The following is a 71,756-nucleotide window of genomic DNA, read 5'->3' as shown; positions in this document are numbered from 1 at the left end:
AAATGATTTATTGTGTTTTCAATGTATGAATCTGAGGATTTCTCTTCTGCATGATTATTCCACGTGAGCTTAGAAATCAAGGCAGTCTAGGATCGGTTGCTTCTTAACTTTTTCCCGGTGTTATAACATTTTTTAGCTGGCAACGACCAGAGCCAAAGCCATGATTTGTATTTCAGATTTACCAGAGCCAAAGCCACGATTTGTATTTCAGATTTAATCAGTGGTTAATCATTTGTAAGACCCCCAAATACACAAAACTGCAGCAGTGACAATATCCTCCTCGAGCATTTCCGAGGGGTCACAAGCATCCTGCCAAGATTCATTAAACGCTCTACAAAAGTCACTCAGGAAGGTATGATCCCCAAAGGCCCGGCAATGCCCAAACAGTGTCAGCTAATGTTATCTGTCAATTAATTCTGAAGCCACGGCTGCTTATAGAATTATATAACAACAACCTTCCAGGACTCTTTTTATATTTTTTGCCCAAATAATGAATGTTTTTCTTCATCTTCTTACATTCTGAGTGCAACATTGAATTGACTTTCCATTCTGTGTGTCACTTCCTGTATGAATATTGCCAAATACTCCTGATAGCTAGAGAAAAAAAAAATCACTACTCCGGTGTTGTGGAATATTATTTTAAGATGTGTTACTTTTGTTTATGTTGCATTTGTTTAACTCTGTGGAGCTGTGTTACTGTGCCTGTCTAAAACACCTGATGGTCTAATAAAGAACTGAATGACCAATAGTGAGGCAGGAGAAGAGAGGTGTGGCTGGCAGGCAGAGAGAATAAATAGAAGGGGAAATCTGGGAGAAGGGAAAGAAGGAGCAAGAGAACAAGGAGAGGAGGAAATCAGGGGCCAGCCATACAGCCACACAACCAGCAACAGAGTAAGAAAGAAAGGTGTACAGGAATAGAAAAAGAAAAGCCCGGAGGCAAAAGGTAGACAGGATAATTTAAAATTAAGAAAAAGCTAACTAGCAACAAGCTAAGTTAAGGCCGGGCATTTATAATTAAGAATAAGCCTCCATGTGTGATTTATTTGGAAGCTGAGTGACGGGCCCCTGCCCCCAAAAGATTAAAAAACAACACTCCAGGAGTCTGTAGACTCTCTCTGGATCTTTCCCCGTCCATAATATTGAGACAGTGGTCCTGGGAAAGAGTCTATGCTGCACACTTTCTATAAAAATGTTTCTTTTTTTTTTTTTTAATTTGGGATTAAGCTGGTGAAACAGCTTAGCAGGTCAAGGTGCTTGCTGCCAAGCCTGGTGCCCTGAGTTCGATCCCCAGAACTACTACAGTGTAAGGAGAGAGCCTATGCCTAAAGTTCTCTGACTTCTACACACACATCCATATACGTGCATACACACTGAATAAATTAAATATTACAAAACAAAATTTAAGCAATGTCCTTAGCAAGTTCTGTAGCATGAATCTTAAAGAGTCTTATTAACAACAACAAAAAAACAAAAAACAAAAAAAAAAAACCTCAGAGCCAGGTATTGGGGTGAACGCTGAATGATCAGAGAGACAGAACCAGCCACAGCCACCTCACCTTGCCAGTTCCTCAGCTGATCCTGTTTCCTCAGACTGGAAGCCTCTGTGTCCTCATCCGAATGGATCTCAGCTGAACTGTTTCTCAAAAGCCTAAAAGCTTAACCAGGCTCTAGTTCCTCGTCCTCATGCCTTAAATACCTTTCTGCTTCCTGCCATCACTTCCTGGGATTAAAGGTTCTTATTACCACGCCTGGCTGTTTCCAGTGTGGCCTTGAACTCACAGAGATCCAGATGAATCTCTGCCTCTGGAATGCTAGGATTAAAGGCGTGTGCTACCACTGTCTAACCTCTATGTTTAATATTGTGGCTGTTCTGTTCTCTGACCCCAGATAAGTTTATTAGAGTGCACAATATTTTGAGGAACAGAATACCACCACAAAGTTCTTTGTTGGTTTTTTGACACAAGGTCTCACTATGTAGCTCTGGCCATCTTGGAACTCACTATGCAGATCAAGCTGGCTTTGAACTCCCAGAAATTTGCCTGCCTCCACCTCCCAAGTAGTGGGATTAAAGGTGCATGTCACCACACACACCACATGCACATATACACACACACAATTTAAAAAAGGACTTTTATAATCATTACTACAAAGTGACACATAATCTAACTTACTGCTTCAAATTGGAAACACCTTGACTAACCAACAATGTGACAGCTGTGATTTTTATTGTCTAAAAGACAATAAAAACCAATACGCTAGCAGATAGGCGTTTGACAGAAAATGACAAGTGATGAGCTTGGAGAAAACTTGGAGCCTTGTGCGACATAAAATGGTGTGGCTCCTATGAAAATAGAATTACCGTGTGACCCAGAAGTCCCAGTTATGGGTATACCCTCTAAAGAACTGAAAGCAAGGATTCAAGGAATCATTTACATGTCCATGTTCATAGCAGTAATATTCACATTAGTCACAAGGTTTAAGAGACATATGTCCATTGATGAATGAATGGATGAAGAAAGTGTGCTATAATCATACAATGGAATATTCTTTAGCTTTAAAAAAGAAGAAAATTCTGACACATGGTACAATCATGGATCTTGAGAGTAGTGTTATATGAAATACTGTATGATTCTGCTTCTGTGAAGTGCTTTAAGCCACTGAACTCACAAAAACCTTGCGGAGTTGGAGGGAGGGGGAAGTGGGCTGGGGAGGAGCTGTTTAGGGTGTTCAGAGTTTCTGTTTGGCAAGATGAAAAGGTTTTGAGATGGACAGAAGTGGTAATTGCATAACCACGTGAATGCAACCAGTGCTGCTGAATTGCACACTTAAAACTTTTTCACACCAGGCAGTGATGGTGCACACATTTAATCCCAGCACTTGGGAGGCAGAGGCAGGTGGACCTCAGTGAGTTCAAGACCAGCCTGGTCAACAAACTGAGTTCCAGGACAGCCAGGGCTGGTACATAGAGAAACCCTATCTCAAAAAAAAAAAAAAAAAAAAAATCAAATAAAATAATAATAATACATTTACAAAAACTCAGGCACTTAATTCACACGAGGCCTCCCCAGGCTATTTGCTAGTCTTGTTTATGAGAAGTCTTATTTGTAGTCTTATTCTGGGAAGGCTGCCATTTCTGTTCCTAGCCCTTCACAAACTGGAACTAGCACAAGGTTAAGAGAATGAGCCAGGGACAGCTGTGGGTGCACCAGTCTGGCCAGTAAGCAGGGGTGAGGGTGGCAGGGGCAATGGAACATCAGAGGAGCCCCAGACACCCCGGAGATCCCCAGCTAGAACAGCGTGGGACCTCCAGAGCCTGGCCAAGACAAAGGAGTGCATTTGGAAAGGTTCATAAATGGCAAATGCATACGATGAGGACCTTGAGTTCTTAGACTCTAAGACTTAGAGGGAGAACTGGCATTATCTGAACAAGTCTCTAGAATGCACCAGGTTGTGTACAGGAGGGAGTGGAGACAGAGGCAGAGAAGGGGAGGGTGGGAGAGAAAAGAAGAGAACAGAGAGGAGAGAGGGGAGAGGGAGAAGACAGAGGGAAGATGGGAGGAAAAGAAAAAAAGAGAAACAAATGGAGAAGAACACACGCATTCGAATGGTAGCAGGATGGGGGAATAGAGGGTGACAGGGTGACCAGCTTAGCTATAGTAGTCTTTGGTTATGTCAGACTAAAAGTGGTTACTCTCTCTGGGCAGCCTGTGCCCAGCTTCCTCCTGAGGGGACCTTGTGGAACCCTGGTCACCTTTGCCTTTATCAGTTTTAAATTCTGAATATACTTTTCTTTGGGAACCCAGAAACAGTCAAATGAAAGCATACCTCTGTTTCAAGAATGGAGCTCAGGGTGGTAGACTCTCCATGGGGGGCAGTCTGGCTTAAATCCTAATCTCCCAGGCCAGGGCAAGTCACTGCTTAAGTCACGTTGCAGGATTGGAAAATATGTTAATATTATTTATCTCACACGAGACAGTCTGCTAGCAAAGCCAGTTGTCAAGGCGTTCAAGTTACTGGTGTCACACACAATCCGCAGTGCAATGATGTCTGCCTCTGCCTCTGTTCCCATGAAGAAAAACACTTGACCTAAAGAACAGCTATAGGGCTGGGGAGATGGCTCAGCAGTGAAGGCGCCTGCCGCCAAGCCTGGTGATCTGAGTTTGAGTCCAAGGACCCACATCATAGAAAAACCAACTCCTATAAGTTGTCCTCTGACCTCCACATGGGTGTCTCCCCCCATAAAAAAATAATAATAATAATTTTTACAAAGCATAAACAGTAAATTCCAAAGACTTGGCTCTCCATTCCAATGTGGCCGCTTCTCAGGTGTGTGGCCTTAGAGGTGCCACATACGCCTCTGACATGTCACCTCTGCACTTGTGAAAGTTTTGCTAATATCTGCGTTTGCTAACCTCCCCACAGGCTAAGATGAAAATCCAGTGAAGTCATACAGCTTTTGAACCTGAACTAAATTCACGAAAAGATGTTTATGTTGAGTTGGTTATACACTGAGATGATCAATATTTTTACTCCTGGAATGTTTTACGCCTAATTTGTCCAGGGGAAGAATGTTTTGATTTCTAAATACATGAAGAACATGTAACAAAAACTCGTTTCGGTTAAATTGAGAGCTCAGGCTTCGAACATAGGCATACCATGTACATAGGCACACCATGTACATAGGCATACCATGTACATACATAGGCATACCATGTACATGCAGGTGCTTGTGCATGTCAGAGGCATCAGATCTCCTGGAGCTGGATTCACAGGCAGTTGTCGGCCTACTCAGTTGTGGGTGTTTGGAGCCAAACTCAGGTCCTCTTCAAGAGCAGTATGGGCTCCTAATTACTGAACCATCTCTCCAGCTCCTGCTTCATAATTTATGGTGGCCAGTGTACGCCTAGAAGCCACTGCTTGTGTTAAGCTTAGAGAAGACGTCCATTTCAATTGAATTTTGAGAGTGAGAGCAGTAAATGAGTTGTTTCTGCTAAAGAACTTGGTTCGTCTGCAGCCTGTTACTCTCCTACTGGCAAAAGCAGGTTTGTGCAGCAGTGGAGTTTGGAAAAGGCCTTGGATTTTAGTCAGAACCACACAGGCACACGATCTGTTGTGAGCTGGAGTGAACTGATTCTGGAAACCTTTCTGGTGTAGCAGTCAAAGGCTGGTGGTCCCTGGAGAAAACTTTCTGCCCTCTAACATGGGTCCTGACTGACTCACTGGTCCTCACGGTCACTGCTATAAAGCAATGCGGATAGCCTAAGGGCCCCTTCTGCTTCTTCCTCATCACTCCGCATTGTTGTCGGTGGTGGTTTTGACACAAATCTCTCTTTTTTTTTTTTTTTTTTTGAGACAGGGTTTCTCTGTGTAGTTTTGGCGCCTTTCCTGGAACTCACTCTGTAGACCAGGCTGGCCTTGAACTCACAGAGATCTGCCTGCCCCTGCCTCCTGAGCGCTGGGATTAAAGACGTGTACCACCACCGCCCGGCCTAAATCTCTATTTTGTAGTGGAGAAATATTTGCTTACTATAAACAGCTGTGAGGGTTTGTTTTGTTGTTGTTTGCTTTTTAGTGTTTTTTGTAAGTTCTGCTTTCCTTCCTTCCTTCCTTTCTTTCTTTTTTTCTTCCTTCCTTTTTTCCTTCTTTCTTTCCTTCCTTCCTTCCTTCCTTCCTTCCTCTCTCTCTCCCTCTGTCTCTTTCTTTCTTCCTTCCTTCCTTCCTTTCTTTTTCTTTCTTCCTATAATCTTATGCAGCTCAGGCTGTTCTCAAACCTCAAACTCACAACAATCCTCTTGCCTCAGCCTCTAAAGTGGTGGATTTGCAGGTGTAAACCATCACACTCGGATTCTTTAGTTATTTTATTTTATTTTATTTGACAGTCTCACTATGTAGCCCTTGCTGGCCCTAAAGTCTCAGTCTATATAGACCAGGCTGGCCTCGAACTCACAGAGATCCAGCTGCCTCTGCCTCCTGAGTGCTGGGATTAAAGGCATGAGCCACCACACCTAAATTAGTTTGTAGCCTAGGTTGGCCTTGAATTTGCCATGTAGCCCTGGGTATCATGAAGCTCTCAATCTTCCTTCCTCTGCCTCCTGAGTGCTGGGATTACAGGCTTGTAGCATGCTCACCACAACATGTTTTTTAGCTAGTATATCAGGGATTTTTATAGCTACGTTGATTTTAGTTTTATATACTGTTATGTACATTAAAGTATTACATATATGTACACATATGGACCATATCTATAAATTATAAACTACAGCAGTCAAACTCCTTCAATGTAAAAAGCAGCATATGGCCAGTACCTTTCCTTCCCCTTCACTACTTAAGTTTATGATTTGGGGCTTTAAAAGTAAAGTTTTGTCATGCTCACAGGTGTGTGTATGTGTCTGTGTTAGCACATGCACGCACATACATGTGTATTTTACTGTTTGAGGACTTTATAAAAACAACAGATTGCCAAGGCCACGGTGGCACACACCTTTAATCCCAGCACTCCAGATGCAGAGGCAGTTTTCTGTGAGTTCAAGGCCAGCCTGGCCTACAAAGTGAGTTCCAAGACAGTCAGAGCTACACAGAGAAACCCTGTCTCAAAAAAAAAACAAAAAACAAACAAACAAAACAAAAGCTAGTTATTGATTGATTTCACAACCTACTTCTCAGACACGTTCGGGAAAAAGACCATTTAAAATCTATATGCACAGCCCCTGAGATGGCTCAGGAAAGGGGCTTGAGGGCAAACCCAATGAGCCGAGTTCAAGCCCTGGAGCCTACATGGTCGGGGGAGAGAACCAACTTCTGCAAGTTGTCCTCGGACCTGCTCACACTCACACCATGATATGCACATGCCCACACGCAAAATAAACAAATGTAACGTTTACCTATCCATCCATCTCAAGGAGTGGAATTTCTAAGTCTTAGTTACCTGTTTTATGACAAAACACATTGTTCTCTGACATGGTTATACCAGTTTACACTCTCCCTAACAACGTGAAAAAAAAAAATCCTAGAGTTTTTAGATCTATGCGTGGCATTGTTGGAGCTCTTAGTTTTTCAAGTGTGAAATAGTTGATCTATATATTCTCAGAGGAATAATTGGGTTAAGTATTATTTCAATTATTTGCCCCCCCCCCCCACACACCTTTTTTTTTTTTAATAAATTCTTGGTCTTCCTGCCTTAACCTCTCAAGAGCTGGGATTACCAGCGTGGACCACTGTGTCCATGTGTTCGCCCACCTGCGTTGAACAGGGCAGCTGTTGAAGAATTAGCATCACATTTAACCTGAGGTCCAGTGGGAAGATCCTTTCTCTGGGGCGTGTGTTGGGACTCAGGAGGACTCTGGTCTTAAAGGTGTAGGAGGAAACCGATGGCCTCGGTTTTTGCTTGCCTTGTATGGTTTTGCTGCAGAAGCCTTCTACTTATCTTTGTTAGGAGAAAATGAGCTCACCTCCTCACTCCCGCCTCCTTCTCTGTTCATCTGCCCTCCCTGCAGCACCGGGCTCCTGCAGCACCGGGCTCCTGGGCCCCCAGGCTCTGCACACTGCACAGGCTTCTCTGAGGCTGTCCAGAGTTAATCGTGAGCTGCTGTTCGCGGTCCTTTCACACACCTCGTTCTTCCTCCACATTTTACACCAAGAGGAGGAAAAAACACTGTCCACCCGGTCCTGGTAGTAACAGTGCCTTGGCCAGGAGACATGCCTTTTGCCCAGCTCCGTGCAGTGTGGTCCCATAGCTGTCTCTGGGCCAGGAGGGACCTTGTCCTCCCATGGCTTTGCTCGGCAGGTACGTCTATGAAACCACCTCTCAGAGCAGACGGCATTTGTTCCATATCCAACTGTATCCATGATACGATTGCGATGTATTGTTTGTTTGTCTGGAGGCAGCCTATAGCCCAGGCTTGCCTAGAGCACACTGTGTACCCCTGGATGGCCTCGAACAGAGGTAATTCTGCCTCCTGAGTGCTGGGAGAACAGGAGTAAGCCACCATGCTCTACTGGTGGTGTTATTAAATTTTTTTTATCTTTTTTTTTTTTTTTTTCTGGAGCTGAGGACCAAGCCCAGGGCCTTGTGCTTGCTAGGCAAGCACTCTACCACTAAGCTAAATCCCCAACCTGGTTGTGTTATTAATTCAACCCGCCATAATATACAGACACCCCAATGTCAGAAAAACAGACATCAGATGGCCCATGAGCCTCTGTCATAAGTTCTGGCCCACCCACATTGGGAGCGTGGATCCCGTACGTTGGCTGTACAATCTGGAGCAGGGTTCACTGCGGCTCCAGTTAGGCTTCGGTGGCATTCATTGTTCATAGACACTCAGGGCCCGGCTCCCTGTAGATCAGTAGTTTTAAACTGGGGTTCCTTGGAGCCCTGTTGCTCGAGGGGGAAGAGAGGAGTTTCGCTTCCCATCAAGCCTCTGTGTCAGCCTCTGAGAATCCATGGCAACCAGAGACAGGAGGATGAGTAGGTGGCCAGGGCTCTGGGCCCTCTCTGTCTCAGCCAGAGCATTCCTTTTGTTTTCTTTTGTTATAAACAGAATCCCATGTAAAAATTCATGTAAATAGATTTTTTTTCCCCCTAAGTGTGACCGTCCCTGGGGTAGCTCACTGTGTGACAGAGGTCCTTAAAATAGTCCAGGCCGTAGCTAGGGAGGAAAGGCGGACTGCTGTTTGCTGCAGGTTAATTTCCCTTCTGACAGACATAAAGTTCCCGACAATTTTAGTCATTTTTTCCCTTTCCTTTTCCCATCGTTGCCTGCTCAAGGACCCATGATCCCACCACCCTGGCACGCTGGTATAGTCGTCTAGGTCCTTAGGGTGGCAGACTGGGGGCTGTCTCCCCAGATCAGTGCCCAGCCCTTCCATAGTAATGGGCTCTAGCCAGCATATCACTGCCCCAGCAAGAGACTTCATCTCCAGCCCTTGTCATAGCTCCGTGAGGCTGTATAACCACCTTGTCCCCTGTGCACTATGAGCACAAGTGATGCGTGCCATTTCCACACCATTTGCTTAAAAAGAAATTGCTCTTGCAGGAGTCTTCTCTCATGTGTCCGTCTGCCTACAAGCTGAGCATTTACACAGTGACTCTGGACCTCTTCATACAGAAGAGGATAACTAGAGGATGGTGGCGAAACACACCAGAAAAGGCCTGGGCCCCTGCAGGGCTGTGTGAAGCACAGATGTCTCTCCAGTGGGACCAATTTGACTTCTACATTGTTACATGGGTCTCTAGTCAGTCGCCATCTCGATGGCCCGAAACCCTGCACTCTAACAATATCAGCAAATCCAAGAACTTCAGACCTGTGAAGTCTCGCTGGGCCTAGTTCTGAGATTTGCATTCTTTCGGGACGGAGATGATACTCTTGCATGTAGAAGGCCTCGATATCCTCGAGTAGTGGGCCGTGGGGGCAAGTTTTCCACAGAAATGAGGAACTGACGAGGGCTGTGGGAGTTCACCCCCTGCTGCAGACACTTGCAGCTGGCTGTGTGCGGTGCAGGGAGAGCAGCAGAAAGGCCCGTGGCGGCCTGGCGAGTCTCTTCTTTGAAGACTGTAGTAAGTGGCACAGTCGGTCCTTGGTTTACAGACGAGGAAACAGCCTCTGTGAGCTATGGAAGGTAAAGAGGGATAAAGTAGCAAAGCTGGGTCTGGAATCCAGGGCTCTAGCTTATTCTGAGCTGTGACTCTACGCTGTTTTTACAATTGTCCTGATTTCCCCCCAGACACTCCCCATTGCTCTGAGGTACAAGCTTTAACAATGAGCCATGATAAATGTTGGATCACATTTGACAATATAGTATAAGTCAACTGTGGGTAAGTGGAAATGGGTGTTTCTGTCTGTTGACCTTGGCCCCTCATCCACTCTGGAGCCAGATAACCTGCTTTCCTCTCCAGGTTTCTTCTCAGAGCATCCCATTCCTGATTAAGAGCTCTCTCTGTCAGCTCCCTCTCCTCTCGTAGCAGACACAGCTTTCTGGCAGATCCCCATCTGTGGCTTCTCTTCTCTTTTTGCCCTATCTTGGCATAGCATGGAAACAGTTGGCGGGAACTCCTTGGATGTCAGCCCACACAATGGCAAGACAGACAGGACAGACAGCTTGGAGTGATGATCTTGTGAAGTCCAGAGACACATGACCAGCAAGCCCACAGCTTGGTGTCTTAGTCAGGGTTTCTGTTGCTGGGCAAAACACCATCACCAAAAAGCATGTTGAGGAGGAAAATGTTTATTTGGCTTATGCTTCCACAGCACACTGTTCATCACTGAAGGAAGACAGGACAGGAACTCAAACAGGGCTGGAACCTGGAGGCAGGAGCTGATGCAGAAACCATGAAGGGGCGCTGCTTACTGGCTTGCTTCTCCTACCTTGCTCAGTCTGTTTTTTTTATAGACCCCAGGGATCACCAGCCCAAGAGTGGGCCCTCCCCTGCTTATCACTAATTAAGCTGGATATTATGGAGATGTTTTCTTAATTGAGGCTCCCTCCTTTCATAACTCTAGCTTGTGTCAAGTTGACATAAAACTAGCCAGCACCCTCGGTATTTGAAAAGGCTCACTCCTTCACTGTAGACCCTGGGAGCCATGCTCTTCAAAACATATAACTGCGAAGAAGGAACAGAGGCCTGTCCTGTGCCATTCATATACATCTTCTGTCAACACCATTCTGGTTCAAGAGAAACAAGTAGGTTGCAGTTGGTTTTCTTTCTGGTGCTTTTATGATCAAGCAAGGACTCAACATTCCTTCATTGCCAACCATTTTTTCCTTTCCTTCTCCCCTCTTTATAATTTAACAAAGATCAGTGCTAAAAATAAATCCTCATTTTCCTGAGTTTCCTATTATGCCACTTACTATATTCTTAAGTCACCAGAGTCAACACTCTGGGTACGTAGACACACACTTGAAAATAAAACTTTGTTTTCTAAAAAAGCTTCTGGGAGGTCTGGACTTTGCTGAGAAAAATGCATTTAGATTGCTGCTATTCTTCCATACTTCTTTTTTTTTTTTTTTTTTTTTTTTTTGAAACAAGGTCTCATGTAGCCCAGGCTGACCTTTAAACTTGCTATGTAGCTGATGATAATCTTGACCTTTTGATCCTCCAGCCTCCACCTCTCAAGTGCTGGGATTACAGGTTTATGCTGTACTAGGGACCAAACTCAGGGTTTCACGACTGCTAGGCATATACCCTACCAACTAAGTTACAGTCCATATATTTTCAATTGGTTTTGCTTTTTTTTTCTCTTGAAACAGATCTTATTTTGAAGCCCAGGCTGGCCTTGAACTTACGATCATTTAACTCCACCCGTTATCTTTCAACAGAGGTTTTCCTTCTGCAGACAAGGGTTGATGCTAATACCAAAGAGATGTGAGTTATGCCTTGAGTGGGGGTGGGGGAGGTTGAGCCCAAGGCCTCATGCATTTTACAAAAATACCTTATTAGTCAACTATACCTGCAGCCTTTAATGCAGTTCTGTTTTTTTTTTGTAACCGTGTTGGTCAGCATTCCATCACTGCAATGAAATACCTGACACAAGGCTGTTTAAATAGAGGAAAGGTCTGTTTCAGCTCACAGTTTCAGACGTTTCAGTTCACGGTTCACTGGCTCATTGCTTTTGGCTCCATAGCAAGACAGCACACGATGGTATGGGCAAAGGGCAGAGGAAACCTTCAGTTTTTGGTGTTAGCGAATTGAAGGAGACAGAAGGAGGGGCCAGAGACTCCATATCCCCTTCAAGGCCACACCTTCAGTGATCTGACTTCTCACAGCTCCTCTTCCTAAAGAGCAGCAGCATACGTTGTCAAAACGCTTGACCCACGGGTCTTGGGAGCTTTACAAACGGTAGCAGCAGCGCGTTTTGTTTTTTTGGATGCGTATGAGTGTTTTGCCTGGCTGTGTGTCTGTGCTTCATGTGAATGCCTGCTCAATGTAGAGGTCAGAAGATGACAGCCGATCCCTTGGAACTGGAGTTGCAAATGATTGGAGTCACCTTGTGGGTACTGGGAGCCAAACCTGGGTCTTCTGCAAGAACAAGTACTCCTAACACTTGAGCCGTCTCCCCAGCCCCCAAAACTGGCACTGTTTTTAACAGAATATCTAGGTCCAACAAAATGCAGCAACTACACCAAACAACTAGGGGATTTTCCAGTCCAGTCAGAAACTAAAATTGCACTGTGAAAAACAAAAACAGGACTTTACCCCCTTTTTTCTTTTGTCTGTCTGTCTGTCTATCTGATTGGCTCAATCGCTTATTTTTGGGTATCTGTCAAAAAGTGATCACCATGTAGAGGGTTAAACTTGTGAGAGACATAAACTCCGTGGGTCGGCTCAGGACAGAACATAATTGAAAAACAGAGCTCTCCCCCAGCTTCGCAACTCCAGCAGATCTGTGGATTTGGGTTAACCACGGCTAGAATTCCAGGACTCAAGTTACCCATGTATGGCAGGCCAGGGGAATTTCTGTTGGCTAGATGGGAAATCTTCAGGGTCAGCATTTGTTTACATGTGTGCTCAAAATTTTAGTTCCATCTGTGAATGGCTGTCTGTCTGTCCTTATGTAGATGAAGAGCGGAAGGCCAAAGCAAAGGAGAAGTCTATTTGTCCATTTAGGTCTATCTGTGGCCACATGCCACACAGAATATGGTGTCTATTCCCAGGCTGCTCTGCTACCTGTCTCTAAAAGTCATTGGACACCTCAGGCTGCACACACCTTATTCATCTATCCCTTTACCACAGTGATCCCAGCTGGCTCTGTTGAGTGTTCCATCTCCTCGGTGAGCTGGAGGCCTTGTGAGGCTGAGCAGTCATGTCCTCGGCATGGCATACCAGTTAGAGCTAAACAGAGGGACAAGATGATGAGTGAGCATTAAACTATTGAGTTAGTCACTGTAGGGGCAAGGGGTAGGCGAGGTTCTGTCTCTAAGCAGCCCTCCCAAGCACTAATGTGAATGGACAGAGTGTGTCCTTCAAGGCTCATGGGCAGCCAAGGCAGTCAGTTGCTGGTTTGGGACTGTGAAAGTCTAGCTGGTAGAGAAGGGTGTGGGAATATTTCAAATTCTTTGTACCCGGTGGTGGACTTGTGGTCTCTCTTGCTTATAGGAAGGATTATTGGATCAGGAATAAAGAGGAACAAGGGTAGGCCGGAGCCTACCATCGGGTCTACTACATCTGAGCATCTCCACTTAGAATCGAGTCTCCTGGACTTGAAAATCAGAAAAGGGGGCCAGAAAAATGAACCAGCAAATAAAGGTACCTGCCGCCAAGCTGGACAGCCTGAATTCAATTCCTAGGACCCACATGATAGAAGAAGAGAACCAACTCCCACGATTTGTCCTCTGACCCATATGTGGGTGCTGTGACACATGTTCCCACTACTCCCCCATAAATAAATAATTGTAATAAAAAAGAGTATCAGAAATTTCAGCTATTTCCTCAATGAACATGTTATAAAATTTGGAGCAAGTCATTAAGCCATTTCCTGTTCAATGTTTACTTGGCGTACAGATATGGGAAAAGAAAACAAAAGCAACAGGTAATACTCTATTACCGTTTCTCAACACATGGGCCTGCTTTACCACACCTACTGGCTGTGGTAGCGGGGATATGAGGAAATATGGAAGAACTAGATCCAAGCCAGGATCCAGGGAGCAGGATCTCCAGGTAGCTACTTTTTTCTTGGACCAACCACTATCAATAGCTGAGTGGAACATGATGCCAGGAATGTTCTCTCAACATCTAGGTTATGTGTGTAACCTTTGTAAGTAGAAAACGATGACTCTGGTAGCCCTGTAGAACACAAACTTCATGTGTGCACACCCAGACTTCACCCTATAGATGGGGAGGATGAATTTTGTGGCCACTGGAGGGGTTAAGAAAAGAATGAATGGCCAAGAGTGCAGTTCAATGGTAGAACCTTCACTTAGCAAACCCAAGAGCCTACATTCTATCCCCAGTACTGGCAAAACAAACAAAAACCATACACAGTATTAATTTCCCACCACTTTTTTTCATTAACATGTGCTCCATTCTGAGTACATGAGTGTTTATCTTTAATGATAACTGGGGGTTGGGGATGTAGTTCAGTTGTACATTGGCTGCCTAGCATTCCAGAAACCCTGGACTCGATCTCCAGCACCACATAAACTAGGCATAGAGATGTGGCTACAATCCAAATACTCTAGAGCAGTGGTTCTCAGCCTTCCTAATGCTGCAGTCCTTTAACACAGTTCCTCATGTTGTCTTGATTCCCAGCCATAAAAATATTTCCCTTGCTTCTTCATAACTGTAGTTTTGCTATTATTATGCATATTATGTAAATATCTCTGTTTTCCAATGGTCTTAGGTGACCCCTGTGAAAGGGTGGTTCCATCATCAAAGCAGTCATGACCCACAAGTTGAAAAACCACTGCTCTAGGGGTAGATGTATGGGGACCAGAAACTCAAGATCACCCTTGGCTACTTAGTGAATTCAAGACCAGAATGGACTACAAGAAACTCCATCTCAAATACTAATAAGGATATAGATAACAACAACAACAACAATAATTTCTGGGGCACTCAACATTTCGGTTCTTGAATATCCAGCCTCTATGTCAACTAGAGCCTGATAACAAATGTAAAGCTATGGCATTTGGAAACCAAGTAATATCTGACGCCTTCAGAGGTGACAAAGCTCAGAGTGGCCGTGTTTTATCCCAGGCTTCCAGCTGTTAGCCCGAGTGTATTTATAAAGGTGCAGCCTTGTGTTACACCAGCCACATTCCCTCACAGCCTTGCAATCCAGGGACATGCTTAAACAAGTTGGCAGATGAACAGTAAGTGAGGTCTGAACAGCTATACACAGTCAAGGACAAATATATTTTGGTATTTTAAAAGCCTAGTATAAAAATAGCCATGAAAATATTTCATGATAAAAATAATCGGTTCCAAAGGCCTCTATTGGTTTCTCCCTTTCTGAATTGGAAGGACATTTATGTGACTTATAGTACTGGGGCTCAGCGTCATATTTGTTATGTTTATGTAGTAACCAAAACCTCCCGATAAATATTTATGTGGTTACAAAACTTTTAACAGGCCCCAAACTTGGAATAATCCAAAAGAAAACAAAATGCTCCATTTTGGGCTGTTGTAAATCCTCTGTCGTCAACGTGCCTCGGACACTGGAAGGGAAGAAGTAAGCCCCCGAATGGCTCCCATATGTTTGCTGAGGACAGGCTTTGGGGGTGGGGTGGAGGGGGACAGAGGAAAGGGCTGCACTGGTCTGCATGGAGTGTCCTCACAGCCTGCCAACAGGCAGGGCATCATTTTGCACTCGTCAGCTGTTGCCCGGGGCTGCCTGCATGATAAATGACGAATGTGCTCCACCTAGGCTTCCTGTTACACTAAAAAATTCAGTGCATATGGATCTGGCCTGTTCTCTATCCCATACTATCTTTTTGTCACTCTGAAAGTACCTTTGTTCCCTAGGCTACTTAAAAAAAAAAATTATTGCAGCCTTTCAGGGAGGATGGAGGCCAACAGCTCATCAGTCTTTAGGGATGTGGCTTAAAAAAATCCTGTTTGAAGCATGGGCTCAGAATCACAAGCATGTAGGGTCAGTGGGTCGGGAGAATGGAAACAAGGGAAGAGAAGCCAGTAAAGCTGCTTGCTCCTGTGGCTGGTGCGGAAAGACCCACAGGTCTGCCTTTCCACGAGCAATCACTGAGGGATTTACTCGGTTAAGAGAAAAGGAGGTTACTTCTGGGGCTGTGTGCATGACAAGGCAGGTATGTGATAGCAGTACTTTGGGGACAGTGCACTGCATGGTGGTAATAGTAGCTGTCTACACATGAGGCTGTAGGACAGAAACAAGAGTCTAGATGTTGTTAGTACAATGTTAGACCCAGGGCAGGTGCCAGTCACTGTCATCTGCCAGTGTCCAACATCCCTGATCTGAAATCTGAGATTCACAGTGCTCCAAAATGAAGTCTCATCTCTTTCTCTTCTTTTGTTTTTCTCCTCTCTATTTCTCTCTCTCCTTCCCTCTCTCCCTCCCTCCCTCCCTCCTTTCTTTCTCCTTCTTTGTTTGTTTGTTTGTTTGTTTGAAGACAGGGTCTCACTATGTAGCTCTGGCTGTCCTGGAACTCACTCTGTAGACCAGGCTGTCTTTAAACTCACAGAGGTCTGCCTGTTTCTGTCTCCCTAGTGCTAGAATCAAAGGCCTGTGCCACCACACTTGGCTGCTCTCTCTCTTGTTTCTCTCTCTCTCTCTCTCTCTCTCTCTCTCTCTCTCTCTCTCTCTCTCTCTCTCCCTTCCTTCCTTCCTTCCTTTCTTCCTTCCTTCCTTAAAAACAAATTTATCCCAGCACTTGGGAGGCAGAGAGGCAGGTGGTTCTCTAAGTTGGAGGTCAACCTGGTCTACAGAATAAGTTCCAGGACAGCCCGGAATACACAGAGAAACCCTGTCTCAAAAAAAACAAAACCAAACAAACAAATAAAAAGCATTTTATTTATTGTGTGGGTGTGCTCGTGTGCATCACAGCATTTGTGTGGAGATTAAAGGACACCTTGTGAGAATTGGTTCTCTTCTATCATGTGTCCTGGGGATCCACCCGAGTCATCAGAGCTGGTGATGGGCACTTTTACCTAATGAGCTGTCTGACCTGTCTGTCTTTTTTTTTGGTGGTGGTGGTGGTATTTAGACAAAGTGTCATGTAGCCAAGGATAGCCCTGAACTCTTAAAGTAGCCAAGGCTGGCCTTGAAGTAAAGGTCTTCTTTTTTTTTAAACCTTCCCAGTGATGGGATTACAGGCATGGACTACCACATCTCCTCTTTTTAATTGTATTTTTAAATGGGACTTTATTATGTTACCAAAGCTGGTCTCAACCTGGAAGGCCCAAGGGATCCAACAGTTAGAGGACACATTGGGCTACACAGAAAGACCCTGTCTAAACAAACGAACAGACCAAAATAACCCAAACACTTTCAGTTCTGAGAACTTCAGATAAGGGAAACTCAACCTGTGTAGCCATTCCTCAACACATGAGATGCTGGCTGCTTCCATCTCAGGGGAAGGGCTAATATTAGACATTTAGCTGTGGTTACCAGAAAAAGAAAAGGGCCGAAATCTCTTCAAAGGTTTTGGACTTGAAGGAATGATGATTATGCATCAATTTGCCAAAAACTACAGCCTACAGACACCGGAAGCCTTCCCCACCAGGAACAAGCGTACCCTGGCCAAGCTAGCAGAAGGCTGGATGCCTAGGAACCGAGGCTGTTAAGGGCCTTTTTGTCCTTGAATAGTTCAAAGCATTTCTTGAAGCTTTGCAGGCGAGGCAAGGAACATTCAGTAGACTTGAAATAGCTCTGCCAGGGCTCCTAGCCAGCAGCTGTGGTAATGGCAGCTGCTGTGACCCATGTCACTGCACCTGACCTCAGGCTGGAGAATCCCTAGCAAATGGTCACGAGAGCTTCACATTCTTTATCTGTCTGGAAGCCAATTTGGGGTGGTGACGGAGAGCCAAACTAGATCCAAAGCACGGGTACTCAGTGAATTCGGGTAAATTTCTCACTCTGCAGCCCCTCGCTTTACCATGGAACTAACTCACAGAGTCTGAGGATAGCCAGAGTTACTGCACTTCAAAACTATGAGGGTACTATCTTGTTACCCTGTTTTCAGGATAGCTTATTCTCATTTTAAAATCCAAGTAAATCATGCCAGACTTGGTGGCACATGCTTTTAATCCCAGTACTTAGGAGGCAGAGGCAGGTGGATCTCAATGAGGCCAGCCTGTTCTACAAAGTGAGTTCCAGGACAGCCAGGGCTACACAGAGAAACCCTGTCTTAAAAACACACACACACACACACACACACACACACACACACACACACACACACACATACACAAATTCAAGTAAATCTCTCATCAGGATAGGTTCCTGCACCTGGGGCTCTCTGGATACTGTTTTAAGTGTGGAGAACCGTGCAAACTAGAACAAGGCCACCAACTCATACTAGCACTACTGTGTGCTGCTTTACACAATTCCAGTCAATCTTATAAGAGCGTAGCTCCAAATGCCAAGGTCACCAAGCCAGTGCATAGCAAAGCAGAGTCCAATTTATCCTTTTCCTCTGCAGAAGGCTACTTACTTTTCTTGTGTGTGTGTGTGGGGGGGGGGGGTGGCTGGCACAACTAGCAGTTTAGAGCAGGATACTGAGGCCTCATATCTTGAACCCACCAGTAGGAAACAGTGAAGGAACTGGGAATGATGCAAGGCTTTGAGACCTCAGAGCCAGCCCTTAGTGACATATTTCCTCCAGCAAGGAAACACCTCCTAAACCTACCCAAACATTGACAACAGTTGGGGACCAAGTATTCAAAACCTGAGACTGTGGGGACATTTATCCTTGGAACCACCACAGAGTCTTCCTTTGCTGAGCCATCTCCCTGACCCCAAAGTCAGTATTCTTATCAAGTTTCCAAGTATATAGAAATACTGTATACTCAGAAATTCAGAAAGTATGGAATGAATAAAGACATAGTAATTATAATACGCTCTATATAATTGAGGTCAACTTTAAAAATTTTCCCTAATAGGTTTTACTGAGCATGTATTTACAATATTCCTCTTTTATCCAAGTTGGGTTTTAAAACTTTTTAAAATTTTCCAAAGACGTTTGAATTTGCTTGAAATACCGAGAAAACTGTTTTAGCCAGTGAAGTTAAGTATTGACTCCCAAAGTTTAACTATAGTTTGGAAAACTGACCACAGTTTCCAAAAGGGGACTAAATTTGGCCTCAAGCTCATTCCAACCGTATGGAGGCTCTAAGTGGCTGGCCATTTGTTCCTTTGGCAGCGGGGCCAATTTTCAGTGGCACCCGATAGCTATCAGTGTCATTAGAAATTCTTTAACCTCTTTGGGAATTAATCACGCTTCAGATGTTCCAAAAATTTAGTGACTGAAAATGTACATACATTAAACTCTTCAGCTGCTGCCTCAAGGTCACGGGATTTCAATTCATTCTCTTCTTCCAGAGCTCTCAGCTAGCCCCCGTCAGTGAAGGCCCAGCCTCATTACAAACCACGAAGGCTTCATTATGCATTATTTTTATATTTTTCATTGGCTGATCCAAGAGTGTACATGTTCCTTGAAAACATGTCTCCTTTGATAGTCCTTTGAGTAGGCATGAGAGATTATTCTGTTTTGATTCTTTGTCCCCGAAATACCATCCAGGGCTATTCGCTCTGATTTGTCTGATCAAATGAAATTATTTTTATTAGAGACTCTTTGTTTGCAAGACAGCTTGTAATCTTGGAAAGCCCTTTGCCTTGTAGCCATGTGGCCTTGATGGCAGTATTCATCAGCAATGGTGATATTGGCTTACGAAGAAATAACCTTCGAACCCACCCTTTCTGTTTGCGTTGCTGAATATGGAATCTGCAGCTCACATAATTCCCCATATCTCCCACCTGAACTCCATCCCCGAAGGCTGTTCTTTTTGGTCCTCAATACAGCTCCCCGGTGCTGAGGCCGACACCAGGCAGGAGTAGAGGGTCTGCCGTAAGTACCCTCCCAGGGGGCACCTACCCACCTTTTACACAGCTCTGCCAGGTGCTTTCACACACGCGCTCAGCACACGGGAGGGAGGCACAGCCCCTCTCACTGGAGCCCCACAGGGTAACTGTGGAAAAATGGGAGAGCTGCGTCATGAACCACAGTGGGTTTTGCGTTCTGTGTAATTTGGAGACAAGATTCCTTAGCCGTGTGTCATCTCCCATATAACCGCTGTTGTCCAATATTTCGTAACCATCAATCCTTTGCCAGTGCCCACATGCAAAAATGGGTTTGTATTAAAAAATAAATGAGAACAGCACATTCTGCTGTGGTGTAGGGTATCAGCAGTTTCCACCAGAAGCCTCACGGCTTGCCCTTCCCCTTCCAGGAGACAAAGGACAGAGGCAGAGCTTACTTATCCCAACATAGCGCCTGGCGAGAAGGGCGAAGGGATGTCAGAATCAAAGAAAAGCCCTTTTTTCCTTTGAAATCTCTAAATGCTCAAAGATAGGAACAGCCACAGCGGGAGAATGCTGCGCTGTGCACATTGAGCTGGGTTTTGTGGGCCGTCCCTTTCCAATTGGACAGCTCGATCACTTTCAAGTTGAGAATCCAGACAATCAGACTTGCAGTGGCTTATTATTATCACGTCCTAAGATCAGAAGTGGGTGTTCTAATCCCGATCCTCCAGACCTGGGTTCTCCTGCCCTACCACACTTGCCAGGTGGGTATTGTCCTTGTGTGTGCTGCCTTCTGTACCCCCAGGGCTTACAAATGACTAAGACGGGAAGAAGGGATGTGTGGTGTGCCGGTTACACGGTCTCCTTTCATATGGACAATGAATGGTTTCCCTGGAGCTGGGCACGGCCGCGGATGACAGAATCCAGCCACTTGGGCAAGTTGGGCAGGAAGGTCACAGGTGGGTGCCTAGGAGTTTGGGCCAGTCTGGGGAAAAGGAAACAGAAAAAGGACAGGGGTTTTGCGGGGAGATGAAAGCAAAGGAAAAGGTTTCTATTAAAACCTCCAAAGATTCTTACTGTCTTCTCATTGGCCAGAAGAACTGTGTCATATGGTCACTCTCAAAAGGCTTGAAAGGTCAGTTTTGGGGATGGGAGCCCAGTGGAGGAACGTCCCTGGGTTTCATCTCTAGCACCAGAAAAACAAGCAGGATAATGGCAATGAAGAAAATCGAGTTTTGGTCGGGAATATCGCTGGCTTGACCCAATTAAAGCCTTGTTAAGTGGTTCTGCTAGGGACGTTCCACAGCAGCTGGTCCTCAGTATACAGGTGACAGTGGGGACAAGGAAAAGAGACAGAGGGAGAAACATACTGGCCTCCCAGGGGAGGTGATTGCTGCCATGATGGATTTCTAGATGCACCGGAATCATGACCCCAGCTACAAGAGAATGGTCCCCGTTTTGTTCAGCTGTGAGCATTTTGTAATGAATCGTTAATTCTCCACTGAAGTCATTATAAAATTTGTTTGTTTAGATTAGTGGAACAGTAAAAGGAAATGGCCATTTCATTCATTTGCTTAAACCCTTCAGGAACTTTCCATAGCTTTCATCTCAGGCTGTTGTCTGATGGCATAGTAGATGGCCATAGATGAATAAATGCTAAATTATCCTCTGACTCACAGTTCTGAGGCAGGGATGTCCAAGAACAGGGTGTTGGCATTTAGTGAGGCCTTTGCATTAACTCAACAAGGCAGAGGGCAGTTGAGCAGTCATGAGAGATGGAGAAAAAGAGAAAGAAGAAAAGGTATGAGCCAAAGTTATAAATAAAGTCTACTCCGAGAGAATGACATTAACCACCCTTTAAAACTTACTTTTAAGCATTTATTAGTGTCCTGGGCAGTCACACATTTATCAGGCCCGTGGCAGTTGGAGAACAAGTTGTGGAAGTGTTTCTGTCCTTCCGTCCTGTCAGTCTCAGAGACCAGTCTCAGGTTCAGACATGGAGGCAAGTGCCTGTTGAGTCTTCTCACCAGCACATTAATCACTGCTTGAGGATCCATGATCCTACAAAAGTTATGTGTATGGATGTGCATCTATATGTGGGTATGTCCACATGAGTATGATGCCTGGGGAGACAAAAAGAGGGTATCAGAGGTATCAGATGTCTTGGAACTGATTTTTTGTTTTTTGTTTTGGTTTTTGGTTTTTGTTTTGTTTTTCGACACAGCGTTTCTTTGTGTAGCTTTGTGCCTTTCCTGGAACTCACTCTGTAGCCCAGGCTGGCCTCGAACTCACAGAGATCCACCTGCCTCTGCCTCCTGAGTGCTGGGATTAAAGGCTTGCATCACCACTGCCCGGCTGGAACTGAGTTTTGGGTGGTTGTGAGCCATTCGACATGAGTGCTGGGAAACAAACCCAGGTCCTCTGCAGGAACAGCAAGTGCTCTTAACCACTGAGCCATCTCTCCAGCCCCAAGCTACATCTTAATGCTGTCACAGTGGCAATGGCATTTCCTCTTGAGTTGCGGAAGGGATGTTCAAACCACAGCAGTTTGTAGAATAACATGCAAAGTCCTTGGTATGTCCCTTAGCCACAGTGCACTGTCCGTTTTATCTTAGGAGTCTGCTGTCTGTCTGTCTGCCTCTGGGCCCTTGACCTAGTTCCTCAGAAACCTCATTCCCTATTCTGGCTCTTGTATTCCCTGTTCATTCTTCAGCCCTAAGATAAAAACTTTCTTAAAGCTTTTTCTGACATTTCCAACTAGTGCAAACTCTCAGTATTTTTACCTTTTTCTTAGCATTTACCTAAAAACTGCAATGTATTGCTCAAGTCTGTTTCGCCTGCTAGAGTGTTTGTGAAGGTCCAAATGTTCTTGTTTACTTCCTGAACTGTAGCCCCAAGCTGGGCATCTGCTGTATAGTAACCACTTAACACGTACTTATTAAATAAATGAGAATTTACAGGTGTGAAGGCTTTTGCTGATTTGTGTTGGTGCTTCTCAAAACACAGCCCTCAAGCTGTGCTGGTCTGCAACAATTCATTTTTAATCTGCAGCAAGATGAGGTCAGGAGTTGGGAGTATTGGAAGGTTTTATAGCAATCACTGAAATGTTGGTATGTAATGATTTGGAAGTCTTTAACACCGAAAATAAAGTTAGTCCTCCGTTGCAGCGAGAGAAGTGTTGCTGTGGATTATATCTTGCAAATCATCATGCTGTGGATAACACACCACAAACCATCATTTTACTAATGCACACTTCCTGTCCTCCTCCTTCTCTTCCTGGCCCTCATCTTCTGCCTTGTTAAGCACAGTCTGGCTCCAGTAAGCATTCGGTAAGTATCTATTATTGTTGCTACTCACAGCATGCTTGGGAGAACAAGTTTACACAAAATAATGTAAGAAAAGAAGAAGGGAGATGGGAAGGAGAAAGAGGGGAGGAGAGAAGAGGAAGAAGAAGGAGAAGAAGGAGGAGGAGGAAGAGGAGAAGGAGAAGGAGGAGGAGGAAGAGGAGAAGGAGAAGGAGGAAGAGGAGAAGGAGAAGGAGGAGGAGAACGAGAACATGAACAAGAACAAGAAGAAGAAGAACAAGAAGAAGAAGAAGAACAAGAAGAAGGAGGCCTGTGAGATGGCTTAGTAGGTCAAGGGGCTTGCCACCAGGCCTGATAACCATGGTAGAAGGAGAGAACTGACTCTTACAAGTTGTCCTCTGACCTCCAGAGTCATGCTGTGGCACACTGGTGCCCCCACCTCCCACATACACATGTACACGATAAGAATAAAATGTAATGTTTATAAATGGGGCCAGTGGTGCATCTCAGTGGCAGATTTCATGCTTCTCGGTACTTAATCCCCAACATCTAAATTAATCAATAATAAAAACAAAAATTAAAAACTAGTATAATAACAGGAGACGGACATCAAGTCTGCTCTGGGAGCACACAGCCCATGGAGGACAGAAGGCTGTGTGCCTGAGGCAGGCTGAGGCCTGGCTCTGACCTCTTGGTAAGGAAAATATTTGCATAACAGAGCTGGTTTGCTCATGGCCAGTTCTTCAGTGGGAAAAACTCACAAGTTGGACAGTCACAGAGGATGCACCTTTTTATTTTTTTTTAAATATATTCTTTTCTGGCTCTGGTAAAATGCTTAAGCTTCTCCCACGAGTTGAAGCTTTTTGTGTACCGGGCAAATCCAACTTCAAATTAGAACTGCATCCCCGCCCCCAACTCATTTACACCTTGAAGAAAGCATCAAGATGCAGTTTGTAGGGTAGAACCATTTTCTTGGTCTGGGTCTGGTCTGACAAGTGCTTCCTAATCCCATCCCTAACCCTGCAAGCCCCACTCATCATAGAGCAATTAATTTAGGAATATCTTCAATCCAAGGATTCCATAGAGACTGGAAGCACAGTGGAAAATTCACCATGCCCTGGGCTTGATCTCCAGCATTTCAAAAGTAAGATAAATGAGAAAAGAATAAAAGATTTCTCTGACTGCTCAGCCTTGCTGTCCTCCTGATCTCTGATAGGAAGTCCTGTCTATGGCACATAACTTAGTATTTATATTTTACCTTCATCAGTCAGCATTATTTGGTGTATGTTTATCTTAGCCATGCCTCTGCCTTGCGGGGCAAATTCTTGGTGACTGCTTCCCCCAGCACAGGTGGCACACCGGACAGGTCTGTAATAAACCCTGTCAGTGATGGGGATGATGACTCTGGAGCATCGGTAAAGTTCAGGGGCGCAGGAGGAGCCAAGCTTGGACCGACAACTGGGCTAGGTCACTCGTGACCTTAAAGGGAGCATTTCCAAGAGCATGGGATGGAGTAGGGACAAGGAGAGAAAGGGGAGAGAGTAAAACAATGAACAGTGTAGTCCGAAGTATACTGGAGAATCCGTGTTAAGGGTTTGTCAGTAAAAGAAGGGCAGGTACAGGGGCCATAAAGACGGGGTGGGAAGGGCTAGAAAGATGGCTCAGAGATTAAGAACACTTGTTGCTCTTCCAGAGGACCAGAGTTCAGTTCCCAGCATCCACATGATGGTTCACAACCACCTGTAACTCCAGTTCTAAAGGAGCTGATGTCCTCTTCTGGCCTCTGAGGGCACCAGGTACATGTGTGATTTACACGCAGCCAAAACCTTCATACATGTAAAATAAAAATAAAGTGGTGGTGTGAAGATGAGTGTGAGATAGAAGAGGGCGGGGGGGTGTGTCTCAGTGGTGGGGCACATGTGGGTGAGGTCCTGGTTTCAATTCCTAGCACCGAAAACACACTAAAAAGTGAAGAAGGGCTAAAGGTGTAACTCATGGTAGAGTGCTTGCCTAGTATACCCACGACTTGCGCCAACCCACTGTAAACAAAGAAGAAGGAAAAAAACAAAAAAAAACAGAGGAGAAAACGTAGTAGAGGCGTCTGAGCTTGTGTGCCCACAACAAGGAATGAGGCTACAGAGAGGAAGCATTGTAGATGAGGAGGAGGGACTGTTAGGAAGATCAAGGGACTCATGGTAGACCAACCTTGGCTAGAAGGTGACAGCCCTCCAGTCTTGCTCCATGTGGTATTGCTGCAACAGAATATACCCAGACTGGGCCTTTGTAAAGGGACGACATTTATTCCTCATGGCTTTGGAGGCTGCGAAATACACTAGCAAGGTAATGGCATCTGTCAGGGGCCTTCTTGGCGCAAAAGAAGTGGGAGAGAAAAGGATAAAGAGACAGAAGAAGGAAGAGATGGATAGAGGGAGGGAGGAAGGGAAGGAGGGAGGAAGAAGTAGATGAGAAGAGGGAGAGGACAAGAGGAGGAGGGAGAGGAGGGAGGAGAGAGAAGGAAGAGGGGGAGGAAGAAGAGGAGGAGAGAGGAGGAGGAGAGAGGAAGAAGAGGAGGAAGAGGAGGAGGAAGAGAAGGAAGAGGGGGAGGAAGAGGGGGGAGGAGAGAGGAAGAAGAGGGGGAGGAAGAGGGAGAGAGCACAGAGGGAAAACTCTGTCATCAGGACCCCCCCCCCATCCACTCACAAGGTCTTACAGAGGGAGAGGTTTAGGAGCTCCCCTCCCCACAGCATGGCTTCGTTACTTCACTGTAAAACTTAAACCAGTGCCCAAAGCATGAACTTAAGGGGAAGCGTTCCAAAACGTCCTTTTCTAACCGGTAAAGGAAGGAAGTGATGGTAAGAAGTGATTCAAAGATACCGAAAGCAGGTGGGGAGGGAGCGGGTAGACTTGCTACCAGGCTCTTCTCCAAACTCCTGCCTCTCCTCTCAGTCCCCTCACCGTCAAGGCTTTGTTAACAGTGGAAGAGCTTTGGGGAAGATGCCGAGATGCCACGGTGATGCTCAGCAGAGCCAGTGTGCCAGAATCTGTCCAGCAGTTACAGACCCAGTAAGTTCCACATACTAAAGCCTTCAGGCTACAGCGGTGACCAGGAGCCTGCTGACCAAGAGCCTGCGGCCCCTCCTGAGCGTGTAGACTGGAGGAGAAGGCCAGCACAGGCAATGAGAACTTAGCTCCAGCAATGTTAGGAAAATGGTGATTACGGAGTGTGCGTTGTGGGAAATGATTGGAGCACAGGTTATCCCAGGCAGAGAAAGCAGTGTGGCTAAGTGAGGGCAAGTAGTGGAGGTGAGAAAAGGCTGAGGCTGAAGGGAGGAGCAGCCTCAGTACCAGACTCAGGTGTAGCCGGCAGAGGGAAGGCACTGGGCTGCTGGGAGGCCTGTGAGGAGAGAGTAGAGTCAGTGCGGATTGAAAGAAGCAGACAATTAGAGAGGCAGAATGGGCTAGCTGGCCGGCAGGGAGGCTCAGTGACGGCCAGATGAGGTGTGTGTGGATGGGAAGTTTCCCCTTGGGCAACTGAGGAGGGAATGAGGAAGTCACTCAAAGGAGAGGGAGAACCAGTTTCTGGAGGAAGAGGACAAGCTTGCTCTTGAGTGTGTGGACCAGAGGCCCTTGGGGGATGTAAATGGAGAAGACCAGGAACAAGATTCATGGATCTGGAGCCCAGAGGAGCTGCAGGGTGGGAGGCTCTGAGACACTGATCAGCACTGGGTGCCGATGGAGATGCCCAGTGTTTGGGAGAATGGGTGAAAAGGCAAGACAAGGAAGACCAGACAGGAGCTAGACCAGGCTAGACCAGGAGGCAGAACAGTCTCGTAGGAATGGGAGGAGACCAAAAAGGAAGAGGATTCAGGAGGAACTCACACCGGAATCTAGGAGGATGGGAAGGCGGGAGGTAAAAACAAAAGCGCTGAAGGGGAGAAAAGCCGTGGCCTTGCAGGGAGGTCAAGAGGAAAGGATCCAGATCACCGCTGGACGAAACCTGGGGACAGTGTACTTGGTACGACCAGCTGCAGTGGGTGGATGGGACACACACACACACACACACACACACACACACACACACACACACACACACCACATACCATACTACGCTGGGAGTATGCCTAGGGGCTGGAGATGTAGCTCAACTGGTAGAGTGCTTGTCCTGTTCAGTCCCCAGCACCCCGATAATGCCAGCACTGAGGAGGTAGAAACAGGTCAGAAGTTCAAGGTCATCTTCAGTGACTCTGAGTTTGAAGCCATCCTGGGACACGATCTTATGAGATCTTGTCTAAAATAAACTAAAACAAAATAGAGAGGCAGGCAGGGGTGATGCACAAATCTGTTCCAGTACTTGAGAAGTGGAGGGAGGAAGACCAGGAATACAAAACTACTTCTGCTGCATAAGGGGTCTGAGGCCAGCCTGGGCTACCCAAGACACTATCCCAAAATAAGTGAATAAATAAGAATGTGTCTGTCATCCTCACACCCAAGAGGCAGTGGCAGGAAGAAAGCCTTGAGTTTCTCAAACCAGCTTAGACTGCTTAGTGAGTTCCAGACCTATCTGAAAAAAAAAAAGAGTCAGGAAGAAGGAATGATAGGTGTGCGGGGTGGGTAAAAAATGTTCTTAATTGTGATGTTTTTTAAAATAAAGAAAAGAAAGTTTGTTGTATCTGGTTAGGAGAGAAGGGTCAGGAGCTGTAGAATGAAGGTGAGAAACACAGGCTCAGGGCGGGTGAGTGGAGCTGCAGAGCTGCAGAGGCTGGCTGGGAGGAAGCACCACATCCAGCCTTGGAGGAAGTAACAGTAGCCGGACCGTTCAGCTATTATCCTATGCTCCTTATTGGGGGGAACTCCCTGCCTGGTGCATGCTAGGCAAGTGAGCCTACCACAGAGGTTTGCCTTTGGTTCTATCTCATTTCATGCCTACCCATAAAGTAGGTACTGTTGATATGCACAGTTTTAAACAAGGTCTATCTCTCTCTCTCTCTCTCTCCACTCTCCCTCCCTCCTTTCCCCCTCCTCCCACCTCTCTCTCATACACATACACTTTAGAGAACTCACTCAAGCAACCAAGGTCTCTCACTAAACCTGGAGCTTGTCAGTTAGGCTAGACTGGCCGGCCAGGAAGCCCCACGATCCCATCTCTGCTCCCCAGTGCTGGGATCCTAGGCCACCAGGCCTGGCTTTTTACATGAATGTTGAGGATCTGAACTCAGGTCCTCAGTCTTCCTCGCCGAGCACTTTACTGACTGAGCCATCTTCCCAGCCCCACTGGGGGACAGTTTTTAACTGATGACTCCTCAATTGTCACAGGTGTCAAAGTAAGTGTCACAGAGCAGGTAAGGGAACGACTGTGATTTGGTTCCACGGTGATGGGAATGGAGGGGGCAGATGCAGGTGAGTCTGCAGGTTTGGTGACAGAGTGTGACCTGAGGCCTCTGTCTCTGTGAAGTAGGAGAGAGCTGTGGCAATGGAGAGGCCAGCTGGAGGGAGGCTCAGATGTCATTCTCACCAGGGGGAGTGGAATGATGGCTGAGCACCTGATAGAGCCAGGCATCTGGTGGTTCCAACAGCTGGAGTGGCCAGAGAAGCTGGAGGCCCTGAGGGGCTAGAACCGGTACTCACTAGTCTCTCCCTGGGTTTGCCTTTCACACCTGAGCTTGGCCTGCAGGGGAGAAGCTCTTCCTGCATTCCTCCATTGCTCAAGGAGTTCCAGAAGGGAGGGTGTGTAGCTGGTTTTCCTGTGTCCCTCCCGGTCTGCAGCTGCTCAGACCCAGGTAAACACCCAGAGGCTTTTATTCATTAAAACTGTTCAGCCATTAGCTCAGGCTTACTACTGACTAGCTCTTACACTTAAACTCAGCCCATTTCTGTTAATCTATATGTCGCCACATGTTCTGTGGCTTTACCTATGTGTCATTACATACCTATGCTGCTCCCTGGGCGGTGGGCTGGTGTCTCCTGACTCAGCATCCCTCTTTCTAGAATTCTCCTTATCTGCTTATCTTGCCTATACTTCCTGCCTGGCTACTGGCCAATCAGCATTTTATTAAACCAGTGTACAAAAGCTTTATTCCACAGCAAGGGAGATTACAGGTTCCCTGCCAATGGTAACATTCATCAGAACAACGGCCCTCCTGTGTGCTGGTGGAGTGTGGTGCCCTGCCCATGAGATGACCAATCTTGCTGTTTTTGTTTTTCTTTTCCCCATAGGCTTTTGTAGGAATTTTGTAATTTGTATTTTCTTTTTTGACATACCAAGTCTCTGTGGCAAAACAGTTTTCAGTTCTGGCATGTTTCATTTGCCCTATCATTCATTCATTTATTCATTTCAGAACTACCCACTGAGAGTCAACACAGGAAGCACCCGTTCATTGCCCTTGCTCTCCACAAGGAGAGTGACAGTTTCAGCATTGACTCTCATGAGATCGCTGGTTTTAGTTAAGGGCTGTATCCCTGGAGCCCAGCATGTAACGGGTGCTCAGTAGATGGGTGATGGAGACAGACCTGCCTGTCTCCATTTATTGCGGAAGGGACTTGCTCAGCCCTTTCCACGGAGGAGCTTATCGTATGCTTTCATGGTTGAAGGTTTTGTTTTGTTTTGTTTTTGTTTGTTTGTTTGTTTGTTTGTAAAATTTAAAGTAAAATATTTTTACTAGCTAAGAGCTCTTTGCCACCCCTAAATCCCCTTCATCACTTTCCCTTTATGCCAAGTGACACAGAACAGCCTTGGGGGCTTTGGGGATCCGGCTGAGAGAAAGTTGCAGGATGTGAGGGACACATACATGTGGTACAGGGACACTTAAGTATGCAGAGAAGCTATTGTTGGCTATCCCAGCATGGGAGTGACTTCCAGGGATATTGCTGTCATGCACCCTGAAGACTCACTGGGCATGTAACAAAGGTGCAAGGTCAGATACGGTATCATAAATGGGCATGTCCTAGGCTGCTAGCACTGGCCGCTCATGGGGAGTATGGAAGCAAGAACGCAGGCAGTGTAAAAGTAAGATGAGTTGCAGTCCCTTTCCCTTGCTTGATTTGGATGAACTCAGAGTTTAGGGACAGTTGGCCTATACATCACTTTTCTTTCATGCTTACATATAACAGAGCTTCAAAGCTTGTGCCTATTCCAGAGAATGCATGGAAACTTTGCAGGAAACGATGCATCTTCCTAAAAGATGCTTTTGTGAGAACAGTCTGACCAGCCTTTCCAAAGGGTGGACCGATCTTCAGAGCTCACACATCTATCAAATTGTAATTCCTTTCAAGGCCAGCCAGATGAGCCTGGTGCAGTGTGGGGGTGCACCTGAAGTCCCAGCTTGTGAGACTAAGGCGGGAAGATTGTGAACCCAGGAGTTCAAGACTTCTTTGAAAAAAATCAGTGATGATGATGATGATGATGATGATGGTGATAACAAATTTAAAATAGAAGTAAGGTGCTGGCGAGATGGCTCGGTGGTTAAGAGCACTGGCTGCTCTTCCAGAGGATTTGGGCTCAGTTCCCAGCACCCACATGGTGGCTCACAACTGTTGATAAGTCCAGTTCCAGAAGATCCGACACTCTCTTCTGGCCTCCTTGGACACCGAGCACATGTGTGGGGCACAGACATATGTGCAGGCAAAACACCTAAACCACAGAGCATAGTGTTTAATTAAAATCCAAATAAATATTGTTTATGCCAAAGTCTTTGTACCAAATGCTGTACAGGCAGAATCATGCCACCTTGCTAATGGGTGCATTATAATTCTGATGGCATTCATTATTCAGTCATTAGACATGTAGGGTCCTCAGTATGGAAAGGACATTGGTGTCAAAACATTACTCTTTGAAGAGCTTTCAACGTCTCAGCTGTGTTGGTGGGGAGGGGTGTGACTAGGAGATGACGATTCCTGACTGGAGCATGGGCAGAGGAGGGGATGAAGTGGAGACACTTGGGTGGAGCACCTTCCTCAGTGAGGTATGAGGTGAGTCTGGGAATGCTTCTTGGAAAAGCTGACTCAACCTTTTGGCCCGGAGGCTACAACCCTGGGTGGGATGCTGAATTGGAGCAAAGGTTCCCAAACCTGGCTCATCACCAGAGTCACCGGAGAAGCCCAAGACTCCCAGGCCCACCCTGACCTACTGACTCAGAGTTACAGCAGAGCACCTTGGGAGTCAGCCTGTCTGTCTTGCAAAGCACTTGGTGGTAGTGATTGTTTCTGTGAGATGGAGTCTCTTGTAACCCACGATGGCCTAGTACTGCTATGTAGTTGAGACTGGCCTTGAACTCCTGATTCTTCTACTACCTCACCCCACCCTCACCCTCACCCCCTACCCCTCACCCCTGCAAGCACTGGGATTACAGATGTGTGCTACTCTGTCCATCCAGCTAGCTTGCTCCAAGGATCGCTCTCACCTCCTGGGATCACAGGTTCACTTCTGCCCAAGAGTTATGTAGGTCTAGGAATCCGATCTACAGTCCTCAAGCTTGCCCAGCAGCAAGCGCTTCTGGTTTTAAAGAGTACAGGTCAGTGTGGCTTTTAGTATATCACAGAAGATTTATGAAAATGATTCTAACGTCTTAGAACATTTCCATTACTGCAAAGGAACCCCTGCCCACAAAGAGTCACTTCCCTCCCTTCCACCCTTCTTCTCCCTTTTTTCTTTTTCGGTGTGTGGATGGGGGGAACTGAAGACCAAATCCAGGGCACTCCATCACTGAATTATACTCTAGACCCCCTACATACTTAAATATTGTGTTCATATATTTATCTGTTTGGCATATTCACATAAATGGAATTATGTACTATGTGACCTTCACATCCAGCTTCTTTCAAGATGAGGTTTCACTGTGTAGTCCTGGCTATCCTGGAACTCGCTCTGTAGACCAGGCTGGCCTTGAGTTCAGAGATCTGCCTGCCTCTGCCTCCTGAGTGCTGGGTGTATGCCACACCTGCCCCACTAAGTATATATATTTTTTGGTTTTTTCGAGACAGGGTTTCTCTGTGTAGCTTTGCACCTTTCCTGGAACTCACTTTGTAGACCAGGCTGGCCTTGAACTCACAGAGATGCGCCTGCCTCTGCCTCCTGAGTGCTGGGATTAAAGGCATGCACCACCACCGCCCGTAAGTATATTTTTAAGGCTTGTTCATTCTGTGCTGTGACTGGTAACTCTTGGTTTAGTTTTCTAAAGAACTGACAAACTCTTTTCTTTTTTAAAACTAATTTATTTTTATTTTACATGCATGAGTGTTTTGTGTGCAAGTATGTTAATATTCCATGGGTGTGCTTTGTGCTGGCAGAGCCAGAAGAGGGCGTTGGATCCCTGAACCTGGAATTAAGGATGTTTGTGAGCTGTAGGTGTTGGGAACTCAACCCTGGTCATCTACAAGAGCAGCCAGTGCTAACCTCTTAGCCATCTCTCCATGCTATGGTTTGAAAGAAAATGGCCCTCAAAGGGAGTGAGACTATTAGGAGGTGTGGCCTTATTGGAGTCGGTGTGGCCTTGTTGGACGAACTGGGTCACTGTGGGGGTGGGCTTTGAGGTTTCCTATGCTCAAGCTATGCCCAGTGTGGAGAACAGTTCACTTCCTGTTGCCTGTGGATAAAGTTGCAGAACTCAGTTCCTTCTCTAGCACTATGTCTGCCTGCATGCCACCATGTCCCGACACAATGATAATGGACTAAACTTCTGAAACTGTTAGCCACCCAATTAAATATTTTCCTTTATAAGAGTTGCTGTGGTCATGTTGTCTCTTCACAGGAATAGAAACCCTACCTAAGACAGTCCAGTACATTGTAGTAACAATGTATGAGGGCTCTGATTTCTCTATGTACTCCACAGAAGTTTGCTTCTGTTCCTTGCTCTCCCTGAACCTATCCTAGAGGACTTGTGACTGTAATGTTGTATTGTAGGAAACTAAGTCTGTTGGGCCAGGAGTAAACATACTGTGTTGATAAATAACACAGTAGTTATTGTGTGTCCATATCTCAGTCATCAGAACAGTTTGCTTTGCACAGGCAGCCAAAGAGTTAATTATTTATTGATTTGATTATTGATTATTTTTAGCCACCTTTTCTGGATACTTAGAATGCATTCCTAAGGAAAAAAATAGGAATTTTTCTACCTTTGATTTTACTTTGTTTGTTTGTTTGTTTGTTTTTCGAGACAGGGGTTCTCTGTGTAATTTTGGTGCCTGTCCTGGATCTTGCTCTGTAGATCAGGCTGACCTCAAACTCACAGAGATCTGCCTGGCTCTGCCTCCCGAGTGCTGGGATTAAAGGCATGCACCACCACCGCCTGGCTGATTTTACATTTTTTAAGACTTTTATTTTTATTTTATTTTATTGCATGTGTGCATGTGTGCCATATGCATGTAGTATTCATAGAGGCCAGAAATGGGCATCAGATTCCCTGGGACTGGAATTACAGAAGGTTGTGAGCCATTCTATGGGTGCTAGGAATTGAACCTGGGTAGTCTGCAAGAGCAGCAAGTGCTTTTAACTGCTAACCTATCTCTCCAGCCCGTGGTTTTACATTTTAACAGAGGAAAATGATACTGAACAATAAGTATGACCCTATAATACATACAGTTCCTCATGTTGTGGTGACCCTCAATCATAAAATTATTTTCATTGCTACTTCATAACTGCAATTTTGCTACTGCTATGAATCATAATGTAAATAAGTTTTCTAATCGTCTTGGGTGACCCCTGTGAAGGGTGGTTTGACCCCCAAGGGGTTGTGACCCACAAGTTGAGAACCGCTGCTTTAGATGAAGAACATCATCTCACATAAGACCATTTCAGCTCCTGGGAGAAGCCACACTCAACCATGGGTCACTATGGGGCCTCAAAGGCTCAGTGCTACCCACAACTTGAGACTGCTCTAAATAGTCACCCCTACTCAAGAGATTTCTGCCCAAGTGGCTGAGGCCTCACTGAAATGGCACTGTGATCTAACCAACTTCTCTGTAGTCTTGCCTCCTTCCTTCCCTGTTCACTGGTGTTGACCCTGAGAGCATGCCCTGGCAGACTTCTGCACTTAGATCAGTATTGGCTTCTCTGGAAACACAACTCAAGATGCTGGGTACCAGCAGGCTCCAAGAAAGCTGATGATAAGATGGAACTTGGATTTAGATCATCCACTGCCCAGCTAGCTAGCAGGGAGGATGAGCATCGGCAGGAGGCGGAGCTAACGCAAGGTAGCAGTGAAATCCTTGAACTCCGATTGATGGTGAACTGGAAAAGTGTTCTGGTGGAAGGGAATGTACTAGAAGATGTGATAGCAGGTGTTTGAGAACTGGGGAGGCAACTTTTGCTGGGGATAATTGACATTTTGAAGAGTAGCGAAGTATTGAAAAAGAATAATCAGCAATTAAGAACTTGGTGTTCAAAAGACCTCCTTGGGAGCACATAAAGTGTGGTGATATTTTCTTTATGCTCTAACAAATACAGCTTGCCTGGAGATCAGAGGGCAGAGCTAGCCACTAGTTAACCATAGAGACCAGGCAGTGGAGGCACACACCTTTAATCCCAGCACTTGGGAGGTGGAAACAGGAAAGCGATATGGCTGGATGGAGATAGGAAGCAATGGGGGGGAGGGCTGAGATAGGAGCTCACCCCCCTGTCAGGCTGAGGAGTTGGTGAGGGAAGAGGTGGCTGTGACTTGCTCTTTTGTCTCTCTGATCTTTCAGCATTTACCCCGATAATCTGGCTCTGGGTTTTTATTTTTATAGACCAATTAGGGTTCATGCTACAATAAAGAGACTCATTTCTTGCACCTGGAAGGAAAAGGGTGCTGGGGCTAAGGACGGACTTAGGGACATAATCATCAGAGCAGCAGAGGTTGCACTTTCAACTACATGTCTTTTTCCTGCACAATGCCAGGAAGGACGGTGGAAATTCAGAGCATGCTTACCAAAAGTGCCCACGACCTCTCGAAACAGGAAGCAGGTTCTGTTGGGTGAAAGAGAACTCCACAGCAGCCATCAAGGACACCTACATGGACAAGAAGCACCTTTCACCGACTCCGTCTGAGGGTGGCTCCTCTCTGGCGTGGTGGTTAAGATAAAGACGCACAGGACCACTGTCATCCATGGGCACCATCTCTGGCACATCCATAAGTACAGTCACTTTGAGACATACTACAAGAATGTGTCTGCGCACCTGTTCCCTTTTTAGGGATGTGCACCTCAGCAACGTCACCATGGCCCCAGAGAAAGACAGCGCACTTGCGTGTGCTCAAGGTCACCAAGGTCACTGGTACCAAGAAGCAATTTTGAAAGTTCTGAGAGAATGCAGGCCAACTCCCCAGAACACGATACAGTTATTTTCTAACTTTACAGGGATTAAAAAAATAATAATAAAGTAGATGGATCTATGCCAAGGCCAGGGACCTGGTGGAGAAACAATGGGCCTCTGTTGGAGAGGGAAGGCTGTAAAGGCCAGTTTGTGTTTAGGCAACATGGTGCTGATATAGGTGTTCGGTGTGAGTCAGCTAAAATGTAGCTGACACTGGACGTGGGACAGTGGACAATGACTTGGCACAAAATGGTTGACCCTGGATGTCTGGGGAACCCCAAAATAAACAGTGATTTAACATGTTATTTATTTTTTTTGGCAGAATGACACTTTTGTGTGATTCTGTATGAACGACCTTGAGGTTGGAGGCCCTGAGTCTTCTGCCTCTATCTTTGCCAGCCTGCCTGCATGTGCTTTTCTGTGGGCCTGTGGGCCTCTGTCTTTGCAGCCTGTGTGCTGGCCTGTGTGTGTGTGTCTGCCTGTGTACAGCCTCCTGTGTCAGGGTCAGCCTGAGTGCCTACACGTGACTGCCTGCCTCACAGTTCGTTTGGTGGATAAGGATGTGTTAACTGCTTGCAGCTTCTCCAGTCTCTTCAACCTTCTCAGCTCCCATGATCCTCCCCGTTTCCTGGCATCTGAGCATGGACCTCACAGCCTCTGTCTGATACGTGAGTGTCTCAGTGGATTTACCTAGAGATCCCGTATCCCCAGATTACTTTGAGCCCGTGGAAGCTACCTCTCTCTAACAAGGACCAGCACTCTCTTTGCTTAAAGACAACTCCACCGCATGACCACGTGCCTTCCTAACCATGAGACCAATAACCAGGGTAACATAACAACATACCCGAACCAGAGGCAAGCCTGGGCCTGACAAGGAAGGAAAGGGCTTTTACAGAGGAGCTGCAGAGCCTAACACCATGCATCAGTAGCTGTTGGGAAAGCACATGTTAGGACAATAGTCTGAAGGTCTGGGATCAACAGGACCCAGGGGAAAAACGGGAAAGGGAAGAAAGAGATGTCCATTTGGGACCCATCTCAGGACGGCAACAGAACTTTCTAAGAAGGTTCTTAGAAGCCTGAAGAAACGAGTGGTCCATAGCAGAGGTAGAAATGTCAGAATTCCCACAGCAGTGAGAGAGGAGACCGAAAGGTAGAGAATCGGGTCGTTAGCGTCTACACAGTACACGCAGCAGAAAACCTGTCAGGTGATGCTATTCCATGGCGGATCCAGAGGATACCCAGGCAATATGAGATGCTGCTGGAGGTGGGAGGGAGAAGGTACCAGCATCAACTAGAATCTATAGCCAGAGCTGTGAGTGGAGAGGCCACCACTGAGCAAGGTTCACAGATAACAACGGAGTGATAGGACCCCGAAACAATGAGGAACAGATGTGACACTATGCTCTCAGAAGCCAGGTGGATGCAATTATCATAATGAGCAGCAAGGCTGAAGTGGCAGCCAGGGGACCCTGACCCTCAGAGAGTAGCATGTAGTTAACAAAACACAGACAGAATAATTGGGCAAAGAGGTTCTGCTCAGTCAGTATAAGAAAATGAAATCCAGAATGGATGACCAGGAAGCCAAGGACAGACATGCCAGTGAAAAATTAAGCTGTCTTCCAAAGTTAAGCTCTGCCCAGTTTCCTAATATAAACTGGTTTTCAGATTCAGAGTCTATGGATTGAGAGATCTGATTCCCATCAGGAAGTACCCACTGACACCATGGTGATGGTAGGGGACAGTTTTCAGGTCTTCCCTAAAGGGAATTATGGTCATTTATTTATTAATCAGATGTTAGAAAAATAAATACAAAAGAATATTTTCCCCGGGACTCTTGGATGTGGGAATCTTTGTTGAAACCCCAGGACTAAAATGTCATCATGAGTCCCCTTTCAAAGGCATACAGTTAGTAACTGTAGCTTGGCCCAGGTCTGGCCCACAGCTACCCACTCTATCTCTGGGCTTGCCAGATAATCATTTTTCCTATGTTAAACATATAATTAACATGGATATAGGGCCAGCAAGATAGCTCCGTAAGTAAAGGCATTTGCCACCAAGATGGCTAACCTGAGTTCCATTCCAGGACTCACGTGGTGGAAAGTGAAAGGAGAGAACCAACTCCCATAAGTTATCTTCTAACCTCCACACATGCCCCATGATGCATGCACACGCGCGCACACACACACACACACACACACACACACACACACACACACCACACAAATTGCATGCCTTGGTTTCTTAGTTATGATGGTGTCAAGGCCAAGTGGAAGCGTCTGAAGTTCTGTACCACTCTTCCCCCAGGTGCCAAGGTATCCAATCAAAAGCTGAAATGCACTCCTGGGAAAGACAGCAATTCATAACATGTAATTATAAAAGTAATTGAGAAAGACCTCAGGGATGCAGGCTGGTGGTCCTCATCACATCTCCGTTTAATCATCAATCTGAAGCCTGTGAAAGTCAGACCTGGAGAACGACAAGAGTGCCACAGTCAAGCAAGAAGCAGCCCCACAATGGCTGCTGTGCCTGGTGTGGTACCTTTGCTAGAGCAAACACAGATATCCTCAGGTATGAAAGTATAGCATCCTAGGCCGATAGGTGCACTCTCTTCCATCAGAACAGTTGATTCACTGGGAACACAGCATTCTGCATCGACAATCTGGGCCCAGAGTTATGTTAATGCTCTTGCTCTTGGCATGATACATCCCCAAGAGACTTGGACCGGCTGGATACTGATGACATCATGCTCGCTGAACCATCCGAGCAAGAAGAGACTAGTGATCTTGAGGCTTTTGGAACACGTTCATTCCAGAGAGTGGAAGAAAAATCTCCATGAAGAATTAGAAGTCAGGGGTGGAGGGATGGCTCAGCGGTAAAGGACATACACTGCTCTTACAGAGGACCTGAGTGCAGTTCCTGGCACTCATGGCAGGTGGCTTACAACTGCAGTTACCTGAATGCTCATGCATCCACATAATTAAAAATAAATCCATATTTGGGGCTAGAGAAACTGGCTCAGTGGTTAGAGCACTTGCTGCTCTGGCAGAGGACCTGGGTTTCGTTCCCAATACCCATAGTGGCTCACAACTGTCTGAAACTCCAGTTCCTAGGATCTGATGCCTCTTCTGGCCTCCTCAGGCACTGAATACACATGGTACACAGACATACATGTAGGCAAAACACCTGTATACATCAAGTAAAAATAAATCTTTAAAAAGAATCAGAGATCTGCCATATCTGTATCATTTTTATGGGTCCAATGGTCTAGAGCACATGGTGACTTCCCTCTAAAGTAGGAGATACATGATTGGCTCCTGCAGTTACTGTCCTTAAGAAGGAAGCCTGCCAGGTGGTGGTGGTGGTGCATGCTTTTAATCTCCGCACTCAGGAGGCAGAGCCAGGCGGATCTCTGTGAGTTTGAGGCCAGCCTGGGCTACAGAGTGAGTTCCAGGAAAGGCACAAAGCAAAGCTACACAGAGAAACCTGTCTGGGGGGGGGGGGGGCGGGGGGAGGAAGGAAGCCCAACACATAGACCCCTTAGATTTCTAGGGACAGCATAGTCCAAACCTGGGCCTATCATTTTGTACAAGATAACTTGAAATCCTGCCAGTATTAAATGGAACCAGGAACAGTAAAGGGTTCTGCTGCATATGCAGGCTACAGTGCAAACATCTCTGACGCCTGGGCCACATGATCTGGTGATTTGTATGTACGGTAGTAGAGACATCAGTGTTCAGAAAAGATGTCACGTAGAATTTATGACAGTTTCCAAAGAGAGAATTACAATGCAGAGTTCCAGTGTTCTGAAGCAAGACCATGGCAGTTGTGAAACTAAATATCTTCCTAGAAAATCTTGGCATGCTCCTGGGGCATGATAGAGAAGAGCATGAAACCATTGGGCAAGTACTCCACCAGGCAGAACAGCTCACCATCAGCTGGCTCTATCAGGGCTGTGGAGTGATGAGGTCATATGGCCCAGCAGCAAGTCCAGGATCAACCACAGGCCAGGCTGAAGGACACAGAGAGCTGCATGGCCCACTGTGTCATCATCCATAATCACTTCCAGGTCTCTTCCTTAGCTTACATGAATGGCTCCTTGCAAATCTCTGGATAATTGGTTCTTGCCTTGAACCTGAGTTTGGTCCAGGGATGGCTTCGTAAGCAAGTGCAAATTGAAAATGGATTGTTGCTGTACTACGCTGTCATTCAAGGGTGACATAGGAAGATGATGGTTAGCCACAGATCCCATTGACGTGCAGACAGACCTTCAGGCAGAGAGGACCTGTCATCCAATTTGTGTCGGGGGAAGAAGTGGCTTTGGTTTAGAACAAATAAGGACTTATGTTGTGGTGCTGAATGGCTTGATCAGCGCCCTTGAAAGATTTTGGAGATGAAGACAAAAGTGTATGTTAGAGGTTCTTGGATGGGCATGTGGGAGCAGGCATGTAGCACAAAGGTCATGGTCGTTGTTAACGCCCACAAGATAGTGCCAGCAACCAGGCTGCAAAGATGATGTGGCTAGAGTGAGCTAGAGCACCTCTGTCACTGGCTGCTCCACTGCGGGCTAAAGGACATATAAACACAGCGACCATGACAGAAGAGACGGAGGCTGTCCATGGGCCGGCAGCATGGCTTCCCACTCACCAAGGCTGGCCTTGCCACCACCGCAGCTACATGTCCTACATGCCAGCGACAGAGACCAACATTAAGTGGCGCATTTAGCACCAGGCCTTCAGAAAGCCAACCAGCCACCCTGTTAATTATCACAGAAAGAGACAGTCATTCTGAGGGTGACCTATGTTCCACATAGGTCTCAAAACTCTCTAATGATTAGAGTGTTCTATCACCAGCATAGGATCCCATGAAACACTGTTGCCCTAGTTGGCCTTTCTTTTTTTTGTAAGACAGGGTCACTTTAACTATTCCTGGCTATCCTAGAACTCTCTGTGAAGACCAGGCTGGCCTAGAACTCACAGAGATCTTCCTGCCTTTACTGGCATTAAGGTGTGTGCCACCACATCTAGCACAGCTTGCTTTTTTACATACAACCCAGGCTACCTGTCCAAGAATGGCACTGCACACAGTAGGTTGGCCCCTTCCCCGTCAATCATTAATCAAGAAAATGACCCACAAACTTGCCTCGTGGCCAATCTGATTGGAGGCATAGTCTCAATCAAGGTTCCCTTCTTCTAGATGACTTTTAGCTTGTGTCAAGTTCACAAACAAACAAACAAACAACTAACCAGCACAATTTCATTAGGCACGGTGCTAAATGCAGCACTCAGGGTTGGTCTCTGTCGCTGGCATGTAGGAGACATAACAGCGGTGGCAATGTCGGCCTCGGTGAGTGGGAAGCCATGCTGCCAGCTCATGCACAGCCTCCACTCCTCCTGTCACGGTCACTCTACTTACATGTCCCATCAGCCAGCAGTGGAGCTGTATCCTCTTTGCAACCTGGTTGTTGGTGTTATCTTGTGGGCATTAACAGCTGCCATGACCTTTGCAGGGTAACAAACCCACGGTAGAGCAAAGGTGATACCAACATAGACCCAGGGCCATGACGTCATATCATATACTGTTCTCTAGAAGAGAACGAGGGGATGGACTGATGAAATAGCAACTAGGAGGCCTTGTAATAAGGATGGCAGTGTTTTTTCAGTGTGGAGACCCAGAACTAGCAACAAGGATGGCTTTACTTAGGATCACTTTCAGTCATCCACTTGGGGGAATTTGTGTTTCCTGCCTCCGGGCTCTGCAGGGTTAAAGGTCTTGTTTATAAAAGGAAAAATACTTCCACCGGAAATCACAGGAAAAGTCTCGGTGAGCAGTGAGGTATGAACGGACTGAGTCTTGCAGAGAGACAAACTATTGGAAGGTGGTAGAATTGTGGAGGGTAGAGTCTGTTTGGAAGAAGTGGGTCACTGGGAGCGAGCCTCAGAAAGATACACCTTATTCCTGGCCCATACCTAGCACTCTGCTTCCCAGCTACTGTGAGGTGAGCAGCTCTGCTCCACTCTTCTCTCCACTAACCCATCTGCACCATAATGGTCTGCCTCAGGACAGACCCAGAAACATAAAGCCAAGTGCGGTGGTTTGAATAAGAATGGGCCCCAGAGGATCATATATATATATAAATGCTTAGTCACCAAGGAGCGGCACTATTTGAAAGGATTAGAAGGATTAAGAGGTGTGCCCTTGTTGGAGGAAGTGTGTTACTGGGGGTGGGCTTTGTAGTTTCAAAAGCCCATGCCAAGCCCAGAGTCTCTCTCTGGATCAGGATGCAGCGGCTGTTCCAGTGTCTGCCTGCACACCACCATCACCATGCTCCCCACCATGAGGACAATGGACTAATCCTCTGAAACTGCAAGCCAGCCCCCAGTTCAATGCTTTCTCTTATGATAGTTGCTGTGGTCATAGTGTCTCTTCACAGCGATAGAACAGTGACTAAGGCACCTAGTGGCCATAGACCTGAACAGCCAAAACTGTGAGCCAAAATAAATCTTTCCTGTAGCCGGAGGTTGAATCAGAGACAGGGTAGCCAGACCCCCTCAACCTACTCAGGTTGTCCCTGCCAGCATCACTTATATGTGCGGCATTGGCTGAGAGCTTCACCGAGATGTCTTCACAGTCTAGTCCTGCTTTCTCCTTCCCTGAACAGACCTTGACCCTGGGGACATTCTCCAGCAAACATCCTCCATCTGAAAGCCTCCTCTAGGAGCTCTACCTGCACATCGGTGTCCCAGCAAAGGCCTGCAAGAAGGAAAATGGAAAGGCATGCCAGGAAAAGGGCAGCTGTCCTGTGCCCTGAGGCAGAAATGTCACCCTGCTCAAGAAAAAAACAAACAAACAAAAAACCAGAGTGAGGACAGTGAAGGAAGGGAATGGGACAGAGCTGGGAAATTAGACCAGAGTGATGGCAGAGAACAAAATCATGGGGAGTCTGGACGGCCATTGTTGGAGTGGCTTTTTACAATGAGTGGGCAAAGATTAGAAGAGACAACTGAACTGAGGATCCCACAGAAGCGGAGATGCTTCAGTGGGCAAAGCACTCACTACACAAACATGACATGACAGTGTGCATCTGTAATCCCAGCGCTCCTTCAGTGAGATGGGTAGCAGAGCCAGGAGGACACCCAAGAGCTTGTGTGTATGCAGCAGAGAACAAGAGAGCCTGTCTCGAACACGGCAGAAGACGAGGGCTGACAGCTGAGGTTGAGTTCTGATCTCCGTATGCGCACTGTGGCATGAATACATCCACACAGATGCACATGCACACACACACACACACACACACACAAACACACACACATAAATATCATACAAAGATTAATTCTTGCTGCCATCTTGAAAAACACCAACACTAAAATAAACAAAAGTGGGGGTGGGCCGAGCAAGGATGGCCATAAAGATGGCCAGTTAGGAGGTCACTAGTTGGGGTGACATGAAGTAGTGGCTCAGACCAGGGTGATGGGACGAAGATGGTAAAATGCGTCCTGATTCTGGATATACTTACAGGTCAAGTCAGCAGATTCCCTGATAGGTAAGTGTAGAGCGTGGTGGGATGCAGGGTGCTGAGTGTTTCTGTTTTGATTCTAAGGCTTTTGTTCTCAACAACGTGAAGAATGAGACAGACAGAAGGCCGAAGGCAGGACAAATGTGGACAGTGGAAACAACTTCGATTTCACTGGGGTGGCCATAATTTCCTGGTTGCTGTAAACTGAATCCAGGATCTTGATGGAGTAACCACGTGCTCCACCATTGATCTAAATCTCTGGCTCCTGGGTGTTAATTTCTAGATGTCTAATAAGACCTCTAAGTACAAGCTGGGGAGATGGCTGAGCAGTTGAGAGCACATACTGTTAGTACTTAGGACCTAAGTTCAGTTCCCAGCACTCACATCAGGTGGTCACAACTGCCTCTAAACCCACCTCCAGGGGCATCCTATGCCTCTGCCCCCTGTGGGCACCTGCACTCACATGCACATACACATACAGAGACATACATACACTTAAAAATAATACTAAATCTTTTTAAAAAGACTTCCTAACAAAGATGTCAAGTAGCCAGTGAGATACAGCGGTGCGGATTTCAGGGGTGGGGGTGGGGGAGTCTGGACAGAGATCTAAATTCTGGACAGCTGAGTGAACACAGCTCACCCTGATGAGCTCTCTTTCTTGCCTGCTGCCCCTCTGCTGCACGGGTGAGAACAGAATGTCATTCTGCAAATGTAGTTAGCAACCTGATCTGACCATGCTCTGGTCTCCGTTTCCCAGCAACCTCTTTGTCTTCTGCTGCTCTTCGTCACTCTCAGAACCCGTGGCCCTCACATGACCCCTGTCATCCCAAAGGCTACTTATCTCTTACTGCAATGCTTCTGGGTTAGAAGGTAAACTGCACAGAGCAAGGTAGAATTCCAAAAATCACAGTAATTTCAGGGTAAGAAATGAGACCGTAGGCAATTTTTTTTTTTTTTTTTCTGAGAGACTGGGGAAGATCTAAGGTTTTTCAGACCTAAGATTGTAGGAAAAGCTGGGCAGCCATAATAAGAGAAGGTGCTATAAGACTCTCTATGTGATTATCCATTTCAAAGAATCCCCAGAGGGTGCTTGCATATTTGAAAAAATATAATTTATGAGCCACATTTCCAACTTAGCTACTGTTGGAGGGCTTCCCTGCTCTGCAGGCTAGCCCTGGCTGAGAGAATGGCTGGCCTAGTACACCGCCTGCCCGTTATACAGGGCTGCTGGAGAAATAACAGCGGCAGAAAAAGACTTGAGCCATAGATTTCCACTGTCGTCTCAGATAACCATTCACACTTGGCTTGGCTTTCAGATCTTTTCAAAATTACACATAATACATTTACACAATCTATATTTTTTTCAATTAATGAACATTGCATGTCCTTGTAGCTTTCAGTCAATGTTGATCTACACTGTTGTTGGTTTTTATTCTTTTTCTGATTTTTTTATTTTTATTTTTATTTTTTTGATTTTTCGAGACAGGGTTTCTCTGTGTAGCTTTGCGCCTTTCCTGGAATTCACTTTGGAGACCAGGCTGGCCTCGAACTCACAGAGATCCGCCTGCCTCTGCCTCCCGAGTGCTGGGATTAAAGGCGTGCGCCACCACCGCCCGGCTCTTTTTCTGATTTTTTGAGACAGAGTCTCACTATATAAATCTGGCTGGTCCAGAACTCTCTATGTAGACCAAGCTAGCTTTATACTCACAGAGATCCACCTGCCTGTGCCTCTTATATCATTTGTATTAAATTCTAGTCTATGGATCATTTGAATTCACTTAATTAGTCCTTTACTTTGGCATTTTTAGTTAATGTCTTAGTTTTTCATTACAATAATAAGGAATGCACAATTGTATAACTGTGGAGTTACATTGGAGAGAGCATGAATATTTTTAGGGTTTCTGAGATAAGTTCCTAATGACGCAAATATTATAGGCAGAATTCTTGGCATACTGTAGCTCAGCAGCAGAGTTCCAGTCTGCTGATTTCCATTCAGCCAGTGATCCTAATCTCCACTTGACAGTGTTCATACCAAAATGAACGAGGAAAAAGTCCCCAGTTCCCCTTGAAAGAAAAGGTAGCTTCCAAAGCAAGGATGTGTGGTGTGCTGGGGAAGGAGGTTGAGGTAGGAGAATGGTGAGTTGCGGGCAGCTGGGCTACACAGGAGAGAGAGAGAAAGAGAGGAAAAGCTGATTAGCAGTGGGAAATGGGCTGAACGCTTATTTAATTATTTTTGCAGTGCCGGGGACAGATCCAGGGCTTCATGTAAGCTAGGCAAGTGTGCTACCATGGAGCTACACCCCACCCCTTCACATTTAGAAAAAGGAAGAAGCATGTCTCTGTAAAAAGAGGACCAATCAGAGCTTCTGGAAACTTCCACTCTGCTTGCCTTTGGTTAAGGGCAGTAACACCCCAGATCTCTGGTTCGTGCTGTCTGCAGCTGCACTCTGTTATCTACTGGGAAAATGATGGTGCTGGAGGAGAAATCAGATCAGAGATAGACATCAGCCACCACAGACAAGCGCCTGGTTTTTTCTTAAGACCAGAAACCTAAACATTGGACAGAGGATTATCAGCAACCCCTTCATTCCACACGCTGGTCTCTTAACCAACAGGCTCCAAATCAAGATTATTATTTCCCATGGCCCTTGCTCCCATAATTCCTATGTTCAGCTAATGTCATCATCATATCACATGACAGCATGAACTATCATCTGTCACTCTAACGTCTTCACTTCTAGCTCCAATATCAAAGCAGCTAATATCTGTTTTGTTTTGTTTTGTTTTTTGTTTTTCGAGACAGGGTTTCTCTGTGTAGCTTTGCGCCTTTCCTGCGACTCACTTGGTAGCCCAGGCTGGCCTCGAACTCACAGAGATCTGCCTGGCTCTGCCTCCCGAGTGCTGGGATTAAAGGCCTGCGCCACCACCGCCCGGCGCAGCTAATATCTGAACCCATTGTATTCTTTGAGTCTCTTGTCTAGCCATCTTCTAGCCCTGGATGAAGCTTCATTTGTCTTTTACCTGGGAAAAGACAGCTGCCCCCCAAACAGAGGTCTAAAAACCTTCAGGCAGTTCTACAGATACTTCTGTAAGCCACCAGAGACCTGTGTTCATCAGCCCTGTCACTGGGACACAGAAAACAGATAACCAACATAAAAAAGAAAAGTTTATGGCTACAGAGGCAGGCAGATTTCTATGAGTTTGAGGCTAGCCTGGTTTACACAGAGAGATCCTTTCTCAAAGTAAATACGTATTTAAAATAAAAAGAAAACAGAGAAGGTTAATATAGTTCAGTCACAGAGGCTCTAGGCCACAGCTGGATAGACTCGTTGCTTTTTGCACCTCTTGTGGGGTGCCGGATTTTGATGACAGAGTACACAATGGAGCAAAACTGTTCACCTTCATGGCAGGAAGAGTAAGAAAGAAAGGAGGGCCAGAATCCCACAGTTTCCTTCGAAGGCACTGCTTGCCAGTGACCCAAAGACCTCTCACCAGGTCCCATCTTCAAAATTTAACATTTCCCGACTTTGCAGGACACTCAAGATCCAAACCACCAAGTTCTTCCCACAGCCCAGCCTCATCCAGCTTCTGCATTCCGTCCGGGCCACCTTCCTTCCCACGCTTCAGGTTCTTGGACTTCCCCAGAAACTGCCTATGTGAGTTTTCATTGTGTCCCTCTCCATCCTTCTTCCTTTCTCAGTCTGGTGAACTTCTCCTCCTTGAAGGCCGGTGCGAGCCTAATGCCTGGTGGTACATGCCTGTAATCCCAGCTACCCGGGAAGCTGAAGCGGGAAGATCATGAGTTTAAAGACAGCTTGGACTACACAGGGAGACTCTGTCTCAAGAAGCTAATAAGGAGAGTATGAATATTAATCCTCGGTAGCTTCCTCCAGCAGGATCAGCCACCCTCTTACCTGTGGTTGGGAAGTGTTTGCCTGTGTTGCTCAGGAAGCATTTACCATGAATAGTAGCATAAAGTATCTTTGGACTCCTAGTGCTAGGCATACAGTAGGTGCTTAGGAAATAATGGACTGAGTGAAAAGAGAACCCTTGACCAACGCCTTTTATATTATCCCAAGCAAAGATTTGCATACAAGGGCAGACGTTACCATAGTACTAGCCTACCTTCCCTCTTCCCTCCGTTCAGTCTGTCATCGATGACCTTTCACTGGAAATTGTTTGTTTGGGGGATGATATCATCTCCAGTTAACCTGCAGATATCCCTGGGAAGGATTAAGTCTTCAAAGTACTAGCATCACCCTGAATTCTGCGCTAGAAGGGAACTTAATTGTCAGCAGCTCTCCAAAGAAATGTCTCCGAGAGCCCCCTGGGGAGACGCTGCACTGGGCTGAGTATTCACAGGAGAGCTGAGAGGAAACAGGTCCAGAGCAAGGGCTGAAGTAGGTTGGGGTGAGGGACAGTTCTTGGTGACAGCCCTGGAGGGAGGTACCAGGCAGTCTGTGAATGCAGAGGCCAAGGAGGGGGTGGGGTGGGTAGTAACATCAAAGACAGCTTCCTCCTACTTCACAGTTTGGTCGAATGCCTTCCCTGGGTAGAGTACTGATTTCCAAATCTCTCTGTGCAGCGCCAGGAAATTCTCCAGTAATTTTCCAATTTTAATTCACCTTTAACTTAAACATAAATACATGCCTCGTGGCATTTTTAAGAGGGGTGGGTGTTTGACGAGATGAAATGAGTGACATTAGGGTGTCACAACTCCAGACAGGTTTCACATCGCAGGGTTAGTTTCCCAGTGAGTAGGAGTGTGATGAACCGAGAAATGGCTTCCAGATCGCTCTGCCCTACTATGCTGATTTGCAAACACACAGCCTTCCCACAGCGCTGAAAAGCTCCCCGCTCTGGGGTGAATGAACCCCGCGCGGAGCTCGGCTCTCACCCAGCAGCTTGAAAAGGCCGTGAAAGGAAATGTTAACAGTCATTTGATGCATCAGGACTCTTTGGGAGGCCGAGCTGGGATGAGACCAGCCAGGGCACTTGGGATGGGCATCCAGGGCACAGCACAAAAGGCTCCCTGGGAACTCTCAGGACAATGGTGACTTGGAGCCTTGGCCTCACGTTTCACTTTAAAAGAGGCCACCATCTAAACAGGTTGGGATGATCTGTCTGTAGCCAAAGGGTCACTTGTCCACAGATGAGCAGAGTGAGTGATCTGCCCTCATGAACCCCCATTTCTTCGTGGGCTTGACTCCAGGCAAGAGACAAGATGACTGTTACATTGGAAGGCGATCTATGACCTAATTTCATGTGATTTTAACTCTGAACTATGTTGGACCCCTGTATGCGGTTATTACCTTGGATTAATATTTCAAATAGTGAGTCGGGCGTTGGAGACACACTCCAGCATTCGAGAGGCAAGACAGACGGATCCCTGAGTTTAAGGCCAACCTGATCTACAGAGAGAGTTTCAGGACAGCCAAGGCTACACAGAGAAACTCTGTCTTGAAAAACAAAAACAAACAAACAAAACAAAATAAAAAAATTCAAATAGAGATCTCCCTTTGGTGCAAAGACGAGAGCTGAAGAAGATTATGAAGCCATGAATCTTCTTTCAGGGTCAGTCAGACAGAGCTGCTGGGATGCAGACTCATGCAGAGAGGCTCAGCTGAGACCTAGGGTTGGGGATGTAGCTCAGTGATAGAGCACTTGCCTAGCATGTCTGGGGACCCTGGGTTCCATCCCCAGGACCCAAGCAACCAACACAACAAAACACTACTTATTCCTCTCTTCCTCTCACTGTTTGCTGTTTCTTCTTCTTCTTCTTCTTCTTCTTCTTCTTCTTCTTCTTCTTCTTCTTCTTCTTCTTCTTCTTCTTTTTTGTTTGTTTGTTTTTTGTTTTTCAAGACAGGGTTTCTCTGTGTAGCCCTGGCTGTCCTGGATCTCACTCTGCAGACCAGGCTGGCCTCGAACTCAGAGATCCTCCTGCCTCTGCCCCCTGAGTGCTGGGATTAAAGGCGTGCACCACCACCGCCGGGCTTGATGTTTCTTCTTTTAAAAAGCAGTGTATACAACACCCAACGGAGGAAGGGAAGCACAATTAGCAACGGAGCCCTCATTCAAATGAACTCCATACCTGACCTCAGTGTATAAAACAAGAAAGAGCTGAGCTGCTTGCTCTGAGTGAACTGGGATGGGAGCTTGCGAATCTGACCTCCTTCTCTTGGCCTCTAGGAAGCACATCCATGCTGGGTTCCAGAAATATGCCATCATCCCAATCATAATTTCCCAATCTCCAAGGGAAATTTTGTCATCTGGTGCTTTCATGACTGCTTTCAAAAGTTACAAAAGATCTGGCAGGGTCCCAACAGCAGAGGCAGGCACTTAACACATTTGGGCTTGGAAGCCACTGGGTGTGATATCAGTGTGTCTGTGGGGCCAGTTCTGCTCTAGGGGCACCTAGCTTCCCATCCGGTTCGCTGTCTGTGTTACAGAAAGCTCCCGATGGACAGGGAAAGCCTTAAGAAGGACCAACATAAAACAGAGCAGAAAGAGCCTGACACATGGATCCCTGAGGTCAGGTGGCATGTCGGCTTTACTTTCCGAGCTGACTAAGGGTGCCTCCCACCCAGCTGCTTGCCTGCCGAGGCCTGTCTGGAAAGCTGACGGTAGAGGGTTGTGTCTACACAGAGCTTCTGCCCAGCAGCTAAAGAACATGTAACAGATGCCTGCTGCAAATCCCCAAAGGCTCCAGATCAGGTTCATTTTCTGAACACCCCAGCAGAGCCAGGCCCCACGGGTGGCCTCCTGCTGGGTCAGTTGAGTTATTCCAAACAACTGACTCCTTGGGCTTATCTCAAAAGGAGAGAGGAAAGGCCTGCCCTCAGGACACAGAGGAGGCAGAGAGAACGAATGGCACTCTTGGGAATCTGATAAAGCTTTATCCTGGGACAAGGAAGGGAGGTCAGGCCTGAGGGCTGGGACTATTTCAGGTGTCTGTGTCAGCAGCTGAGAAGTTCCAGTCGTGACTTCTCCGTCCCCCTCTGCAATCAGGCCTACTAGTTTCACTGTGTTCTCTGTGCCGTGCAAGGGTCGGTCACTCAACACACTGTTCTTTACAAACTGATCCATCTCGGAGGGCGGGCCACGTGACAAGAACGCTTCTCTTGGTAGCAGGACAGATTGCTCTGCTGCTATGATCAAGGGCCTAGGTTCCCTCCCCCCGCCCCAGGTCAGGCACAGCATGGTCCAGGCTCTAGCACTAGGCTATAACTATCTGGAAGTTGGCCAGGCCTCCTCCATGAAGAGCCTGGGCCTGGCATCATCTTGAAAAACCCAACACATTCCACACTGTCCCATGAGGAAGCACAGGGAAGACGAGTGGAGATTCCGAGCTATTTTGACTCTGCATCTGGGCTGTCTTGTACCTAAGTCCTAGCTCCTATGGAAATGGGACAGAGGTCATACTCACACCACAGTGGTCATGCCCACACCTCCTGGAGTCATTGTTAAGAGTTGCTGTGTGGAAAGTGTTAGAGCAGTTTTGCCACGTGTAGGAGATGCCAGGAGACACTGAGTAATTTGCCTAGACCAGGGATTTGTTTCCAGGTTATGCCTCAGCCTCCCCCTCAAACCCATGGTGACAACACACTCTTTCAAGTGCTGGAAACAGAGGATACACAAGGCTAGTTTGCTGTTCCCCTCCCCTCCCCACACACCCCAAGTCCAGTGTCCAGACCTCTATATTGTGACACAAATCCTGAAAATATCCTAACATCCTGCTTGAGGACTGGCTAGCAGTAGAATCTCTCATCATTTGGTTGGAGAGACGCCATCTACCTCTGGTCCTAGCTGGAAACAGGGTCATGTAGCCTAAGATTGATGGTCTGCGTTTCCCTAGTGATGTGCGGTGCGTGACTTAGCTGAGCAGTGAGTACAGGCAGGAGAGGCCCCTGCAGGCACTCAGGGAGCAGACCAGTGAAGCAATCCACAAGAAACTTGGGGGCCGTGATCTCTAACTTTTGCTCTTTGGCCAGCTCTTTCTTCTTACGTCTGCATTTGTAAAAATGGGGATGCAACTGTTTTCAGAAGAGACACAGAATCAATAATGTTTTTCCAAGTGCAACGTTCCCAGGACAAAATGTGAATCAGCTCCCTGAGCTGAGCCTACAGCCTTCGGATGGGGAGTGGCCTGGGTCCTCTGGGGCCGGCTGTCTCTGCCTAGGGCTGGCTTGCTGCAGTGAGTGCCCATCCCTTCCTGGGATACCATCCAAGATGCCAGAGTTGCAAATTTCTCTAATGTCAGAAGAGGCTTTGTTTAAGGGTCCAGGGCTCACAATGGGCTCTGCTATCTGTCTTCATTTTGTTTTCTCAGATGTAGACCTAACTGTCTTTTAGTGAGGACCTATTGTGCTCAGGCTCCGTGGTAAGTGCTGTCTCCTACAGTATCTAGTGTAATCCTCGGAGGCACTCACTCGGGGAGGTGGCTGTGATTACCATTCCTATTTTAACTAAGGAAATAGACCTGGGAGAGTTAAACAGGTCAGGAGGTAACAGATGACAGGGCAGGACTGCTTGTCACTCTCCCACCCCTCACTATTGTATCATAGTTGGCCTACATTTACAGACCTCCAATTGAACAGAAAAGCAACCCGCAGTGTGAGACGGCACTAACCAGGGAATCCAAGGCAGTGGGGCTTCCCACAGCCACAGGAAAATGTCGCGGGTGTGGCTATGATGGCTATCAGCCTTGGGGGGGCTAAGGGTTCTCTCACCTGGCTCTAAAGACTGGTGCACAAGCCTTCCAGAGAGGAATCATAAGCTACAGAGACTGACCAGAATCCCAATGCATCCAGGCTGCCGGTACCACAGCAAGGCCCTTAAGACACTACAGGACACTTAGCAAGAAGGTCGGCACCCATTCCAGTGGAAATTACCCAGCCTGGTGACAGATGCCCACTTGCTAATTGTCTGCAGTTTGTCTAGGCTATCTGATCCCGTCTTGTGGTGAATTCAAATGAGCCACGGAGGAAGGGAGAGGATCCTTCCCAGAACTTCTTGTCGCTCTCCATGGAGAAGAATGCTCTGGTCACTAGCTCCTGCATCCGGGGCATCTGAGATATAGAGCAAAGGGGAGGGAGTTGCCTGTACAGATCTATTGGTTTTTAACTTACAAAAGGTGTATGAGCGTGCATGCATGCATGCGTGTATGTGTGTGTGTGTGTGTGTGTGTGTGTGTGTGTGTGTGTGTGGTGTGCACGGGCATGCTTTCTGACAGTTTAGCTTAGGGACTAGGACAGAGATTTCAGGTTCCTGAGTGACATCTGTTCTGCTCTTCCAATTAACTCTAAAGCTCCAAGCTCATCAGAAGTATTGTGCCCCGCTAAAGACTTCATTTCCACGCCTTCGTGGCTGCTGAGATATAAAGGGCTGTGACACGTGGAGTTTTCGAGACGTTTACTTAGATGGAGCTGACTCAGATGTGTAGATCACCCTTTTATTGCCTGCATGGCCCCCTCTCTCCCTCATCCTGCTGCTTGGAATGCAGACATGATGACTGATGCTCTGTGGCCCTCTTGGATCATGAGGTAATGTGGGGGGGCGGGGGAGGGGTGGAAGCCAGAGCTAAGGATGACGCTGGAGGAGACAGAAATGACTTTCCTGCTGGCTTCATGCACCTTCACTCTTGCCCTGGAATTCTTATGCGTGAGAGAACAAATTCTGACTTTTCTTCTGTATAAGGTTTATTTTTGTTTATTTTTTGGTGTTTTGAGACAGGATCTCTCTATGTAGCTCTGGCTATCCTGGAACTCACTACGTAGATCAAGCAGGCCTCAAACTCACAGAGATCCATCTGCTCCTGCCTCCCATGTTGGGATTAAAGGTGTGTACCACAATGCCCAACCTTGTATAAAGTTTAACTTAATCCTAAATGAGTTCTATTCAACAGAGGAACCTGGAATTTCTAGCTAGTCAGGGTCACCTGAGCCCTGTTTGCTCCGTCTCCTGAACACACATTCCTAAGTGCTTTGTAGCCCGATGAAGCATGAGTTACAGGATCTTCTTTAAAAGTCTGAAGACTTGTGGGTGCTGAGCTGCTGCTGTGAGCCGGGACAGTGCAGGGTACGTGGCCTTTCCTAAGCAATTAGTAAGATGTATAATGTAAGGAAGGGCCCTAGTAGACAGCCCTGCAGGAGGCGCCCCTAGGAAATGGGAGCCTGGAGGGTGAGTTGGGGTCAGCTGATACTGTAGCCCGAGGACTTTTCTGTAGCTGAGATGAGATCCCTTTTAGTGGACCAAGGTGGTCTACAGAACGTGAGGCGGCAGTTCCTGCTGAGCTCGCAATCGTCTTGCCAGGATCAATACCCTCAGCTTAGGAGCTAGTTTATCCGTTTCCTTCTGTCTTTTTTACCGCAGTCCCTGTTCCATGCTCAGTCTAAAGCAAGAGACAGAACGTGGATGGACTGGGAAGTCTGTCTCTGTACAGAGACTTGAACTGGGGAAAGGTCTCACTGGGCTTGTATTCAGGAAGATTCACACATTCAATGTGTGGTCCTAGGCCTCGACCTTGGCAGGGAGTGCTGGGCAGGGGAGCGTCCCTGGTGACCGTCTCTAGGGAACGAGTCTGACTTTGTTCCTCCCTGACTGGGTCATATCCAGGCAACTGGAGGCCTGCTGCTTCTGCTCTTTCTAAGACTGTTTTTGTTTGTATTGGAGATGAGACCGGTCGGAAGGAATAAAAAAACAGCTGAAGCCAGCTCAGCACAAAGGCACCTCAGGGAAAGGGCAAGGCTTTGCTTGTTGTACACATCGGCAAGGAAGACCTATGTCTGAGAAAAGATACGCAAACCAGGGACAAGGTCTCAGGAACCACAAGCATGGGCTTGAACTCTCAATCTTCCAGCCTCAGCTTCCCAAGTAGTTGGAATCACAGGTGGGCCTACACCACCAGGCATGGCTAAATTACAAACAAACTTGAAAAGCCATGACCTCGTTCTTATTTGGGGGTTGGTTGGTTTTTTGTTTTGTTTTGGTTTTTTTTTGTTTGTTTGTTTTGTTTTGTTTTTCCTATTTGAGAGAGCATGGTCTCAACTTCAGATCTTGTGGCAAAGACATGAAAACTATGGCCACAGAAGAGACAGAGCTGCCAGGGCATGCTCGCAGCTAGGGCCGGGGTCAGTCAGTTCTCTCTAGGGTACAGTCTACTTACCACAGCCCGTAGCCTAGGAAGCTTAGGTGCTCAGCTGCCCACATGTTCTCTGACCCACACACTGACTGCCCAGTTCAGCCACGGCTGGTCCGCACACTAGCTGAACATGAGCTCCTCAGGGGTGCAGTCTGACCTGTTTTCTCCTATAGCCCCAGGGTCTAGAAGAGCTTGTGGTATGCCAGCCAGCTTTCAATCAAATACCTGGTGCATCAAATAATGGCATATCTATAGTTTTTAGATTTATAGCAAATGGAGCATTAGGCAACCCCTGATCTTGGAACTCAAAGGACTCATTCATCCTTTCCAGGACATGCTCAGCACAAACTGGATGTCATGTCCTGCTCTTGCATTAGCCCAGACAGACCTCTGTACCCAGGATTTTTCTTTTGGGTCACCAACTAGCTTCCAAATCATGACATAGAGACTTCTTATCAGTTTTGAATGCTTGGCCTACCTTAGTTCTTTTATGGCTAGCTCTTTTAACTTAAATTAACCTGTTTCTCATTATCTACCTCTTGCCTCGGGGCTTTTACATTCTGTATAGCTTACTTTCACTGCTTCTTGTGTCTGCTGGTGTCTGCCTGGCTTCCGGCCCGGGTGTGTCTCTCATTCTCTCTCCTTCTTCTCTCGTTCTTTCTTCTCTTCTTTTTGAGCCTAGATTTCTCCTCCTATTTATTCTTTGCCCGCCAGCCTCGCCTATCCCTCTCCTGCCTAGCTATTGGCTGTTCAGCTCTTTATTAGACCAATCAGGTGCCTAAGGCAGGCAAGGTGAAACATATCTTTACATAATTAAACACACATCCTTACATCATTAAACAAATGCAGTGTAAACAAATGTAACATGTCTTTGCCCAGTTAAAATAACATTTCACAGCAGAGCTCGTTTTCTTAGCCCTCTGGTCCTACAATCCCTGGTGAGTCTCTAGCCTCTTGAACTCTCTCATCACTCACTGGTAAACAGATCAGAGGTGAAAGGACTCTGGTCAGCTTGAGCATGGCGAACATGGCCAACATGGCTTTGGCAGGCCTTGGCCTTCTCCCCCATTCCCGGTGCCTTGCTGAAAACCATTAGATTACATTCCTAAAGCTAGCCATCAAGGTCTATTCCCTTATTTGGCCACTTCCTCCTCCTGAGGCTGACTACCAAGGTCCAGCTATCAAAGTATTGAAGTCCAGCAATCAAAAGCCCCCTTTGGCCCACCTAATTAACATGCCCAATCAAAACTGAACAACTCATCCTAACCTGGGGTTTCCCCTTGCACCTTTCTTGATTTATTTATTTATTATGTATACAGTGTTCTGTCTGCATGTATGCCTGCACACCAGAAGAGGGCACCAGATCTCATTATAGATGGTTGTGAGTCACCATGCGGCTGCTGGGAATTGAACTCAGGACCTCTGGAAGAACAGCTGGTGCTCTTAACCTCTGAGCCATCTCTCCAGCCCCCCTTGTACCTTTATAAACTGTCATTTTCCTATGAGCCACGTCTGTCTCCTCTCTATCCAGAGGCAGTCCTTTGTCACTGTTGTCCCCCTGCACCCAGGACACATACCCCTGTTCCAGGATATTTGACCACACTGTGAACCCCAAGGTTGCGTTATTTACTGGAAAAGCCTGTTTCTAGCTGTGGTGTGGCTCAGACCTAGCACATACCTTTTATCCAAGCTAGAAACAGATTTTTCCAGTAAATAACACAATCTTGGGGTTCACAATGTGATTAAAATATCCTGCAACATTTCCCCCTTTTTGTCTAAATAAAAGGAGAAGGCCAAGGTGTATTGCCCACCTCCAGCTGACCCACCTGAAACCCCGGCTCGGAGTGCAGACTATTGCCATCACCCATGCCACTATCTGTCCTTTCCCACCAGACAACCACCTGATGTGTGTGTGGGGTGGGGGTGGGACAGCCCGGGTGGGCGCTCCCCTACCTTTCCTTTTTATTTAGACAAAAAGGGGGAAATGTTGCAGGATTTTGTTAAAACACAACATACCTCTGCCCCTTCTCCCTGGCTCCCTTCCCCCTCTCCCTGGTCCTCTATCTCCTGTCTTTGTCTCTTATTCCCTGCCCTCTGTCCCTCTGGGGTAAACAAACCTCCTTTGTGCTGAGAGCTTGGTCTTGAGGGGCCTGGGCTGATACTTTCCCTTTCAACAGGGTTCCTGAGGAATTACATGGCATACAGTCACGTGTGATGTAACATTTTGGTCAGCAAACATTGTCCCCCTGAGATTCCATGCCCCACTGGTGTGGGCACTATCTCAGTTTGTGTAAGGGCACTCTGTGACGTTTGCATGACATTATCACCTGAGAATACCTTTCTGAGAACTCATCATTAAGCAACCCATGATTACAATATAGAACTACTTCCTCTTGTGTAGTAGTTCTAGTATTTGTGGGCACCGACAAACCAAAGTTTGTTGTGCGTTCTATTGTTTGGGAAGGCCTAGGGAGTATTCAGGTAGAATTGCAACTATGTGATTTATAGCAAGTCTCTGGTCTACTAGAAGATGGAACTGACTAATATAATTAGCATACAAAAATCCCAATCTCCATCGTGCCCTTTTTGCATATAAAGTGCTCTTCTTTCTGTATGAAGGTAAAGCTTTTTGGCCCAGCAGCAACAGCAGGTCAGACACACTGCACAGGTCGGCTGGGGGTGGAGGGCAGGCAGGGGAACTCTGAGCTTTCTCTATGCATAACACTTTACTCAGGGTCAGGTGCCTTGGTTAGAAAACTGGTTGAAGCTAATGAATGCCCTGGTCACCACTCTGCTCTTGCCTTAGCTCTGCTTTCTCAAGCACAGCACAGCGTCTTTGAGCGTCTGGCCCAGGGTCTTTCCTGTCCCTCTGATCAGCTTCTATTTGCCATTTCTAGCTTTCCTGTTTGCCGCATGGCCCTCCGCTCTGCAGCCCCGCCCACCCCGCCGTCCCACCCACTCCTCTGACGCCCCGCCCACCCTGCCGCCCCACCCACTCCTCTGACGCCCCACCCACTCTTCTGCCGCCCCGCCCACTCCCCTGCCGCCCCGCCCACTCCTCTGCTGCCCTCTCTCCCAGGCTTACCCTGCCCCACACTACATTCACCCACAGAAGACTGTGTCCCAGGCCTCCTGCCCCCAGAGCCTCTCTTGCCTACTCCTTCCCTCCCGCTTCCCAAGGGTGGCCTTAGGGCAGCAGCATTTGTCTCTTTCCTTTGATGTCCTATTGTCCACCTCCAGCAGATAGGAACACAGGGACAATGGACAACAAAGGCAGAAAATAGGAACAAAAAAAAAAAAAAAAAAAAAAGAGCAGATAATTTGCAAAGGACATTAAGCTCTATTCAGGGCGACAATCTCCAATCAACAAAATGAAAGGCACGGAGGGTTGGCCCCACAGGGACTGGCTGAAAGGCAGCCTGGTGGTGAGAGTGTTCCCGAGCTGTCTTCTCACACACCCCGTGGGAGGCACTCCGCAGCAACTGACTCCCTCAACATCTTCCTGGCAACCAGCCCAGCCCTTGGGGGGTCCAGACCGGACCCCACCCCAAGCCACAGGCTGTTCCACCTCCTTCTCCCGTTCCTCCTCCTCCTCCGTGACAGGACTTGCTGAGGTTCCCTCACCAGGAATCAGAGAGGAACTGCTCTGTGGTACACTTAGCTAACAGAATTCTTTGGCAGACAAAATGCTGTCTGAGTCAGCCTCGAGAAATAATTAACCCTCCTGACGCTTCCTAGAGCAGGAAGGGGCCGGATGCTGAAGGCACGAGAGGATCAGGGGCTGCCAGAGGCCTGGCCTACCCAGGCAATGTGGGGGACCTCCATTTGGCCCGCGTCTGCTCTCTGGGGCTTAGACTGTATTGTTGGAGGATGAAGAGAAGCCCCTTAGCGTGTGTGTGTGTGTGTGTGTGTGTGTGTGTGTGCGCGCGCGCGCGCGCGCGCGCGCGCCTATGTGGGTACCCGCAGAGGCCAGAGGCATCAGATCCCCTGAAGCTGGAATTATAGGCCACTGTGAATCACCCAACATGGGTGCTAGGACCCAAACTACTGTCCTTTGCAAGGGCAGTACGTGCTCTTCACCACTGAGCCATCTCTCTAGCCCCTCCACCTTATGTTTTGAAACAGGGCTCTTTTCTGAACCTGGAACTTGCTTATTCTGCTAGACTGGGTGTCAGCCTGCCTCCACCTCCCCAGCGCTGAGACTACAGACATGAACCACCAAACCCTGCTCTTTAATGTGGGTTCTGGAAGATCAACCTCAGGTCTTTGACTCCTGAGGCAATCACTTACCCACTGAGCCCGCTCACCTTGTAGTTTTGACATTCTTCCTGGATGCTTGTTTCTGCCAAGGCCCTTTTCATAGCAGGCAGATAAGCCAAGCAGGAGAGCCATGCAGAGGTGCTTGAGTGGAGGACTGAATTTGTTTTAGCAAGTACCGAAGAGATGACACAGGGAAAACATGAAACCTGGACCGGTTCTCGAGGAATCCGCCACCCTGGTCATGTCATATGTCCAACATGAAAGGGCAAAAGGTGTTTCCTTAAGCCTCAGCAGACTGCCTTTCACATTTGGTGTTGCTGAGGTGATAATGTGGCCTGTGGTTCGTGACGCATCTTCCTTCTAAGAAGCCTTCGGTTCCCTGCCAAGGTCTCTGTGAGCCTTGGGCAGATTCCCTTCTTCCATTTCCCTCTATTCCAAGGCCAGCATTTCTCATCCTGTCACACAACCAGTGAAGTCATGACACAGCCTTCGGCCTGGCCTGCCAGGCACTTAGCCCGAGGTTTGCGGAGCCCAGTGGTAGCGCAGCCAACAGCCTGAAGCTCTCTAGATCTCTACCAGAGTAGCTGGGTGTGGTGGTGCACACTCTGAATCCCAGCACTGGGAGGTAGGTGCATTTCTGGGAGGCCAGTTTGGTCTCCATAGTGAGTTCCAGATTCAGAATTATGTAGTGAGACCCTGTCTCAGAAGGAGGAGGAGGAAGAGGAAGAAGAGAAGGAAGAAGAGGAAAGAGAAGGAGAAGAAAGAAGGAGGAGGAGGAAAAGAAAAGAAAAAGAAGGAGAAGAAAAGAAGAAGAGGAGGAGGAGGAAGAGGGAGGAAGAGGAAGAAATCTCCATCAGCACATCCATCTTCTAGCACAGAACAATTTTATTGAGTTTTCTTATTTTGTTTCTGGTGTTGGTGGTCTAACCGGGGCATCACACCTTTCTCGGCGGCACCCTTTCTAGTACTGAGCTGTGCCTGCACATCTCTCTGTGAGGTCTCGGTTGTGCAGAGCACCCTTGGGAGAGGTAGCCCGAAGACAGTAAGAGGACAGTAGAGTAGAGGCCAGAGGTTGATGTCTCTTTATCTCCCTCATTCACTCATTCCTCCACTATTTATCTAGGTAGGTGGAGGGTCTCTCACTGAGCCTGGAGCTCATCAGTTTGGCTAAGCTGGCTAACTGAGCTCCAGGAATCCACCTGTCTCTGCTCGCCCCTAGTGCTGGGATTATGGATGTGGGTGCTACCATGCCCAGTTTTTTTTTGTTTGTTTGTTTGTTTTGTTTTGTTTTGTTTTGTTTTTCGAGACAGGGTTTCTCTGTGTAGCTTTGTGCCTTTCCTGGAACTCGCTTTGGAGGCCAGGCTGGCCTCGAACTCACAAAGATCCGCCTGCCTCTGCCTCCCGAGTGCTGGGATTAAAGGCGTGCGCCACCACCGCCCGGCCGCATGCCCAGTTTTTAATGTGGGTGCTGGGGATCCAAACTCAGGTCCCCATGCTTCATAGCAAGTACTTTACCTGCTGAACCATCTTCCCAGAATCCCTGCTTTGTTTTTTTTTTAAACAAATAAACAAAAATAATTGAGAGTTATAAGAAACCATTCTTGTATTAGGTCATGCTGGGCAGTGATGGCACACACCTTTAATCCTGAAGTAGACAGAGATGGATCTCTGTGAGTTTGAGGCCAGCCTTATCTACAGAGCAAGTTTCAGGACAGCCAGGGCTACACAGAGAAACTCTGTCTTAAAAAAAAAAAACAAAAACAAATAAACAAAAGGCCAAGGCTAGATTTGATCCAATCCATAGGTGTGCTTAGCTATCTCCTGTACCAGGTGAATCTACACAAGACCCAAATTTGGTAAAACATAAATGCCTTCCCCCCCCCCCTTTTTCTTGTTTTTGTTCTTAAATGCTTTAATCACAGACAAAATGAAGTCATCTCCAACAGGCCCCTAATGCCTCCAATAGGCGCCCAGCTCTGCCATGTACCAGCTGCGCAGTCTTAGGCTACATAACCTCCTCAGCGTGTCAGTAAAATTGGGAAGCTGCTGGAGCCTTTACAGAGTCCTGTGAGTTGTAAATGAGTTAGGACAGGACAGGCACATGTGAAAACCACAGCACACGCCAGGCTGTTTATTTGTTAGGGAAAACAAACAAACAAACAACAACAACAACAACAACAAAAACCCAAAAAAACTCTGGGAAGACAGCAAGTTTCAGTCTGTTGTATGTCCAAGACGATGAAATGCCCAGATGTGTGCACTCAGCTGGGCAAGCCTTTAAAAGTCTGTATCCCACAACGCTGATTGCACAGGAGGGCTACCAGGTGAGAGCCAGCCGCCCTGGCCTTCACTCTGGGGCTTGAGCCCTGTCAACCGGACTGACTGCTTCCCCTTCCTTCCCCGGGGCTTGGATGCTAGGGAAGAGGTTGTGCCCACTCCCTCAGACAGGAGGATGTCCAGGTGACCAGAGGTCAGGAGGGGCAAGTGAGAAGGTGAGCCACAGAGAGCCTGTTGTTAGGTGGGCAAGGTTCAAGCTACACCAAAGCCTTAGAGTTCCTGCTACGCATATGTGCCCTGCCCAATATAGCTCCTCTTTGGTTTGGCGATTGGCGGTGTGGCTGCGTTGGGCTCGTACTGAGGAAGGAGGCTGGATGTGCTTGTCCCATTCTGCCTCTTCAGCCCCAAAGGGTCACCGTGTCTCTACTTAGAGCCTGAGCGGCTGGGGAGTGGGGGGAGCTTCATTTGAATTTGGAGTGAAGCAACCACAGATCAGATTTCAAGACTGTGCTCCTCATCACCCTGCTTCTTCTGATCTTTTCTAGTATCTCTGCCTAAGCTGGAACCTCCCAGAGGGCTTGGCGGCGGGGGCGGGTGGAGGTAGACACTCAGCAGGACTCTGCAAGGACCACCTCAGCTCACACCCAATTTCTACCACCTGCCTGTGAAGGGCAGGGAAGCTGGATTCTGTGGGTGTCTCCAGGGCAGACCTGGGTGGCTCCCTGACATCAGGAAACAGACACTTGCTAGAATCCCACTAGAGCTCCACCAAGAAGAAAAAACTACAAAAAAAAAAAAACAAAAAAAAAAAAAACCCAAAAAAAACCAAACACACACACACACACACACACACACACACACACACACACACACACAAATCAACATTTTCCCCACAGGAGGCAGAATTTCCCTAAGCCAGAGCTAGGAACACTGACAGATTCTGCCCTGCCTGCAGGGGGCCTGCTTTTCTCCGATCTAGCTGAACAAGGGGTCAAATCCTACTCTGTTCTGTGGAACCCCCTCTGGACTGTTGTTTTAAAACCCTCATTGGTTACTTCCGGAAGAGTGGGCTAAAGGTGTAGCTCAGAGGGAAAGCATTTGTTGTCGAAAGCGAGGCCCTAGGCACAGCACAGCAAAGCAAAAAGCACTGGGAGCAGGCTAGGCAGTTGGGGTGGGGAGGACTTTTCAAATGGGCCGCAGTAGGGCACCCAGTTCACAAGCAGAGAGACATAGTTGAACTGCGGAGGTGCCTTTGTTGCCAAATCAGAAATACTGCTTTATTTTTATTTATGTATTTATTTATTTTTGAGACAAGAGTCTTTCTGTGTAGCCCTGGAACTGGCTGTCCTGGAACTCACTCTGCAGACCAGGCTGGCCTCGAACTCAGAGATCTGCCTGCCTCTGCCTCCTGAATGCTGGGATTAAAGGCACATGCCACCATTGCCCGGCTACATGACTTTCTTTAATCACAGGTTCCTTCTCCCTCCCTGGACAGTGGAATCACAGTCATTCAGCTAACACTGCAGTCTCAGCCCTTATCAGAACCCTCTCTATACCTCTGGCCTCTGACAGTCTGGCTCACGCCAGGCACCCCTATTTTAAGAGTAGCCAAGTATTTAAAGGAAGATGTATTTCTTCATCTCTAAAGCCTTTAGCTCCAGCTCCAGCTCTGACCAAAGCCAACACACCATTAACGTGATTTTGCATTTTAAACAACATACCAAACTTTCAAAGAGTACTGATTGATGAGTAGTAATTAGCAGCTAAGCAATCAGTTGCAAATTAACAATAATTGCTGCCATTTCCAGTGGAGTTTTTCTTTACTCCATTCTCTGTTTTGATGCTAACAAATATTTATTGACCTTCTTTTAGCATGGGTAGACTCAGATAAAAAGATATCCCACTTAAGTATTTACATTTAAGACAGCTGTGTGGGGCCTATGAGGTTCAGTAGGCAAGGGTGCTTGCCACCAAGCCCGAGTTCCATCCCCAAGATCAGTGTGTTAGAAGGAGAGAATCTACTCATGAAAGTTGTCCTCTGGCCTACATATGTGTACTGTGATATGTAGGCTTGTGCCTACACACGTTAAATTAAGATAAGTAACAAAAACATGATAAAGGGGCTGGAGAGATGGTTCGGTGATAAAGAGTACCTGCTGGTCTTGCAGACCCAGATTCAGCTCCTAGCATCCATATACCAATTCACAACCATCTGTAATTCCATTTCCAGGTGATCTGACTCCCTCTACTGGTATCCTCAGGTACCAGGGACACACATGGCCCCCCATACACATTCATACACATAAAGGTTTTTTTTTTGGGGGGCGGGGTCCAGCCCTGGCTGTCCTGGAACTCACTCTGTAGACCAGGCTGACCTCAAACTCAGATCAGCCTGCCTCTGCTTCCCAAGTGCTGAAATTAAAGGCATATGTCACTACACCTAGTTCATACACATAAATTTTAATATATATGCATATAACATGCACATATTGATATATATGTATATACGTACAACATACATATATGATATATGTATGTATATCAGTTTTTAAGAAGCTATTTGTATTCTGGCTGGTGTAGTGATATGGTATGCACCCAAAGGGGAGAAAAGCCCAGGTGTTCATACAGTGACATGTTGATAAACTCCAGTTCTGCAATGATGAGTCACAGAGGACATGCGGGATGTTTGGCCTCAGTTGCTTGGGGTTGCCCACTACTTCCACTGCCCGTAGGGTGCCTTCCGGTGTTTCCGTGGTAGCCCATGTGAAACTACGTCTGTGGAACACTGATATTGGTGCAGAGGTGAGACTCAGTGGTAAAGGGCTTGCTTAGCACATTCAAGGCCCTCTGCCCATTCCATCCTCAGCACTGTGGGGTAGGGGGAATGTTTGACATATTGATATCAGTTTTATGTAAACATTATCTGCAGCCGTAGTTCAGGAAACATGCAGGGTTTCTAAACTGCAGAACTCACTGGGCTTCAGGGGCAGAGCCACACTGTGAATCACTGCACCAGACGGCGTCTGCTGTTGGTTCCAGATTTTATAGTTCCTCCCGCACATCCTTTTCCCACAACCAATGTGAATTAGCATCTTTGTAGACAGAAGGATCCCAGAGAGTCTAAATGTTCTGTTTAGGAAGCAAAAAAATCCAAGCGTGCTCAAGCTTCATTTTCTCTATGAAGTTTCCCCTCAGATTTCCAAAACCACTTTGTGCCTCCCGCTACCACTCAGCTTGCCTTGAGCGCCTGTCTGTCCATACCACTCATGTCTCATCCCAGCCAGCTCAGTGCAGAGCACATAGCAAGTGCTCACTCGTGACAAATTAGCGGGCTGTTGAACGCACTTCAACAGCCTGCATGAGAGCAAATTAACTGAGCGTCCCTGGCCCTGGCACAGTTACTTAACCTCTCTGGACCTGTTTTGTCAACTGTATCTCACAATGTTGCTATGGGCATTAAACTCTTGTGCCCAGCACATCATAAACATGTAATGGATGTTAGCTATAGTTATCACCAATCCCAAGCGTGCTCCAAACCTGTTCACCAAGCAAAGGACAGAGCACGCCTATTGGCAGAGAATCAGACGTCAAGGACACCCTGTAACACCGGGGCCCCGGATGCAGGGGTGCTCTTTATGGTTGATCTCTTGCAAGATCTCAAAGTCCTCTGAATGATCAGCAACAATTTTTTCACAGGAATTCTTTGACATAGGGTGACACAATCCACTACTGTCAGTGTAGAGGGGACTTAAGGACCTGATCAAGGTTACTTACTTGCTGGCTCAACCACAGGCTAGGAATAGAAATTGGCTCCTGCAGCCCCCCCTTTGTCTCAGCAGCTTCCTCCCTGTGTGGTTCTGGCAAAGATAAAGCACTCAGGAGTGACAGTCACTGGAGGGTAGGTCAAAGAACAGCATCCGGGAGTCACTCAGCCTCTGCTGCCTTTCAAATCCGTCCTCCCGCAAGAGGGTTTACCAGGGACCCGGGGATGTGGCTCAGTGCTAGAGAAGTCGATACCACCACAGCACCATGCTCCAGGTTCCCACCTGAACACCACAAACAAACAAACAAACAAACAAATGGGAGGCTGGGCTGTCTCTCCAGCAGCATACTGCCCCTCTGACTAGGCCCTTCTGACCTCCTTCACCTAGGCTGCCAAGGAAACAGAGTCCGGTGTTTCTGGGGTGCCGAAGAAAGGCTCTGCCATACTCTTGACCTCAGTCATGTGTACATTTCCCCTCTCTCCCTCTCACCACCGCCTTCCCATCATTGGAGTCACACAGCTCCTTGGCTAGGCCTTGGACGGAACCCACAACTCCCTCTGCTGCTTCCAGAGCCGGAAAGCGTGCTCCGTAGCCAGGCCCCTGCCCAAGCATCCAGGGACTAAGCTGGCAACAGCTCTGTTGACAGCTGCAAAAGCAGTCAAGTTCAGGGAAAAAAACAGAAACCCTGAACAGAAAACCCCCTGACAGAGCCATCGGAAGCCCAGCCTGGTGTGCACATGTGTGTTTCCAGACCTCTCTCTGCCCTGACTCTCAGGTTACTCCCAGCTCCTTGCTTTTACAATTAGAACGGTGAATTATTCATGGCACACCATACTGCTTCCAGAGTCTCCCATGAGCATGCAGAATGCTACCACCCGAGGAGTCTGCTGCCAAGTCGCTGGGACAATGGGTGTGGGAGACATAAGCAAGCGGACAGTGACCCAAGCTGGGGCTCCTAGCTTCACCAGTGGAGACAAAGGGAGAGTCTAAATGGCCTGAGTCCCTAGAGGCAGGGATGGAGAACAGTAGGAAGTGTGAGGGCACAAAACCAACAATGGAGCCCAGCATGAGTTTCATTAGATTCAAGGAGCTATCAAAGGGGAGGGATGCAGCCTAGCAGGAGAACACTTGCCTTACGTGTATACAGTGTATACAGCTTAAGCCCATGCCCTGGGACCTTACACAAAGTGGGGGTGGGAAGAGAGAAGCCTTTAATACTAGATGGACTTTTTGGTTTTTCTGATACAAGATCATATACATGTGTGTGTATGTATATACATATGTGTGTATATATATATGTATATATATGTATACACACACACACAGACACACACAGACACACAGCCATATATATATATATATATATGGCTGGGCCTCAAACTCACTGTGTAGCCAAGAAAGACCTAGACTTTCTAATACTGAGTCTGCTTCCTGATCCTAACAGATCCTGATCTGCCTCCACCTCCCGAGTGGTGGTAAGATTACAGGTGGCCACCATGCCTCATTTATACTGTTTTGGGGATCAACTCCAGGGCTCCATGCATGCTGGGCAAGCACTCTACCAACTGAGTTACATCTCAAGCCCTACCTTTTGCTTTTGCATACCACCACCAAGAAAACAAATTCGATTGCTGGCAAGATATGTCCTCATTTCATAGACATTAAATGTGCGCTTTACAATTGATAGCCTAGCTGGGCGGTGGTGGAGCGTACTTTTAATCCCAGTATTAGGGAGGGAGGGCAGAGCAGGCAGCGCTCTGGGTTCCAGGACAGCCAGAGCTACTTAGAAAAACCCTGTCTCAAACAAACAAATAAATGAAGAATAGACTTGATAACACAGTATTATTAAATGAATCCCCTGTTTATCGGGTTCTTGCTCTATGTTGCAAGACAGCTTCCTACGTCCCTGCCCCCTGTGTCGTTGATAACGAGGAAGAATAGCAGGGGTTAGATGGATTTAGTGTACGTGAGTATGATTTTTGATTTTTGTTGAGACAAAGTCTTGCGATGTAGCTCAGGCTGGACTCAAACTCTGGATCTGCCTCCTTGGTGCTGGGATTACAGAGCGTGCATCACCACACCTGGTTCAGCCGTGCGTACGTATGACTTATTTTAGGGTGACAATGTCAGTTTCCCTTTCCTGTCTCCCATGTCTGCCAAACAATTCAGGTTTTGTTTCTTGTTAGGTTGTTTTTAAAGCTAGTCATGTATTAAACTCAGGTGCTGTGTGCCTGCAGGTATTGTACCTCTGAGCTCGTTATTCATGGAAAAAGATCCGGGGAAGCAGAGGGGAAGTGTCTCCCAGACCCCTTTTTACAAAATAAAAATACCCCAGGCTGCACCAGGCTGGGTTATGGGAAGATTCTCGCAATGGTCTGAGCGCAGCACTGGACTTGACTCAGAAGGGCAGATCAATAAAAGATCTCAGGACTGAACAGATGCAGGAAGACAGAAGAACTTGGAGCCTGGCTGGCTCTTGAGGGACAGTGGGTAGACGACCACAGAGCTGGGAAGGGTGCCAGCGTGAGACTTGTAGGTAGAGCACAAACGGTTAAGGATTTGGGACTGTTTTATGCTGGCAGTGAGCCATCATAATGTTTTTTAGCTTGGAAATAATTGATCAAGCAGTATTTTAGGGGAAAAGTAAGAGCATTTCAGGAGTCGGGGAACATCCAGAATCTTGAAAGATACACCAGCAGTTCTGTAAGGGGTGAATTCGGTGGGAAGAGGTACAGTGAAAAGGATTAATAACTGTTAAGATGAACATTACTGTGCTCTCTGTACAAGAAGGGGCCGTTCTGAGACCACGGTGGCACAGGAAATTGACTTCGATGACAGATTTGACTCAGTGACAGAAGTCACGCAGTAAGTGATGCTGAGAGGAGGAAGGTGAGACAAGTTGGCTTGGGAGTCATTCTTAAAGAAGTAGCAGCTGGGCCAAGGGCTTCTGAGGTCATGGAGGAAAATGAGATCGGAAGAACTTTAGGAATTCAATTAATTAGAATTTTAATTATGTTTAGTACTCATGTGCATGTATGTGCACGCATGGGGTGCATGCCACAGAGCACATTCGGAGTCAGGGACGACTTGTGGATCGATCGTCTCCTTCCACTCCGTGGGTCCCTGGGGACTGACTTCAGGTTATGGGGCTTGGTGGCAGGTGCCTTCACCTAACGAGCCAACTCCAGCCCTGAACTTATTTTTGAGACAAGATTGCACTAAGTAGCCCAGGCTGGATTGGACTCCCAAGTTTGGGGATTGTGGGCATTAGCCAAAAGGCAGAACCGAGTGTGATTCTGCTTCTGGACAAGTTGCCAAATTGTAGGACACATAGAAGTCAAAGCCGTCAGCCTCAGAACGCAGCACCTTCTGTGGGTGCTAATCCTTACACTGAAACGCTTGTCTTGTTTCCTAACTCAAATTTTCCAGATGAGCAGCATGCACATTGCTGTTCTGATTTCTTCTAATCTTTACTGTTTTGAGCTATGGAACTGATTTTCTTTGATTTACAGGACTTCTTCACCAGTTGTTCTAAAAAGCTTCCCCAGGTAGCAGTGCAGCTCAGTGGTGGAGCACTTGCCTAGCATGAGTGAGGTCCCAGGCTCCATCCCCACTAGAGCGAGTTCTATTTCTCTAGCCTCTCAGTTGGTGGTTTGTCTTCTAGCCTTGCCTCTCAGTCTTTATTCTCTAGGGGGTGCTGAGGGTGGAGTCTTGAACATGCTAGGCAAAGGCTTTACCCCTGAGCTACATCCCCTACTCTGATTGCTTTAGAAAATGATAAAAATGGGAAAAATAAATGATGGAAATGCCTAATCATCCATAAAAGTTGAGAGAACACAGCCAGACATCATGTACACACCTGTAAGCGCAGCGCAGCCACGAAACAGCTGAAAGAACAGTATGTTCAAGTAACATTTTCTGTTAGACTGAACAGTTGGCATGCTTTAGTCATACTTGTCTCACCTATTTTTCCCTTCTGTGTTTGTGCTGACTTGTTTTAAAGAAAGTTCCACACCATGTGTAACTCTAAGCAGTAATTCTAGAGGCATCAATCACATCGTGATGCCTCTGATCAAAACTGAAAATTTTTCTCATATCACCTAATAGATGATATTGGACATGTGGAGCTTTTAATAGTTTTTCTTTGGGAAAACACAAATGTACCATTGTCTGGCCTGGGATTATACTATCATGCCTTCTTATATGAGGTGGCCCAAGTCTGATCTCATTACTGACCAGGGAGCAGGCCCTTCTTCAGGATTCAGTTAGCCCTTTTCCATATCTGGGAGAGACATGAGACCTACTTTATTCCGTAGCTCAGGCAGCTGCTTACCGAGTGTGTGAGTACTGCTCCAGTCACTCTCTGTCTCTGACACCTTCCTTGGAGAATGGCCATCACTCTAGAGAAGGAGTCTGTCTGCAGCTGGTATCACCAGCAACCACACCAGCTCTTCCCTGGGGTTGGGTGGGAGTTCACAGGAAGCTCCTCTTGTCCCTCAGGGAAGAGGGGGCAGAGTTGATTAGATTCGAGATGACTTGGGGGATGGGCTGAGGTTTTAATCCCTTCCTAAAATGAAGAAAACAAACACAAACTCATTTTTCTCTCTCTCTTCTGTGTGTGTGTGTGTGTGTGTGTGTGTGTGTGTGTGTGTGTGTGTGTGTTCTGTGACTCCCTTTACTCAGAACAAAAGAGTTTTGGGGTATCTCTTGATACTGCTTAACATGGCAAGAGACCCCACATCACTGGAATTAATGGGAAGACTGGAGCAGCCCTGGATAAGACACCAGTGAGGTAATGTCTGGTTTTTATTAAATATCCCAAATAGATTACTCACTCTTGCTAGATAAGGGGTAAAGACCCTGTCATGTTTTAAACACAAATCCTGCTACAAACAGGGTCCCTGTGGGTTCTTATCCCATGGAGCCACCCTGATGCCGAGGCTGGTGGCTTGGCTGGGTAGGTGCTGGCCAGAGAGGAAGACCAGTTAGTTCTGTGATCTTTACAAACTCCTTTTCATTAGGAACCCAGAGTATGATATGAGTCTTGGATGCTTGCATGACGCAAGACTCCCGAGAAGACCCATAGAAAGGTCCCTTTTCTCTGTCCCCAGGAGAAGGGCCAGTTGGAACAGCCAGGGAGCCCGGCCTGGCCACGGGGCTCTGCTTGGCAATGCTTGCCCTCTGGGCTTCTCCTTTTGTGCCTGGAGCAGTTTCTCCCATTGATGGCATCTTACAAGTTGCAAAGAGTTTCTTTGATGTTGGATCCTCACAAAAGCCTTGTAAAATACGCCAAGAACATGGAGGCTCACACTGACTAAGGCTTCAGGCTGGAACTCTCGCTGCATGCAGATCGGAAGCTCAGGGCTGTTCTACAACCACTGAAAAGAGGTCTACCCAGTCCAATCTAGGGTAGCAAAGGTGTGGGGGGAATTGAGAAAACAACCAGAGAACCAGGCGAATCTTCTGTAGAGAGATGTAGAGCATCAAGGGCATCAAACGTAGGCACTGAGAGCCTCCCTACCCCAAGTTGTCATTCCACACACTCCCTGGCTCTGTGGTGGGGCTCTGGAAGCTCCATTTCACAGCTTCCTAGCAGGTCTCCCGGCAGTGGTGGCAGACCCACACGTGGATCAGTCACTGGAACAGACCCCGGTGCCTCCTGCCTGCGCTTGGTAGATTCCACCTCGCTATTCTCTTGCTAGCCAGCCTTAGTCTGGTGGCAAACTCTGCACCCACGCTCCTCACTCCTTGCCAAGAAGTCTCCAGGACACGTGAAAGCAGCCTGGGAGATTGAGCAAACACCAAGGTGCTCACCCCTCTTTACCCAGCTTAGTTATAAGCTCTGGCTGTGTGCCGGGTTAGCTTTGCTGAGCTCCCAAGACACAGGAGGGCTAATAGAAGCCTGCTGCACAGCTGGGACATGGTTCTTTCTTAGAAATGCCTATGTTCCTCATATCTGATGGCATCATCTATCCCCCAGGGGCTAAGCACACTTCGCTGTACCTTTTTTTTTTTTTTTTTCCTGCTTTGGTCTCCAAGCTTTAGTTAGAGTAAGTAAGAGGGGACAAAGTCCTAGCGGCTATTGTCAGTCAGACCAAAGTGCCTGCCCTTCTTCTCATCTCTCAGTCATCAATGCGATGCACGCAGGGGATGGAGAAGTCAAGATGTAGTTGTGATTACCTGGAATGTTACGACTTACAGTTTACAATGTCTTTTAAAATCTGCAACTGCATTTAAGATGTTATTTCTTCCGATTCTCACAATAGAACTGTGTCTGGGACAAAGGAGATGTAAACACTGGTTCTTGGTCCTCCCTCCCAATGAGGTTGGAATGTGGAAATACTACTGTCTTTACAGAGGAGCAAGCCGGGGTCATGGGTATTCAAAAATCCAAATAAATACATTGCAGCTGACCGGAGACTCAAATACGCTTTCCTGTCATTCTTAGGAATCCTGGGGTCCTGGGATGTGACTGTGGCCCCCAGTCCTCTTCAGCGCTTTCCCCGGGTAGCCCTGCTGTGCTCCAGCTTCTCAAGCCTCTTGAGAACGCCCCATCCTCATTATTCATGGACTCGGTTCTAAGCATTTTAAATCCATCAACTAATGTGTTCCTCATAAAACACTTAGGTAGGGGTCAGCATTATTCCCATTCTCGATGAAGAAACTGCAGTGGGTAGTGCTTAGGAGCTTGGTCCAAAGGAGCGTCTGTAGGCAGCAGAGGAAGGGGCTGAGCTCTCTGCCAGTGTGGCTCCTGGGCCCTTAATCACTGCACCTCCACTTCCACATCTTTGCAAGCCCCTGCTTCTCAGACTTCAGTAAGTCCCTTGAAGGCAAGAACTTTTTTTTTTTTTTTTTTTTTTAAATCCTTATTCCTCAGCCCTAAGCCTGATATCTGGTACAGGGTATATGATCAGTAACTATCCACTGAAGAAATGCATGGGTAGCTAAGTGAGGAAGGAAGCTAGAAGAGAGATGGGTACCTGCTAAAGTTTATAATCCCAGAGCTGAGCTCAGGTTAGAGTTCAGTAGGCGAGCACTTGCTTGGCAAGGGGGCCATAGATAGGTTCAAGCTCCAGAACTGAGTATGAAAAACAAAATAAACAAAAAAATCCCAGGGCTGAAGATGGAGCCTTGGTAGATGTAGCCCAGGAAGTTGGTAGAATACTTGCTTAACAGGCAAGCAGTAGCATGTACCAATTGCTAGGTTCTGTCCCCGAGAGTGCTGCTACAGATGTTGCAGTTGTCAGGAGGTAGAAGCTGGGAGATCAGATGTTCAAGGCTAGTTTAGGCACACACCTTTAATCTCAGCACTTGGGAGACAGAGGCAGGTGGATCTCTGTGAGTTCAAGGCCAGCCTGGTCTACAGAGTGAGTTCTAGAGCTGTTACGTAGAGAAGCCCTGTCTAGAAAAAAAAAAAAAAAAAACCCAAAAAAGAAAAAAAAAGACAATCAACAAAACAAACAAAAACAAAAAACAACAAAAAAAAACAACCAACAAACAAACAAACCCCTCCCCCAAACAAAGAAAAAGCACAGGAGCTTAATCGATAAAGTCTTTCTTCTGATTCAACTTAGGACACAAAACAACAACAAAAACAGATACTTGGTTCCACTTGTGATTAGTTCTCCCACAGACCTAGTCCCAGCGCTTGAGGACCAGGGCGGGGCAGGAAGCCCACCTGAGCTGTTTTCAGGCTCTGGAGCTATAATTCTGGGTCAGAGTTT

The 71,756-nt window shown here is 47.0% G+C and overlaps 3 long non-coding RNA genes across 3 annotated transcripts; 2 read left to right on the top strand and 1 right to left on the bottom strand.

The window, feature by feature from the left end:
* Window positions 1–21,401: 21,401 nt before the first annotated feature.
* Window positions 21,402–36,127, bottom strand: LOC131925517 (uncharacterized). The gene is made up of 3 exons (XR_009383275.1): window positions 35,920–36,127; window positions 34,693–34,772; window positions 21,402–21,610 (listed from the first exon to the last, which is right to left on the bottom strand). It is a non-coding gene; the product is annotated as an uncharacterized LOC131925517 (long non-coding RNA).
* Window positions 25,638–35,380, top strand: LOC131925518 (uncharacterized). Its single transcript, XR_009383276.1, has 2 exons — window positions 25,638–25,855; window positions 34,662–35,380. It is a non-coding gene; the product is annotated as an uncharacterized LOC131925518 (long non-coding RNA).
* LOC131925519 (uncharacterized) lies at window positions 35,750–38,085 on the top strand. The gene is made up of 2 exons (XR_009383277.1): window positions 35,750–36,225; window positions 37,380–38,085. It is a non-coding gene; the product is annotated as an uncharacterized LOC131925519 (long non-coding RNA).
* Window positions 38,086–71,756: the final 33,671 nt, after the last annotated feature.

This window comes from Peromyscus eremicus, chromosome 15, assembly GCF_949786415.1.
Source record: "Peromyscus eremicus chromosome 15, PerEre_H2_v1, whole genome shotgun sequence".
Classification (NCBI taxonomy): Eukaryota; Metazoa; Chordata; class Mammalia; order Rodentia; family Cricetidae; genus Peromyscus; species Peromyscus eremicus.
The sequence above is the reverse complement of the archived record's forward strand: the minus strand, read 5'-3'. Positions and strand labels throughout refer to the sequence as shown.